This window comes from Salvia splendens, chromosome 1 (assembly GCF_004379255.2).
Source record: "Salvia splendens isolate huo1 chromosome 1, SspV2, whole genome shotgun sequence".
NCBI lineage: Eukaryota > Viridiplantae > Streptophyta > Magnoliopsida > Lamiales > Lamiaceae > Salvia > Salvia splendens.
In genome coordinates this window covers 20,038,261-20,096,246 of record NC_056032.1, presented here as the reverse complement: position 1 = coordinate 20,096,246, position 57,986 = coordinate 20,038,261, and the positions used below count along the sequence as shown (strand labels likewise).

At 42.7% G+C, this 57,986-nt stretch overlaps 1 protein-coding gene across 1 annotated transcript; it reads left to right on the top strand.

Moving 5' to 3' along the window:
- The first annotated feature begins 18,005 nt into the window (after positions 1-18,005).
- Positions 18,006-23,677, top strand: LOC121745040 (glycine oxidase). The gene is made up of 10 exons (XM_042138801.1): positions 18,006-18,426; positions 18,515-18,664; positions 20,159-20,373; positions 20,472-20,542; positions 20,666-20,828; positions 21,335-21,521; positions 22,029-22,187; positions 22,263-22,351; positions 22,464-22,517; positions 23,100-23,677. The coding sequence occupies exons 1-10, from the start codon at positions 18,078-18,080 to the stop codon at positions 23,391-23,393; spliced, it is 1,731 nt and encodes a 576-aa protein (XP_041994735.1). The 5' UTR covers positions 18,006-18,077; the 3' UTR covers positions 23,394-23,677.
- The last annotated feature ends 34,309 nt before the right edge of the window (positions 23,678-57,986 follow it).

Sequence of the window (57,986 nt, the reverse complement as noted above, 5' to 3'; positions counted from 1 at the left end):
AAGCTATGTACAACTTGATGCTTCACTTCCATGTCTTCAATTTTACTTACTACAAAGTCATCAACAAAAGAAGACATACAAGAAGTGTTAGTGGGTAAAAACTTATTTTCCTCACCAAGGGCAAGAGGCAAAGGCTCATTTGGTGCCCACCCAAGGTTGGCCTTAGAATCTAACAAACACCCTTGACTCACTTGTGCTTGTGGTTTTTTTCTCATGTGGTATTTTCTCTACTCTCACCCCCACCACTCTCTCTTGACTTTTGCACCTCACGCTCTTATCTTTTTATCACGCTCTCTTGGTTTTTTAGACTCACTATCACTCTCAAGCCTTTTCTCCCTCTCTCGTTGCTTTCTCAAGGGATCATAGACTTTAAGCTTGCACTCTTCCTTGGCTTCATATCCAAAGTATTCATACTGGAGACCATGTTGTTTCTCATTTCTACTCGGAATCACTCATAGGATTGCTCCATCAATGACTCAAAAGAACTCTTCGGGGCACTGAGATGAGATGTGCCCGTCTTCCAAGGTGAAATGTGACTTTGAGTGTTATCACATTCACCATGTCGGGAGCTAGGTCCTCTCCACGCTCTACTTAGAACATCCCTCTCAATTGGCCTCTCATTCCCCTTATGACGTTCATATTCTCCATTCAATATAAGACAAGGCTTTGTGACTCGTTCTCTCCTACCTCTATCAAACCCATCATCATGGTACCTTGATTCGCCGCCTTTATCATGGCTTCTCCGGCTAAATCCTCCTTTACCATTCATTATATGCCCCTTTCCCATATACTCTCCATAGCCCCCCCCATTGCCCCTCACCACTACACTCTCCACACTGGATGCATTGCGGTTTATGCGGTCACTTTTAATAGTGAGAGACATTGGCACTTGGGCCTCTCTCAAAATGGTGACCTTCTCACGGGTAGTTGTCATACTCCCCTTAATCTTGTTCAAGTCTTCATAGCAGGCCTTTTGATTAGCATCCATTCGGACTTTGAACTCCTTTAACTCGCTCTTTATATCCGCCATAATAATGACCATCATGCTCATGAAATCACTTTTGGACATAGAGTCACTTGAGCCCCTCCTTTATCCACCCCATCCGGATGCATCTCCCCCATTGTATAGGTCAAATACGGGGAAACATCAATAGTACCTACAAACAATAACAAGCACTAGGATCTATGGACTCGCCCTCTCTTCTGCGCGGCTTTAGTAAATCAGCCATAACTCTCTCCACCGGACTCCGATTGAGGTGTGCAAGGTACCCACGCGAAGCTCTTTCGAAGAGGAAGACATTGGTGGCATTTTCAAAGCATTTAAAATACTCGATGCGCGGCTTCCATGATCGTATCAAACTATTTACGCCCGCGAGTTCTACGATGGAATTAACAAACAACCATTCTTGCGGCTTCGTCGTCAAGTGTAGCCGCTACTTCGGATACAACAACCGAAAGAAGTCCAAATCGGTGTCGTTAGTTCACGGGGGCAACGCTCATTCTTGACTCCAAAGCGACATCTTCGGCAGTAGCGGGGGCATCGGTACACCTGAACGAGCCACTGGGATCTCTTCTTGTTGTCATTGGAGAGAATGAGGATGAAGGAGTGACTAGGTGCACATTGCATAAATTTTGCATGTTTGAATCTATAGCTCTTATACAGATTCAGACTTCTTTCAGCTTGTCTCCGAGGCAGCAGCTACGCTGGACGACAGAGCCACACAAACAATTTGTTAAGGCCGTCGCAAAACTCTGTCGCACAAATAGTAATTTTACTTTATTCCCTTTTTCTCCACGAAATTTTATTTGTTTTGGTAGGCACTGTATAATCTAAAGATAAGATATTTCCTATTTTTCAATGTGATGTGAAATTTGCTTTAGCGTATATATTTGCACAAAATTGCACAGAATTGCACATAATCAAATATATAAATTTTGCAAGTTTGAATCTATAGCCTATTTTTCCCAGAATAAATTAATGAAAAAATCCAAACAAACAATAAGCTAGTGGAGCAATAAAACAACACATCATATATGTAAGAGCATAATGAAACATATATATGCAAAATCATGCCATATGAGAGCAACTAAATGCTTTATTACCCAAAAGTTCATGAACATAATAAAAGTTGGATTAAATAATTAAGGATGATAATGAGCGTTGTCTGCGACAAGTGAAATATTCTGACCTCTCGCATGAAGATATTCTGGCCACTTGCATGTTGGAAACAGTGGCAGAAGAGCAAGTTTCGTAGTTTAGAACCACTTGTAGATACTGCTTCATTTGTTATTTGACCTGAAATTTTCTCCTTGTTAGCATTCCTCATGAATCAGATGAGAAGCCTCATAATAAGGAACGAAGAGTCAGCGGTTATACAACACATTAAAGAGGAACATGTAAAGTTGTCTTTCAATTATGAGAAATTGTCTTCTCATTTTCTCGTTTCTTAACTAGCTATTGCTAAGGTGTGTTAGTCTAGATCCTTCTATAGAGCAGTATATATTGGGATAAAATTGTATGTTCGTTATCATCAATTACCGTGACTACACATTGAATCTCATATCCTGCGTTTTGCTCCTTTCTTTCTAAATATGGGTCTACTGCATTTTCTTTATGGTATCAGAGCAGGTTTTTAACTTGTCTCTGTTACCATTCCATTTTTTTGTATTATTGAAACCATGGCTGTATCTTTTAAAATCTAAAGGGGAAGTTTTGAATGTTTTCAAAGCCTTCAAAGCTATGGTGGAAAATATGTTATCTTGCAAAATTAAAGTTCTTCAATCTGATTGGGGGAGAGTTTCAAGGAATGTCTTCTTTTTTACAAGAATGTGGTATTTTACACAGAATATCATGCCCTTACATACCGCAGCAAAATGATTTAGCAGAGAGAAAACATAGGCATGTGGTTGAAATGGGGTTAGCTTTAATGTCTCAAGCTGGTCTTCCGTCAAAATTTTGGGATGATGCCTTTACTACATCATCTTTTCTCATCAATAGAATTCCAGCAAAACCTATTCTATTCAAAACTCCCTTTGAACTTCTTTTTAAAGCCAAGCCTGACTATACTCTTCTGAAGGTATTTGGGTACTTGTGTTATCCATTTATGAGACCCTACACCAAAAACAAATTGCAAAACAGATCTGAAGCAGCAACATTCATAGGTTATAGTTCATCTCATAAGGGTTATAAGGCACTTCTCCCATCTGGAAAAATCATTGTCACTCGTGATATTCTTTTTGATGAATCCAAATTTCCCTTTCTGACATCATCTACACATGCTCCTATAAATCCTGTTGTTCCTTTTCCCTCCTTCTCTCTTCCTCTACATCAGCCTGATATTGCTCCACACACTCAGCAGAGTCCTCGACCTATAGTAAGCACCTCGGTCTCAACACATTCTACACCTCCTACTTTACCGCAACCTAACACTATTATGACTCCTCCTACCTCTATTTCATCTCCTGATCCTATTAACTTTTCCTCACCTACAGAATCTCCTAATCATGTGAACTTTTCCCCAACTCCTATAGAATCTTCTGATCCACCCCCTGCCACACCTCCTGAAGCACCTCCTGCTGCGGCACCTACCACCAATGTGCATCCGATGGTCACTCGTGCTAAAAGAGGAATTTTTAAACCCAAACTCTATAATACTTCTATACCCTCCCACACTCTTCACAAATCTGTTATTGCTGCCCTTCTTATTCCTGTTTGGAATGATGCAATGTTGGCAGAATTTCTAGCTCTTCTCAGAAACAAGACATGGACTTTAACTATGCTGCCACCTGGTAAAATTGTTATTGGTTGCACCTGGATCTTCAAGCTAAAGATGCATACAGAAGGTTCGATTGCAAGACACAAGGCTACACTCGTGGCTCAAGGCTTCTCTCAACTTCCTGGTTTCGACTTTACTGAGACCTTTAGTCCAGTAGTGAAGCCAAGCACCATCAGGATTATTCTCAGCCTTGCTACTTCATCACAATGGAAAGTTACTCACCTTGATGTGAATAATGCATTCTTACATGGTGATTTGAAGGAAGACATTTATATGAGGCAACCCCCAGGTTTTGAGCAAGGAAACCCCAATCTTGTTTGCAAGCTGAATAAAGCTATCTATGGACTCAAACAAGCCTCTCGGGCTTGGTTCTTTACTGTCCACTCTGTCCTCTTATCCTTGGGATTCTCTCAATCAAGAGTCGATGCCTCACTTTTCTACAAGATCAACAATTCTGAAGTTATCTACTTATTGATATATGTTGATGATATTCTAATCACAGGTCCTAATCCTTCTTCGATCCAGCAAGTAAATGATCAACTTGGCACTCATTTTTCTCTCAAAGATCTCGGGGAAGTGAAGCATTTTCTTGGTGTTGAGGTGTCTAAAACTAAAGAGGGACTTCACCTCAACCAAGCTGCCTACATCAGAGATCTTCTCCAAAAATTGAGTATGCAAGAAGCCAAGGGATATTCTACACCTATGATCTCTAATTCTCATCTTTCTAAATCAGAGGGGAATCCAACTGTAGATGGGAAGATGTTTCAAAGCATAGTAGGAGCACTACAATATGTAACAATCACACGTCCTGAAATTAGTTTCAGCGTGAACAAAGTGAGCCAATTCATGTCATGCCCTTTGGACTCACATTGGAAAGCAGTGAAACGAATTCTTCGCTATTTGGCAGGATCAATTGACTATGGTATACATATTCGAGCATCGAACACAGTGGTCACTGCGTTCTCAGATTCGGACTGGGCTGCTGATCTCGATGATAGAAAATCCATAAATGGGTATTGTTGTTATCGGGTGTTAATTTGATTTCATGGAGTTCCAAGAAGCAATCGGTTGTTTCTAGGTCGAGTACAGAGGCAGAATACCGTAGTCTAGCTCATGCTGCTTGTGAGGTAACATGGATCAGCTCATTGTTGAGAGAATTGCAAGTGAATCAAAGGACGACTCCAACAATTTGGGTTGATAACTTGAGTGCAATCGCATTGGCGTCTAATCCTGTATTGCATGCGAGAACCAAACATGTGGAACTCGATGTACATTTTGTTAGAGATAAAGTTGCGAAGAAAGAGATCAACTTGAGACATGTTCCAACTGCCGATCAGGTTGCGGATATCATGACCAAACCTCTTAGCTACCAATTCTTCGGAAGACTTCGGAACAAGCTCGGGATATGTCCTCTCTCTTCCCTCGAATTGAGGGGAAGTGTTAGCATTCCTCATGAATCAGATGAGAAGCCTCATAATAAGGAACGAAGAGTCAGCGGTTATACAACACATTAAAGAGGAACATGTAAAGTTGTCTTTCAATTATGAGAAATTGTCTTCTCATTTTCTCGTTTCTTAACTAGCTATGCTAAGGTGTGTTAGTCTAGATCCTTCTATAGAGCAGTATATATTGGGATAAAATTGTATGTTCGTTATCATCAATTACCTTATGAAGTGACTACACATTGAATCTCATATCCTGCGTTTTGATCCTTTCTTTCTAAATATGGGTCTACTGCATTTTCTTTACTCCGGCCCTTCAAACTTCATCGTTGTTGCCTGAGGGTTCTTGAGGGCCAACCATGCAATTAGTTAGGTACACGAATGGCCATAGCAGAATTCTAATTTTGCACACCAACTTTAAAATCTGACTGTTGATTATTGAAATATTGATTTTTAAATTTTGCAGCCAAGATTTTGGCATTGACATTATTTGATGACTTACTTAAGTGTCACTACGGATATCAACCAAAATGATGTCAGATTTTGGGCAACGAACACCGTCATTGTATTAGATTAAATTAAATAATTTCGTATGTTAAATTGGGGTTTATATTAAGAAAAAAAGAGATGAAAGGAGTACAACAAATAAAAATTATTTAATTTAGTGTAATACAACGTTGTTTCGCTACCTATAATGTGATGTCAATTTAATGACGTCCGATAGTGGCACATAAACACATCATTTAGTTATTTCCGCGCAAGAATCTTGATCGGTAGCAAAATCTGACAAATAAATAATTTGATAATTTCTAAAACAATTCTAAGAATTTTATGAAAATTTGAAATTATAAGCAATCACATCTATATAAAGTAAAATAATTATATCAAATTCTACATGTACCTCAACTAGTAGATGGAGGTTCCCATACACCTCAGCTCCAGCTGTATTGGTTCTACATTCACGAAACAGGGGCCTTATAGACATTATAGACTAAATTGTAAACTTGTTGTCAAAAAATATTTTTGGTTCTATCCAATCTTCTTTGGTTTCTAACCATGTCCATCAGTATTCTATAAATAGAGGGAATGAGAATAAGATCACAATATCATTGCCACCTTCTCCATTTGTTATTTATTCTTCCTAAATTTGGGATTTGATAGATTATTGTTCATGTAATATCCTTTGGAATAAGGGAATCTGATTAGAAGATTTGTGGTTCAAATTCATCATTGGGGTATGTAAAGAGAGTTGTGCATGTCTAGGAATCTATTTATTTCAGAGTCGCGTCGATTTGTGTTCCATCATAGATTTGTTTTGGGAATTTACATGTGAATTTCGGAAAATCATCCTACGAGATCTTCCAAACTCGTGAATCTTCAATATATTCCTAGTAGATACAAACAACGGTGGATTTATCTGTATGATTCGATTAAACTGTGAGAAGTTATTACGCAATAAGTGTAGTATTTTTTTATGCTATATAACTAAATGCTTAAAATAATATTCATATACGAATCTAAATCATATTCTTTTGTCCTTTGTAGCTTCAATTCTCATTTGCAACTCCAATACACACAAATAAATAAATGAATAAGATATGTTACCCATTGATTTTAAATGTACTTGGGAGGAAAATCCCTGAGCTCTGGTTCACTTGTGTCAATTTATCATCTTTTTTTCTATCTAAAATGTCCAACAAACAAATGTTAGTTCAAAATTTCAATTATGTATAAAAGAAATAATAATACTATTTAATTAAACTCATTTTGAAATTTTCAAATTAACTATAAAATTTGTGTAGTTTACAATATTTGTATAAATGAGGAAAATTGAAGGCGGAATTTTTAAAAAACTAAATGTACACTAGGCGCCAATCACCTTAAGCGATATTGTAGTAATTATTATAACTTTTTTCGTGCACGGTTAATCCACATTTACTTTTCCATCTGCTATAATTGTCATTTGACATTGTCACTATGTTATAATAATATTTTTTTTATATCGAGACTAAAAATCATAATGTAAAATAGAAATTGAGAAAATTTTGTTTTATTACACACCATTACTCCATTAGAAAAATAAATAATAATACTATTAAAAATAAAAGTTTAAAAGTTCAATCAGCTTTCGTCAAGTCTTCCCAAGCCTGTATTTTTGTTTGTAATTTAAAAAAAGAAATCATGAAATAATTCAAACTAATGGTACTCAATAACTTTTTTAAGTGCATCAAAAGACACAATAAGAACATATATAGAATGTATAAGACCTGAATAGATTTAGGTGCTGCCCCTGCAACCATACAATTAAATGAAAAACAAATTATGTCAACACTAAAACATCAACAATTCGAATAAAATTGACATTATTCAAATAATTTATCAATGTAAACTAATCATAGTAGTGAGTCTGTCAAACATATGTATCATCATCGTCGAATTTTCGGTACTGTGTGTATTCTGTACGAATCATTATGCAAAAGCACATTTCATCGCATTAAAAAATAGGAAGCTTTTATCTCCAACTTTACAATATACACCGTCTATCAAAACAAATAAAATTCCGTGGAGAAAAAGGGAACACAGTAAAATTACTATTTGCACCACTGAAATCGGCGACGGCCTTAACGAACTGCTGGTGCAGCTCCGTCGTCCACCGTAGCCGCTGCTTCGGACACAACTGTTGAAGGAAGCCCGAATCAGTTTCATGATGATTTTGTGGCGGTGCCAGCTCAAGGGTGACATCCTCGTCAGCAGAAGGGGCTGCAGCCCACTCAAAAGAGCCGGCGAGATCGCTTGTTGTTGCCGTTGGAGAGAGTGAGTGAGTGAGTGAGTGCACTGTACATATATATGCGAGTGTAAACGTGTGGTTTAATTAGTTTTTCTTTCTATCTCTCTTTTGTTTTATCAATTGTGCACTAAAACTCAAGCTCAACCAAAAATTTATATTCTTATAAAACGGAGGGAGTCTATACGGTCCGAGTGTGAACGTGTATGGTGGGGTGTGAATTATGATGTATGCGGACTTATGCGTAGGGGCTGTGCGGCTTGGATTATTTGTATCCTACACACTATTTTAACCTCTATTTTTGCTTCACCACATTTAATTCATTTTTCATTTCCTCATTATAATCTCTTTTTCTTGTGAGCTGCCCACGCTCCACTTTTTTTTTTTTTTACTTTTTATTGACTTGGTGTCAAATTTAAAGTTATGATTCGTGTATAGGATTTACTTTTACGTGGTTGGCATTTTATATTTTTCATTAATACCCTCATCTCCTATTATTCCTATTTTGTGTCCTAATTATTCATTTTGAGACATTCCTTGTTAATAGTCTTAATTTATTTTTACAATTTTTGGTAATAGTCATCATATTCCACTAACTCACTTTACTCATATCATATTATTCCCTCCATGCGTGAAATGTTGTCCAATTTTGTCATTTTGGTCCATCCGCGAAATGTTGTCCACTTTGTTTTTTTTTTCCATTTTTGGTAAATGGACCCCATCTTCCACTAACTCATTATTCATATTTTATTATAAAACTAATATATAAATACGAGACCTATATTGAACTAACTTTTTTTCACTCACTTTGTCTTCATATTTCTTAAAATACGTGCCTAGTCAAACTTGGACAATATTTTACAGACGGAGGTAGTATAAAGTAATTATAAGGATATGACATACATTCTACAACTTTTTCAATCTACTTTACCAATTTTTAAAATCCGTGTCGAGTCAAAATGATACACATATTAAGAAACAGAAGAAATATAGGGAGTATTATTTTTAAAATTGTGATTAAATGAACACACCACGTAACTATACGTCTAGACCAATAGATTCTTTATTCCATACAATATTACCCTAGCTTTTCAAATAAGTACTAATAATATTTTATTTGTTTGAGACTCGAATTTCGAAAAATAAATATTCTCAACCAACCTCTTAAAATGACCATACGATTAGAAAAAAAAGACTTTATTCTTTTAAATTATCAAACTTTTCTTTTTTACAAAAAGGAGAGGGTAAGAGCATCCGCAGCGGTGCTCGCTGGGACGGACGGCGTCCGTGCCGCTGGCGCTGCACCGCTGTCGCCGCTGCTGCACTCCCGCCGCTGGCACGGCGTTGCTCGATGCATCGAGCACGTCCGTGCCGCTGAGCAGGCTACGTGGCGCGTTTCTATTGGCCAACAGATTATCCGTTGGAAATTCAATTTTTTTAAAAATAAATTGAAAATAATACCAAAATTTTTAAAAACAAATTCAGATTCCCAAAAATATGGCCGTTTTATTACCATTTTTCTGATTTTTTTATTTTTTTATAATTTTTTTATTCCCAAAATCATCTATAAATACACACATTCATCATCCATTTTTCACATCAAATCATCTGTCATTCATATTTTTCCAAACAACTCATCTACATCTTCCTCTCTCACTTAAACCCTCTCAAATGGATTTAGCCGATATCATGGCGGAAGCGGAGCGCGAAGAACAAGAATACTATGAACAATATCGTGCCGCCTATGAAGCCTATATCGCCGCCACTACCCCCGCCCCTCTTCCTCGACCAACTAGATCAATTCGCCGCTACATCCCTCGTGACCGGGAGGGAGCCAACGAAAGGCTCGTTGCCGACTATTTTTCCGACCAGCCGCGGTTTCTGGAAGATTACTTTCGGCATCGTTTTCGCATGTCAAAACGGTTGTTTATGCGTATTGTCAACACATTGTCCGCCAGTGTTGAATACTTTCAATCAAGTAGAGATGCAACCAGTCGACAAAGTCTCTCGGCGTTGCAGAAGTGTACTTGTGCCATCCGACAACTTGCTATTGGGCAAACAGATGACCTCTTCGATGAGTATTTGCATGTCGGTGAGTCAACTGGAATCTTATGTCTTAAAAAATTTTTAGACTGCGTTCATTCTGCTTTCGGTGAGAAATCACGAAACAGTCCACGGTTTTCCCGGTATGCTTGGAAGCATTGACTGCATGCATTGGAAGTGGAAGAATTGTCCGACTGCTTGGAGGGGGCAACACTTAAGCGGCCACAAAGGCGGCGACCCAACACTTATCCTTGAAGCGGTCGCCGACTACCGCCTATGGATTTGGCATGCATATTTCGGTATTGCCGGATCCAACGACTTGAACGTGCTCTATTATTCACCACTCTTCAATGATGTTTTGAATGGTGTAGCATCGACGATCGACTTCACCGTCAACGGAAATGCATACCACATGGGTTACTATCTCGCTGATGGTATCTACCCAAGTTGGTCGACTTTCGTGATATGGATTGGGATACGACGAAGGACCCGTTGGATATATTGATCCAAGAACCCCACGTATAATGATTGGCAGCGGATTTCCTTGATTGATAATCTGGTTTGATCCACTTCCAGAGCTTGGAAAACCTCGACCCGTTGGCTATGTAATCAGCCAAGAACCTCGGTATGGTTGAACGCCACAAGAACTTGCTCAAAGTATCTTGATAAGTTCCAAACAAGTGAAAAACTCTACAAAGAGAATTCAACTCACAAGACAAACTCTATTTTCGTATTTGATCAATGATGTCCTCAAATGACATGCTTACAAGCCTATTTATAGGCTAGAATGGACTCTTGAAAGTCTCATATCATTAGTACAACTTAAGACCTTTAGAATGACTCATAATAAGTGAAAAGTAACTCCTAACTATTGGTGTGACTTTAGGACATCTAAAGTCACTTATTTAACTCAAAAAGTAACTTAAAAATGACTCTTCATTTTTTGCTGCTCCAACTTGGACGAAAAATGCATCATTTATCTTCAATTTGGGCCTCCAAAATGTGATATATATTGACTCAAAACTTCATGCATTGGGCTGCCCACTAACTTGAATAATATTCACCATTTGGCCCAATGTTGAATGGTCTTGGAATTGGGCTTTTATTTCATCAACTAAAAGCATCATGGACTCCTTTATCTTCTTAGCTCTAGCTCTTGTAATTGGTCCACTTTGAATGATTAATGGATCCATCTTCTTGTCCTTGTTGATCAGCTTGGGTGTACCTCCATCATTCCCTTCTTCTTCAAGAGGATTCGTCCTCGAATCTAATTCACCAACATAAGGAGATAAATCAGAAACATTGAAAGTAGCACTTACATTAAACTCACCAGGTAAGTCAAGTTTGTAAGCATTATCATTGACTTTTCCAATCACTTGGAATGGTCCATCTCCTCTTGGCTGCAACTTGGACTTTCTTTTCGAAGGAAATCTCTCCTTTCTCATATGCAACCAAACCCAATCTCCCGGCTCAAAGATGACTTGTTTCCGACCCTTGTTGGCTTGCTTTGCATATTGTTCTGTCCTCTTTTCAATGTTGAGTCTTACCCTTTCATGCAATCTTTTCACCATTTCAGCCTTAGCTTTTCCATCAAGACTTGCACGATCTTCAATAGGTATTGGAATCAAATCTAGTGGACTCAATGGATTGAAACCATACACAACTTCAAATGGGGAAAAGTTAGTAGCAGAATGGACACTTCGATTATAAGCAAACTCAGCAAAAGGTAAGCATTCCTCCCAACTTTTCAAGTTCTTTTTAACTAAAGTTCGTAGTAATTGAGACAAAGTCCTATTAACTACTTCAGTTTGTCCATCAGTTTGTAGATGACAAGTAGTCGAAAACAAGAGTTTAGTTCCCAACTTATTCCACAACACTCGCCAAAAATGACTCACAAATTTAGCATCTCGATCACTCACAATTGATCTAGGAACACCATGCAAACGGACAATTTCTTTAAAGAACAAATCAGCGATATGAGATGCATCATCAGTTTTGTGACATGGAATAAAATGTGCCATTTTTGAAAACCTATCAACAACCACAAAAACTGAATCTCTACCTCTTTTTGTTCTTGGCAAACCAACAACAAAGTCCATTGAAATATCCTCCCAAGGTGCACTAGGAATTGGTAGCGGTTTGTACAAACCATGTGGGTGTGATTTAGACTTGGCTTGCATGCAAGTTATGCATCTTTTACAAAATCTTTCAACATCCACACGCATTTTAGGCCAAAAGAAATGTTCAAGCAAAACATTCATTGTCTTATGGACTCCAAAATGACCCATTAAACCACCACCATGAGCTTCACGCACAAGCAATTCACGCATAGAACCTTTAGGAATGCATAATTTGTTTTCCCTAAACAAATAGCCATCATGCCTATAGAACTTGTCAAATGCAGCATGCTCACAAGCTAAATAGATAGAAGAAAAGTCCGGGTCATTATCATACATTTCCTTAATCAACTCAAAACCAAGCAACTTAGAACTCAAAGTAGTGATCAAAATGTACCTCCGAGATAATGCATCAGCCACAATATTTTCTTTTCCCTTTTTGTATTTGATTACATAGGGAAATGATTCAATGAATTCCACCCACTTAACATGTCTCTTGCTAAGCTTACCTTGACCTTTCAAGTACTTGAGAGATTCATGATCCGTATGAATTACAAACTCTCTAGGCCACAAGTAATGCTGCCATGTTTCCAAAGCTCTAACCAAAGCATATAACTCCTTGTCATACGTTGGATAGTTCAATTGAGCTCCTTTCAACTTTTCGCTAAAGTACGCGATTGGCTTCCTATCCTGCAACAAAACAGCTCCTATGCCTACCCCAGATGCATCACATTCAAGCTCAAACATGTTATCAAAGTTAGGCAAAGAAAGAATTGGTGCAGTTGTAAGTTTTTCTTTAAGGAGATTAAAAGCATGTTCTTGTTTTTCTCCCCAATAAAAACAAACATCCTTTTTCACAATTTCATTCAAAGGTGCAGCAATTGTACTAAAATCCTTGACAAACCTCCTATAAAAACTAGCAAGACCATGAAAACTTCTAACTTGTGCTACATTTTGAGGAATTGGCCATTCTAGAATAGCTTTCACCTTCTCTTTTTCCATTTCAATCCCATTAGCACTTATAACAAAACCCAGAAAAACAACTTTATCCATGCAAAAAGAACACTTTTTGAGATTTGCATACAATGATTCTTTTCGTAAGGTATCCAAAACTGCACGCACATGGTTAAGATGTTCATTCACATTTTTGCTATAGACAAGAATATCATCAAAATAAACAACCACAAATTTTCCAATGAATTTTCTCAAAACATGGTGCATCAACCTCATGAAAGTACTTGGTGCATTAGTTAAACCAAAAGGCATTACTAACCACTCATATAGACCAAATTTTGTTTTAAAGGCTGTTTTCCATTCGTCTCCTTCTCTAATTCGAATTTGATGATAACCACTTTTCAAATCGATCTTACTAAACACAACAGAACCATGCAATTCATCAAGCATATCATCTAGCCTAGGAATAGGATAGCGATACTTTACCGTGATTTTGTTGATTGCTCGGCAGTCGATGCACATTCTCCATGATCCATCTTTCTTAGAAACAACAATTACCGGAACAGCACATGGACTCATGCTCTCACGGATTTTTCCATTGTCCAACAACTCTTGCACTTGCCTTTGAATTTCCTTAGTCTCTTCGGGATTGGCTCTATAGGCTGGTCGATTTGGTAGAACTGCCCCGGGAATAAGGTCAATTTGGTGTTCAATACCTCTTAATGGCGGTAATCCACTTGATTCTTCCACGGGAAAAACATCTTCGAATTCCTGTAAAAGAGACACAAAAGCACTTGGCAAAGAAGTGGTTAATTCGTTAGTGGTAAACAAAGACTGTTTGTACACTAAGATGAAAACACTCTTTTTTTCAACTATTGCACTCTTTATTTCTTTTGCTCCCACATAAAAGTTCTTTTTTTCATTCGGACTCTTTTCACTTGACTCTTTTTCAATGCCCTCACATTTTTTCCTCTCATTCTTACTTTTCTCTCGACTCTTTTTTTCACTCGACTCTTTTTCAATGCTCTCACTTTTTTTCCTCTCAACCTCACGAGCTCTCCTTGCTTGTGACAATTTCTGTTGGTCCTCTTGAACTTGTTGAGGTGTTAAAGACACAAGCATAATAGACTTGTTGTTGTGCTTGAAGGTGTAGTGGTTGTGAAATCCATCATAAGTCACTCTACGATCAAACTGCCATGGCCTCCCCAAAAGAATGTGACTAGCATGCATTGGCACAACATCGCAAAGAACATCATCTTTATAATTGCCAATTGAAAACGAAATTAGAACTCGCTTAGTCACTCGAATTTCTCCACATTCATTAAGCCATTGTAGCTTGTACGGATTATGATGTTTTTCCGTTGTTAAGCTCAACTTTTCCACCATTTCAGAACTTGCAACGTTTGCACAACTACCACCATCAATAATCATTATGCAAAGTTTACCTTGGACCAAACACCTTGTGTGGAAGATGTTCTCCCTTTGCTGATCATCGTTTCTGTTTTGCATGTTTAGAGCCCTTCGAACCACCAAAAGTTCTCCATGTTCTGGTTCAATCTCCTCCAATTGTTTATCCTCCTCCTCCTCATCATCATCTTCACGTTCACTTTCAGATTCTATCTCTCCATTTGGCTTCAAAATCATCACCCTTTTGTTTGGACATTGAGATGCAATGTGTCCAACACCTTGACAACGAAAACATTTGATATCTCTATTTCGAGTAGAAGTAGAAGTAGAAATACCTTTACCCTTCTCAAATTCTTTGGACTTGGATGTCGACGCCTCATTTTGGGGTTTAGAACCTGCCCCAAAATTGGGTTTGGTTGAAGTCCACTCTTTTGTCCTTGAAGAATGAGAACTTGTTGAAAAATTCTTTTGGATTGTTCCCTTCTTCTTCAATTGTCCCTCCACCTTCATGGCCATATGAACCATGTCCTCCAACTCCACATAGTGTTGAAGCTCCACAATGTTTGCAATCTCCCTATTCAGCCCACATAAGAATCGAGCCATAGTTGCTTCTCTATCTTCTTCAACATTTGCCCTAATCATGGCAATCTCCATGTCTTTGTAGTACTCATCAACAGATTTAGTACCTTGTTTCATAGATTGTAATTTTTGATACAATTCACGAAAATAATGAGAAGGTACAAATCTCTTACGCATTATGCTTTTCATTTCTTCCCAAGTCGAAACTGGTCTTCCTCCGTATCGCCTTGTACTGGTTGTCAATTGATCCCACCAAACTATAGCATAGTCAGTGAATTCAATAGCAGCAAGTCTAACCTTTTTCTCCTCGGAATAGTTGTGACATTCAAAGATGAGATCCACCTTTCTCTCCCACTCCAAATAAGCTTCGGAGTCACTCCTTCCTTGGAATGTTGGGATCTTCAGTTTGATGCTTCTCAAATCACCATCCACTTCATTTGTACGCCCTCTTCTACCGTTTCCACGTCTCTCATTTCGATGCCTATATGAAGCATCATCTTCTCCTCCACTCTCTTCCTCCTCGTTATTATTTTCATTTGTTGCCTGAACTTCTAGCCTCTCCAACCGCCCTGAAACACTTTCCAGAATCCGTGCAAACCTTGCAAATTGTTGTTGCATGGCTTTCAACGTAGGATCAACTGGAATATGATCGTCAGTAGAATCCATCCTCACAGTTCACTCGTGTATCACACAAAATTAAACCTCACAAAACACTCGTGTATATCACTCGTTGGCTTTTACCTCCCCTCAAATAACCTCACCACTCAAGCCTTTTACCACTCTTTCTCTTTTGCAAAGATAACACAAGTAAAAAAACAAATCAAAAACAAAACAAGAACTAATAACGACCAACCAAACTTCAGCCCTTGAATGAAGGATGAAAGGAAATGGTCAAGAAAATATGAGGTGAAATACGTATTGGGGTTTTTTTTTCGGATTTTTTTTTTTGGATTTTTTTTTTCGAATTTTTTTTCTGATTTTTTTTCGGATTTTTTTTTGGATTTTTTTTTTTTTTGGATTTTTTTTTCAAGGATATGAAAGATAAACAATGTAAGATAAAGCTATGGATAGATCAATACCAGTTGGCTCTGATACCAAATGATATGGATTGGGATACGACGAAGGACCCGTTGGATATATTGATCCAAGAACCCCACGTATAATGATTGGCAGCGGATTTCCTTGATTGATAATCTGGTTTGATCCACTTCCAGAGCTTGGAAAACCTCGACCCGTTGGCTATGTAATCAGCCAAGAACCTCGGTATGGTTGAACGCCACAAGAACTTGCTCAAAATATCTTGATAAGTTCCAAACAAGTGAAAAACTCTACAAAGAGAATTCAACTCACAAGACAAACTCTATTTTCGTATTTGATCAATGATGTCCTCAAATGACATGCTTACAAGCCTATTTATAGGCTAGAATGGACTCTTGAAAGTCTCATATCATTAGTACAACTTAAGACCTTTAGAATGACTCATAATAAGTGAAAAGTAACTCCTAACTATTGGTGTGACTTTAGGACATCTAAAGTCACTTATTTAACTCAAAAAGTAACTTAAAAATGACTCTTCATTTTTTGCTGCTCCAACTTGGACGAAAAATGCATCATTTATCTTCAATTTGGGCCTCCAAAATGTGATATATATTGACTCAAAACTTCATGCATTGGGCTGCCCACTAACTTGAATAATATTCACCATTTGGCCCAATGTTGAATGGTCTTGGAATTGGGCTTTTATTTCATCAACTAAAAGCATCATGGACTCCTTTATCTTCTTAGCTCTAGCTCTTGTAATTGGTCCACTTTGAATGATTAATGGATCCATCTTCTTGTCCTTGTTGATCAGCTTGGGTGTACCTCCATCATTTCGTGAAGACGTTCAGCAATCCGCAAGACCCGAGACGGGTTCTTTTTGCGCATCGTGAAGAGTCTTCTCGAAAAGACGTCGAAAGAGCTTTTGGGGTCCTTCAAGGCCGATTCAAGATTATGAATGCCCTGTCTCGGTTGTGGTACATTAAGAATATCGCCGACATCATGTACACATGTATTATCTTGCACAACATGATTATAGCTGACGAAGGACCGAGGATGGCTAACTTTTACGATGAGGATGAAGCCGGAAGCTCAACCGCGAGGTCTCCCCCACGCCGAGGTGTGCATACCACAGTGGGATAGATGATCGAAACAAGAAACACAATGCGCGATACCCGAACCCACACTGAGCTACAAGAAGACCTAATCAAACATATTTGGGCGAAATTCGGCCACGAGTAGTGAGTTTTTTTAATTTTATGAATTTAATTATGTAATTTTTAATTTTTTAGTATTTTAATTATGTAATTTTAATTTTTAGGATTTTAATTATGTAATTTTTAATTTTTTTGTAATTTGTAATAGTATTACGTGTATTTTTAATGCATTTTAATATTGTGAAAATGTTTTTATTTAAATTGAATAATAGAATAGTATGACCCTTGAGCATATTCTTGTGGAAGAGCATGGATGTGGGTGTTGTGTTCTTGCCTAAGAGCAGAGAGTAAAAAAGTAATAAAAGTGGGTTTGAGCCCACATCCGTGCTCTTTGGCAAAAGCACAGATTCCAAAGAGCACGGATGAGGATGCTCTAATAAGTAGCACTCAAATTCAAGTTGTCCATGAATATCTCATGCTAACTAAATTGAATAATAGAATAGTAGAACCCTTTAGCATGTTCTTGTGGAAGGGCATGAATGTGGGTATTGTGCTTTTATTTAAGAACAGAGAGTAAAAAAGTAATAAAAGTGGGTTTGAGCCCACATCCGTGCTCTTTAGCAAGAGCACGGATGTGAATCCTCTAATCGCAGTCAAATTCAAGTTGTCCATGATTATCTCGTGCTAACTGAATTCAAGTTCCAACACTTTTCATATCCAGACAAAAAGATGCCTTACGAATCTTCAACCGACCTCGCAACACTTCACTTCCACCAAAAATGGCGACCTCCGCTCTCAAAATCGCTCTAACCAACCGTTCCCCAGACGCCGCCGTTCCGTGTCGTTACCCCGCCGGCACCATCAGAATCTCAGCGTTGTCAAATACCACCAAAGCTCATCCTCTCTCCTTCTCTCAATCTTCAACCAACTACGAAGCAACTAGATTCAGACCCACTCGGGCATTCGGGTCGAATCGGGTATCCGGATCAGGTGATCCCGCATTCGACGTAGTCATCGTTGGAGCGGGCATTATCGGGTTGACCATAGCCCGTCAGTTCCTCCTCGGATCCAACCTATCCGTCGCCATCGTTGACGCCGCCGTTCCCTGCGCCGGCGCCACTGGCGCAGGTACTCACTCAATTGATTAATTGAAATGAATGAATGAATGTTTCTTCATTTTTGGTGTTTGGAATTTTTGCTAATTTGGTAAGTTTAGGGCAAGGATATATATGGAGGGTTCACAAAATTCCGGGGAGTGATAAATGGGAATTGGCGATGAGAAGCCATCAGTTATGGGAGGAGATGGCGGAGAGCATCACGATTCAAGGCATGGATCCTTTGCTGGAGCTTGGCTGGAAGAAGACAGGTTAAGATATTGGATTTTTTTCTTATCTCGAATAGATTTGTCGATCAACTGTTTGATAAAATTTCTCATTCATGGATTGTTTTTGTGTTAACTAATATTGATATGTAAGTATGTAACATAATGCGGTAAACGTGGATGAACAGAAGTAAGGTGTTCAATATTATTAGCACGATTTTTTATACACCACTCCGAGTCGGTCCCAAACGTACTCGTTGGTCAAGGCGAGTTCGTTGCCCGGCCACCACTCCGAGCCGTTTGGGCTCTCAATGATAGCACCAATCCTCAACCCTAAAGACTAGTATGTAAGGAGAGAGAGTTCATTTAGTTTATATACCCTATACCAGACCGATGTGGGATCTTGAGCCGTAACAGCTTTTGACGAATTAGATAATTTTCCCTCCGTCCCATAGAATATGCACTTTTGGTTAGGCATGAGTTTTAATGCACAATTGATAAGGTAAGAGAGGTATAGAAAGAAAAATTAATTATAGTATTGTTAGTGGAAATCGAGTCCCACATCATATGAGAGAAAATCGTTTCCAAAATTAGAAGGCGCATATTCTTGTGGGACGGACTAAAAAGGAAAGAGTGCATATTTTTGTGGGACGGAGGGAGTATATAGCTGTAACTTGCAGAAATATCCATCAGGTTTGGTGTTCATAAACATGCTTGATTAGAATCTTGTGTTTGAGTGTTTTGCTCCTAAGAATAATTGGTAGTAATCAGTGTTGTTAGGGTCGCGGGGCGCACCGGGTCGATGGGGTGAAAATTCGGGTCGCGGGTCGACGAGTCGACGGGGTCGAGAGACCCACAAAGCTAGGTTAATTTTTTTGCCTTTTAAAATTAAATAAAATAAATATATTGCTCTAATGTTTATAATATATCAAATAATATAAATGTAGACGCAATTCATGTGAATAGAGATAAAATGGAAAATAGAAATGATCAAAATATCAAAACAATTCATAAGTCATAACACAATAAATAATTGAAACCATTGTCTGAAAATATCAAAACAAAGGAATATATGAAGGGTGGCATCAACAGATCTTTGAATTGTTTATTTGTTTAGGAGTGAAGAGGCTGAATTCTAAAGTGTAGAAAGTAGGTTTGAAAAGTTTGATGTGGTGCATGCATATATATAGAGAATTGTGATTGAGAGAGTCAGAAAACATGTGAGAGATTTGAGAAAATCAGAGATAGCATGTGTTTAGGGCGACCCAGGCGACCCAGCCGACCCAGCGGCGACCCTGTATCTCGATCAACCCACCCATGTTGGGGCGGTGATGGTCTCGACCCAGGCGACCCGGGCGACCCGAGCGACCCGAACGACATTTTGACAACACTGGTAGTAATTCTTTTGTTTATAGTTATTGTATGGTGGATTTTAATCTTGTCGCCTTTGTTCATCCATTTATTTGTAAGACTTCATTTTCATGAATATGCTAGAAAGTTTGGCATCTTTAAGGTAACCATTTCTGTTTTTAACAACAGGAAGCATGCTAGTTGGACGGACCGAAGAAGATTGTTTGGCGTTGAGGAAGAAGGTAGAGAACCTTGTTGATGCTGGTCTTGGTGCCAAGTTTTTATCTAGTGATGAATTGATGGCAGAGGAACCGAGCCTTAATCTTGGAAAGGAAGGTGGTGCAGCTTTTATGCCTGATGACTGCCAAATAGATGCTCGTCGTGCTGTTGCATTTATTGAAAAGGTTCCTAGCGATTACTCTGGCGTCCTCTCGAAGTAGTCTTTTAATGTCTTCAATTTAAAATGTGTTGTCTTTATAGTTACTGTGATAATTTTCGCTAGGCTAACCGGGCCTTTGCAGCAGAAGGGAGATATGCGGAGTTCTTTTATGAGCCAGTAACTGGTTTATTGCGGTTAGTCAATTTCTCTTCATATTTTATGCTTATTTCCGAGTAGTAATTATTATGATTTTGGATCTTGTCAAGATGACCATTTTACTAAGTGAGAAAAATCTATTCTTTTCTGATTAAGATCAGGTCTGAGAGTAGTGGAGAAGTTGAGGCAGTTCAAACTTCTAAGACTACATTGCGTAGTAAGAAAGCTGTTATCATTGCAGCAGGCTCCTGGACTGGTTCTTTGATGCATGACATTTTAAAGGATTCAGAAATTGAGCTAGATTTCCCAGTAAAACCTCGTAAGGTGAGATGCTAAGGTGTGCGAGTTTCAATGTTTTTCTTAAATTTGAAACGTCTCAGTTTTTGGCCATCACCTTATGTAGGTTCTTTCAGTTTCAAAATGTGTTGTGTCGAAATTTTGGAAAAAAATCTACTGCACTATCTTTATATCACATTCAATATATTATGATACCCCATTTTTAGCCATTCTTTAAAAGTTTCAAACCTGCTATTTCATTTCTTAGGTTATTATAAGTATTAGCAGTATACTATTGAAACGAAAGGGTTTTTTTCGTCTCTCCCTTGTGTACCCAGTATTTTTGAAATGCCGTTTATATGCTGTTGCCATATTATACAAAAATGTGTCTTGTTGGGAGGTCGTGGTCCTTGTAGTGCTGTGCGGCCTTTAAAAACTGACTTGTAGTCATTTTCAGTTTCGGAGTAGTATCACGTCTCTTAATCTTAGCGTGGCTATATAGGAGTGCAATGTTCTGAAGAGAATAATTAAGAACTTACATTGATATGTGGCAGGGTCATCTGCTTGTTCTTGAGAATTTCAAATCTTTTAAAGTTAATCACGGGCTTATGGAAGCTGGATATGTCAATCACGAATCTGCAACCCTTAGTTCTACTACAGATCCGGGGAACAAATCTGATGCAAATACTGCATCTATATCGATGACAGCTACAATGGACATGTCGGGAAGGCTTGTTCTCGGTAAACTCTAGTCTGCTTTTTTACTCGCTAACTCTTTCCATGTTAACTGTGGCACTGCACACTAATAATACCTGAAAATAGCTGTATATCCTAACACAGTAATCAAGTTATATATCGGACGAGTGACAATGGTGAATGGATGGCATGTCTTATGTGAATTTGCTCTTAGCTTAGCTATGTATAAATGTTTATCAGGCAATGATCATCCCTTCATCCATTATATCAGGCAATGATCATCCCTTCAATTTTACTTTTACAATTTGCATTTGATCATCCCTTCATCCATTATATCCCATCGTATCTAAGTATAAGGCTCTTCTTGGTATGATGAATGAAATTATGTAACAGAATGTAATTCCTACTTTCATTCTAATTATTTGCTTGGTATGACGGAATGAAGGAGTGAATGGGATGAAAATGCAAAGGAAATGGAAATAAAATGTCATTTCATTCCCACCCTCGCTATGTGCGAGGAAAGTGTCATATCATATGCTTTGCTTCGTACAGGAAGCAGCCGCCAGCTTGTTGGGTTCGACACTGAGATTGATGAGTCCATCATCGATCGGATATGGGATAGGGCGAGTGAGTTCTTTCCTCAACTTAAAGAAGCGTCACTGAGAGAGTTGAGCGAAAGCAGAGAAGTTAGAGTTGGCCTAAGACCTTATAGTAAGTTTGTCAGATAGAGCTTCCAACTATAGCTGTGTCGTGATATTTTACATAAGTTGATGCCATTGTTTGCAGTGCCCGGAGGGAAACCCGTGATTGGACCTGTGCCTGGATTACCGATGACCTTTTTTGCTGCTGGACACGAAGGAGAAGGCCTCTCACTGGTAATTTTTTTCAAAGTTCACTTATTTGAACCTGCAACATTCATGCCACTCATTTTGTTCCATCTTCTGCGTACAAATACGATCTGTAATGAAACAGTCCGATTTGTTACAGGCTCTGGGAACGGCGGAAATGATTTTAAACATGGTATTGGAGAGTCCTCACAAGGTCAGTCCGGCACCCTTCTCTCTCTAGGTTGCTCGGAAGCAGAAGGATATATCAGGAAAGAAATAATGGAAAGTAAGGAAGTAGGGGGGATGACTTTATATGATGCTTGTGGTTACAATGACTTGGCACTCCCAGTGGCGGACATATTATGGAACCCCCAACAATTTCAAATAACATTAGTTATATTCATTCCAATCATGTATGTGCTCAGTTTCACAAGTGGGCAACAAATAACATTAGTTATATTCATTCCAATCATGTATGTGCTCAGTTTCACAAGTGGGCAGTTGTTGCGTCTGTGAATTTCACAGCCTGTGTGTTCGATTGCTGTCAAGCTCATTTCTCCAATTTTTCATATCATTTAATTATTTCTATCTCACTACTCATATGCGCAACTTTTGCGTCCGCCACTGGGCACTCCAATTTCTGTTTTTTCATGTACTAATTGGTTTCTCTTTGATATTGTTACTTGTCTGACATCTGCACATTGTTATGATGCAATACAAAATTACAGTTATCGCCATATTTTATTTATCAATCAAAATAATGGGTCTCATACACCGTTAATCGTGTTTTATATAGGCGAGGAAAGGTCAGGAACAGGGGAGCCTACAAGGAGCAGTTGAGTCAGAGAAAACGCTGACGGTGGGAGTCGTTCCCCGAAAAGTGGCGAGGGAGGAGATAGATCTGAACGAATCAGCCAAGAAGCAGGGCCTAATGACCGATGAGGAATTTCAGGCTATTTTAGATGATGTCAATCGGATGGAAGATGACACTGCCGTGGTGGCTGAGGGGCTAGACCTCGCATCACGAGTAGTAGGAGAGAGTGAAGTAGCCGAAGAAGGAAACCGCTCGGAAAGCCAAGCTAGGGAATAAGAGATTATGCCGGAATCACCCCAGCCAGAAGCAGAGAGGGGTGATGCATCTATTGAAGCACAGGAAACAAAAGCAAAAGAAACAGAAGCAAGACCAGAAGTACCCAACCCAGTGGCACCTCCGGTGACAAAACCGAAGGCCGTCAAGAGGAAGTTGGTGTTGAAGGGCGAACCTAAGGCTAGACAGCCAAAGCCGCAAAGGGTATCTCAACGATGCTTAGGGAAGTGGGCAGCTAGTAAGGCGAAGCCGAACACAGAGGCAGATCCCGTGGAGATCTTGAGTGAAGAAGAGAGGACCACTCCCACAAAACCTGGGGAGGAGTCTTTACCTGTTACTGACCTAGAGGATACTGCAATGGAAACCGAAGCGGTCTCTCCAACACTGAGTGGCCAAGGTGAAGAGGCTGACGGGATGGCTGAGGGTCTGGACCTCGCATCCAGGTCAGTAGGCCACAAGGAGACTAGTCCTACTGCCCAGAATCAATTTTCAACACAAGCTGAGAAGGAACCCGAAGAAAAGAAAGACGAGGATGATGGAGAATGAGCTAGATACCGTGAAGAGAGAAAACGGAAGGGGAAGGCCCCTATGAAGAAGAAGCCCAACAACAAGAAGCCAGGTACAGTGAACACTGCCATAGTCATTACTGAGTCAGTTCAGCGAGCCCAGGAATACCGGAGGGAACAGAGTGATAGTGAATACGATGTCAGTGAAGAGTCAGAATCGGACAGCGATATTTCCCTAGAGAACGAGGAGTACAGTGAGCAACAGCTTCCGCACGATCATCGGGAGCTAGTACATTCCCCGGTAGAGAGACTGAGGTACCGGCGCTGGACAGTGGACCTTACTGATGATCTGGTGGAGGAGATGAAGCTTTTCGACTCGAAGGAGCTACAAAAAGTTTTTGATAGCAAGGATGAATGGAGTAAGCAAGTGAAGAACGGAAAGGTACTTCATATTCCTTCTTTAGATGAGTTGGGTGCCGGCGAGCAGTTTCTCTCTTATTTGCACGCGTTAGGATTCGAATGGTTGTTGGAGAATGGAGATCCGAGTGTCCCGGTTAGATTAGCGAAGGAGTTTTTCACGACCTTTAGGTTTAAGGTCACCACTGATCTAGATGAGGAATGTATTAGTTTTAGGCTGTTTGGCGGAGAGATACGGATGAATCTGATTGAGTGGACCGTGCGTCTGGGAATGTGCAGTTTGGAGGAGGCCATAGGGCCTCAGTGGAGAAGTAGGGAGCGGGGAATTCCCGGCAGACATGTGGAATTTGAGCCCCAGGCGGCATGGGAGGAGTTAACTCACCTAGCCTCTGGATAATTTGCATCCACTCTCTCTCGCTCAATCCATTTCAATAACCCAATCCTACGCCTAGTCCAGCTTCACTTGGACTTCAATTTGTTGGGGCAGTCGAACTCCGCTGTTAGGACATCGATGACGGAGTTATACCTTCTCTGGTGCGCCAAGCACGGAAGGAAGTTACATCTAGGTTTTTGGACAGCCTACCAATGCCATCTAATTGCCACCCACCCAGCGAGAAACCTCACTCTCTGCCATATCTTGGGAGTGTTCGTCAGAAACAACATCATCATCACGGAGGCCGAAGACTTATCCGACCAGATCATGGTGGATCCTCCTGGTCTCTTTGATACACCTTTGTTCGTCCGAACGAACACCGTTTACATGAGGCAGGGCGTACCACGTTTCTACGCAATGGGAGAAAAAGCTATACCGATTGGGAGATCTGCAGCACATCCGGGAACACAAGATCAGGAGTAGAGACAGGAAAGGCTAGAGAAGGCAGTGGAAGAGTTGGCGGAAGAGAATCGAAGAGCAAGAGCGGAGTTAAGCCGTTTGGCAACTGTGATGGAAGGAATCTTGAAAGAGTTGGGAACTGGGAAGTTGGTCCGTGAATTTGGACCGAGTGGCCATGGAGGCTGAACAAATGAACCACGAGTATCAGAGGAGGTATTAACCAAGACGAAAGAAGCAGAGCAGAAAGAAGAGGCGGAACAAGAGGAAGGAGACGTCGAAGAGTCGGCAGAATCTGGGAACAAGCAGTCCGAGAATGAGGAGGAGCAACCGGAAGAACCACCTGCACCACAACCTGCCCCGCGAAGGAGCAGGAGGAACAAGTGACCACCACCCCACCTGACCAGCTAGTTTTCTTTTTATTTTCAGTTTTTAGTTTTTCGCATTTTAATTGTGTTTTGTTTTTTTTAGGTAGCATAATCTGTGTAGTACGTGCGCAAACCCCTTTCATAACACTTAGCCTACGCAATAGTCTAAGTGTGAGAAGTAAAGGGTTTGCTATTTTTGGCCCATGTGTTTCTATTTTTTCTGTTTTCCTTTCTTGTATGCAGGTCAACTCACACATAGCCTATTTATAGTCTAAGTGTGAGGAGTTTGTTGTATATACATGTTTCGTTTTGTTGGTTTCTGTTTAGATTTTTAAACTCTCCCACTTAGCCTATTATATAGTCTAAGTGTGAGAAGCTTTTAGTATAAGTATGTTTTGTTGAGTTTTGGTATTTCAGTGCGTCAACCATACTGGCCATTACCTTTTCCACTTCACAGCCCCATCTGAGGACAGACATTGTGAAGTGGGAGGGGGAATGCACTGGCCAGTATGACATTTGTACATATGTGTTATCTGTGTTTAAGTGTTTGCATGGTGTCTAGGTCTAGTTTTTATTTGATTGGGCTTAAAACTCAACTGTCTTGTGCTGACGGTGAGGGAAATTGAGGGAGATAAGACATGCTGGAAAATGAAAATCACCCCCCTTAGTATCTCCTAGTCAGTATGGATGATGCGAGTATGAGAGAAAAGCCCACACTTAGAGCCAAAACACAAAAGCCCTCTTTAAATGTGAGTTAAAAGCCTAAAGTGGAACCACTTTCCACTAATTCAGAAAAGAAAAGAGTGGCTGCCACAAGGTACCTAGGGTGAAGTGACTGCGTGTAGCAACTGTCTTGAGCTGACGGTGAGGGGAATTGAGGGAGATAAGACATGCTGGAAAATGGAAATCACCCCCCTTAGTATCTCCTAGTCAGTATGGATGATGCGAGTATGAGAGAAAAGCCCACACTTAGAGCTAAAACACAAAAGCCCTTTTCAAATGTGAGTTAAAAGCCTAAAGTGGAACCACTTTCCACTAATTTAGAAAAGAAAAGAGTGGCTGCCACACGGTGCCTAGGGTGAAGTGACTGCGTGTAGCAACACTGAAGGCAGTAGGAAACCCCCCTCCCAAAAAAAAATATTTATTTTCCAACCCTTAGAACCCCACTTTCTAGCCATACACATACGCAGATATAACCCCTAGCCCCTGGAATTGTGTGTGCAAGGCATAAGGCAAGAAGGCAACTGGCCAGAAGGTGTATGATAAGTCGTATTCTAGGCCTAGGTTACGGGTCAGTATGATGTGCATAATTGAATTATATCTGCAAAACTAGTTGCTTAAGCGTGCAGGGTAAGCGTTCTAGCCAGTAGGCAGAGTTCAGACACTTCAAGTGAAAAGGGCGTCAGGACGATTACGTACTGACCAGTATACATGCAAAAATGGCTCGAGATGGAGAAGGAGGATAGCTGGGACTGCTCAATCACAATTAAGGGCAAAGAAGTCATTTCACAGCAAGGTCTTACCCTAAAAATCAAGGGTAGGCCTCCCTATAAAAGGAAGCCACTTGGAGAGAAAAATGAATCATAATCATCATCATCACTTTTAGGAGAGTTATCTCGGAGTTTAGTCTTTCAGCTCAGTCCAAAATCTCATTCCTCGCCACTGCCATGGTCACTTGAAGATCTAGATGTTCCCGGAGTTCCAAATCGTCCGTTCCAGCTAGCAAGACCGTAGCTTAGAGATTCCATCGCCCGGAGTGCCAAAACACTTTTATTCGCTTTCGTAGTTTAATTTACTTGCTTTCTTTACGTTGGATCTTTGTTGCTTTTGGATAATTTCTGTTTTTGAAGTACTTGTTGAAGATCTGAACGTGTTTATGCTATGAAGTTGATTTCCGTTTCGGTTATTGTGTTGATTTGTTTTCCTTCCTATTCCGCCTAGTTAGCTTAGATCTAAGGTTCCTTGGTGTTTTAAGTGCTGAATCTTTTCTTTCCTTGTTTCCGTTGCAATTTCCTTAGTTAAACGTGGAACTGTTCGATCGGGAGTGAATCGCTGCATGTGAAGTTTAGTTCGAGTGCGTTTCGTTTCCTGCTGACCAGTACGCGGAGTTGCAGTTTCTGTGTTTTGATTTCAGATTTGGTGTTCTTATTTGTGGATCTGTGTTCGCGAATTGATAAGCTGTGTTTCCGTGTTGAATCTGGAATTATTTTCTGATTTTAGTTTGTGTTGTTGAAGAAGAAGATGTCCATGTCTAATGTTGGGGACCACTTTGCTTTTTAGATGCTTTTTGCTTTTTGTCCTTTACTTTTAGTTATAATCTACAGATCTGTCGGCCTAGTCACCATGACTACCACTACCCTCTGAATATTCTGTCTAGCCCAAAATAGAATCCCGTACCTTCCAAATATTTTCTGTTACAAAAGTGTCTCCCCATTTCCACGTACACAGCCGCCTGTCCAACACCTTTCCCACCTCCTAGTCAGTAGAGTACCACCTTTAATTTCCAGCCTAGATAAGTCTCAACCCAAAGCGTGGTAGCTAACCAAACCATCCAGAATATCACCACAATAGTTTTAACGCACCATCTCTGTGGGATTCGACCCTTACCACCACCATACTGCTCAGTAGAAGTGGGTTGAGGAATCTTTGAAGCCTGGGTCTAGGCTTAGTTATGATCTCTATCCTGACCAGTAGGATATATCCTTGCTTGAACGACACCTACGCACCCACGGTCCTTTCAAATGGCGCCGTTGCCGGGGATGGATGGCGTTACTAGTTACTTTTGTGTGTGATACTTTGTCGTATATATTGTGCATAATCTTCTTCTTCTTTTCTTTTCATTTCAGTTTATGAGAAGCAGTTCGGCTCCTGACCAGGGGAGACCGAAGATACTTCAGCGAGGATCTATACTCGTAACCACTCGTTCTGGCCTGTCGACCACCTTGTCTGACCTAGGCACGAGTAGTGACGAAGAGAAGGGCACCATAGAGGGACCGATACCAGAAGAGATACCACGGTTGGAAGGCAACCCAAGGGAGATGGCCAACCAGGGAGATGAGGACCCGGAGATCGGGACGCTAAACGCGCATACTGAAGGAGAACCCCCGCAGGCCATAGTCGTTACTCCAGGGCAAACCGCCTGCGATGTGAAGCCTCATGTGATCGCGATCCTGCCTACGTACTGCGGGAAGAGCTACGAAGGGCCGTATGAGTTTCTTCATGAGTTATGCAAAATTTGTAGGGCGCAGAGGAGAACTCATATCCAGTGATCATCAGTAGCAGCGTTACGAAGGAACAAGAGGCTAGGCTACTGACCGTGCTGAGCAAGAACAAGAAGGCGATTGGTTGGAGTCTTACAGATTTAGTGGGAATTAGCCCCGACGTCTGCATGCACCACATTAGGTTGGAGGAAGGAGCGAAGGCACATCGAGATGCTCAAAGGAAGGTAAACCCTAACATGCAAGAAGAGATATTGAAGGAGATCTTGAAGTTGTTGTCGCTAGGGATTATCTATTCAGTACCGGATAGTGAGTGGGTCAGCCCGATCCACATGGTCCCAAAGAAGTCGGGCATCCAAGTAGTTCAGAATGAGAGGAATGAACTGATCCCAACGAGGCTAGTCACGGGTTGGCGAATGTGCATCGATTACCGTAAGCTGAACAATGCGACCAGGAAGGACCATTTTCCCCTGCCGTTCATCGACCAAATGTTGGAGAGATTAGCTGGGAAGAAGTTTTTCTGCTTTCTAGATGGGTACAACGGGTATTTCCAAATTTACGTAGATCCTGAGGACCAGGACAAGACCACTTTCACTTGCCCGTTTGGAACCTATGCATACCGTCGCATGCCTTTCGGCCTGTGCAACGCTCCAGGTACGTTTCAACGATGTATGATGAGCATATTTTCCGATATGATTGAGGATTGCATAGAGATATTCATGGACGATTTCACGGTTTACGGAGACTCGTTCGACTCTTGCCTTCACCATTTGGATATAGTTTTGGAAAGATGTCAAGCAAAGAGTTTGGTTTTGAACTTTGAAAAGTGCCATTTTATGGTCACCGAAGGGATAGTTTTAGGACACGTGGTCTCAGAAAGAGGTATCCAAGTGGATCGAGCCAAGGTAGATGTTATATCCAAATTACCATACCCTACTGATCAGAAGGGAATAAGGGGTTTTCTGGGGCACGCCGGATTTTATCGAAGATTTATCAAGGATTTCTCCAAGATCGCCCAGCCCCTTACTAGATTACTTCAGAATGACGTGGAATTCATCTTTGATGAGCAATGCAAGGCTGCTTTCAACCTTCTCAAGGAAAAGTTGACATCCGCACCTATCATAAGGGCTCCTGACTGGAACCATCCTTTCGAAGTAATGTGCGACGCCAGCGATTTTGCGGTAGGAGCCGTGCTGGGTTAGAAGATCGACGGGAAGAGGTACGTAATTTTTTATGCGTCCAAGACTTTAAATCAAGCCCAGCGGAATTACGATACCACTGAAAAGGAGATGCTGGCAGTGGTGTATTCTTTCGAGAAGTTCAGGCCATATTTGTTGGGATCCAAAGTCATAGTGTATACTGACCATGCGGCGATTAAGTATCTGATTACCAAGAAGGAATCCAAACCACGCTTGATCCGATGGGTACTCTTGTTACAAGAATTCGACTGGGAGGTAGAAGATAAGCGAGGAGTCGAGAACAAGGTGGCAGACCATTTGAGCAGAATAGTGCAAGATGGAAACGGTGACGAAGTGCACGATAAATTTCCAGAGGAACATTTGTGTAAGGTGATTTTTGCACCCAGAAGAATTGATTGGGAAGAAGTGTTCAAGCTTACTGGTCAGAATGATATAGCAAAAGGAAAAGAGAAGGTAGGGCAGGAACCATGGTATGCGGACCTGGCCAACTACCTAGTGACTGGAGAGCTTCCAGAAGTGCCGAGTGTTACCAAGGCCCAAAGAATGAAGATCAAGAGTGAAGCGAAATACTACTTTTGGGACGACCCCTATTTGTGGAGGGTAGGGTCCGATCAAGTGATAAGGAGGTGCATTCCTGACTGGGAGCAGCGGGATGTTTTAACCCACTGCCATTCATTAGCATGCGGAGGCCATTTCAGGTCCAAGAAGACGGCAAGGAAGATTTTGGATAGCGGCTTTTATTGGCCAACCCTCAACAAAGATGCGTACGAGTTTTGCAGGAGTTGTGAGCGTTGCCAACGAACCGGTGGAATATCTGCCCGGGATGAAATGCCGCAGGTACCCGTAATAGTTTGCGAGCTATTCGACATATGGGGAATGGATTTCATGGGGCCTTTTCCTTCATCCTATGGGAATCTGTATATCCTAGTTGCTGTAGACTACGTCTCCAAATGGGTAGAAGCCAAGGCCACAGGCACGTGTGAAGCCAAGGAAGTGGCCAAGTTCTTAAAGAGTCATATCTTCAGCCGATTCGGTGTACCCAGGGCGATCATATCCGATCAAGGTACACACTTCTGTAATCGCACAATTGAAGCTTTGATGAAGAAATACGGTGTGCACCATAGACTATCCAGCCCTTACCATCCGCAAGCAAATGGTCAAGCAGAAATCTCTAACCGCGAGATAAAGAAAATTTTGGAGAAGACGGTGAACACTTCTAGGAAGGATTGGAGTGTAAGGTTAGAGGATGCTCTCTGGGCGTATCGAACAGCCTACAAGACCCCCATAGGCATGTCCCCTTACCGGATTGTTTTTGGAAAGATGTGTCATTTACCAGTTGGAATCGAGCATCAAGCATACTGGGCAGTACAGAAAGTGAATATGGATGCTACAGCCTGTGAAGAGGAAAGGAAGCTGCAACTGCAGGAGCTTGAGGAACTTAGATTGGAGTCATTCGACTCCGCCATGTGGTACAAATAACGAACTAAATTATGGCATGATCGAAATCTGAGAACTAAGGAGCTCCATGTTGGCCAGAAAGTACTACTCTTCCAGTCAAGATTGAAGCTTATGCCAGGGAAACTCAAGTCCAAGTGGACAGGACCTTACATCATAACTGCGCTCCGATCTAATGGGGCAGTAGATATTTCAGGGAGTTTCTCTAACTCTGAACCTTTCATAGTAAATGGGCATAGGTTGAAAATATTCAGGGATAATAGCGAGGTGGGTGTGGTGGATGAAATTCCACTACATCCACTTACATCGGTTTCATACTGATCAGTAAGATAGGAATTTGGAGTTCCGCGCGGCCAGTTTCCCTTTGAAAATAGTTTGCATATATTGGCCAAGTTGAATTCCAAATTGCCTAAGGAAGTTGTAAATATTGTAAATACGTAATTAATCTTTGCACGCTAGATAATTCCTAAAAATCCAAAAATATTTTCGGGCCTTAATTTTAATTTGAAGTGCACATTGACCAAGGGATTACTTATCTGGTGCTATTTCAAAATTTTATTTAAGTGCCCATTTGAATTAGTTTCTTTTTTAGGTAAGTATGGGAGAAATTATGGAGAGGACGAAAATTTGAATTAAAGCTTGTGCAGCTTTTGCAGGGTGGCAGCAGGAAAAATGGCGCGTGAGCAGAGGGAAAAGACGCGCGGACCAATCAGAGGCCAGAAACCTCAACCGCCCTTCCCGTCTGAAACGTCGCGACCGGCTACCCCTGATAACCGGTTACAACCACCTGGAACTGCATTCTCTCTCCCACATAACCATACCGCTTTACCTTTTCCCCTCACAAACCCTCATTCTGCAATTACACTCTCTCTCGAAAAATTCCCTTTTCATCTCCGCCGACTCCCAACCCTAATTTCCAGATCGTAATTTCCGCTCATGGGTAAGAAAACAATCGCCAAGAAAAACAAACCCAGCCGCCGAGAAACCCCGGAGGCACGACCACAGCCAACCCCACCAGCACCCGTCGCTCAGCCATCGCCCATGGTTTCCTTGGATGCCATGATGGCATTTCTTCGCCAACAGGACCCAACTCGGGACTGGACGGCGGCATTGACTGGTTTTGGTCAAACGGGGGGCGTCGGAACCACATCCAGCGAAGCTCCGCCTGCGCCGGTAAGTCATGCAGCTGATTCAGTACCAGAATCGGCAGAACTCGACGCTATCGCCGCACATTACGACTCCGACTCTGAGGAGCGTAAGAAAAAGTCGAGCCAAGGCAAGACGACTCCGGAGGGGAGCGAAGGTACAAAGAGGACGCCCGAGGAGGAGCCGGTATTTCAAGAAGTGAGAAGGCCGAAAATAGATTTGAATGAATCGGCCAGAAAACAAGGCCTTATGACAGACGAAGAATTTGACTCGATTCTGAACAGGGTCAACCGGAGAGAAGATGACACTGCACCAATGGCTGAGGGTCTAGACCTCGCATTGGGGGCAGTAGGAAACAGGGAGAAAGCTACATCAGGAACCATACCGGAAGGCCGACCTTTCCAGTTGGTAGGAGGGGAAGTAAAGAAAAAGAACCAGTAGACCCCCAAGTGAAAGCCGGTGGTGATAAAGTACTAGTAGAAGAGGAAGGTACTGCGTCTACGGAAGCCAAGGATGCAGGAACAGAGACAGCAGAGCCGGAAGTAGAGGCACCCACCCCAGTGGCACCTCAGGTTGTAAAGCCGATTCCGGTCAGGCGATAACTGGTGGTGAAAGCAGACCCCAAGGCAGACTCGCCCAAGCCGCAGAGGGTATCGCAACGTTGTTTAGGTAAGTGGGCCTCCAGCAGGGCCAAACCGAACACGGCGGAGGACCCCATAGAGATCGCAAGCGAGGAAGAGCGAGCCACTCCGAAAAAGGCTGAAGGTGAACTTGTTCAAGCTACTGATCAGGAAGACACAGGGGTGTCTCCAGTACAGAACGAACCGGGCACGACAACGGAAGGAATGGCTGGGGGACCGAACCTCACATCAGAGTCAGGAAGGTCTGCTGGATCTGAGAAGGACGATGCCTTACTCCAAGCTGAGGAGGAAGCCAGGTACCAGATAGAAAGAAAAAGGAAAGGAAAAGCTGTTGTGAAGAACAAGCCGAGTACCAAAAAACCACGTACCGTGAACACAGGCATAGTGATCACTGAGGCTGACCCGAGGACCCCATCAAACCGGCAAACACAGAGTGACAGTGAATATGAGATCAGTGAAGAATCTGAATCCGATAGCGACACGACCATGGAAGATGAGGAGTACAAGGAACAGCAACTCCCTAACGATCATCGGGAATTATTGCATCCACCTGCAGAACCACTCCGATATAAGCGTTGGACGGTGGAGCTCACAGATGACGTGGTGGAGGGGATGAAATGTTTTGACTCCAAGGAGCTCCAATCCATCTATCGCACCAAGAACGCAAAAGGCAAGAAGGTTAAGAGTGGAAAGGTAATTCATCTCCCCTCATTAGCTGAACTAAAGGTTCGGGAATCGTTTCTCGCCCTTGTGCAAGAGTTGGGTTTTGAATGGCTATTAAGAAATGAGAATTTGAATGTTCCGGTCGATTTGGCCAAAGAATTTTTCGCGACCTTTCGATTCAAGGTCACAACTGATTTGGATGTAGAGTGTATCAGTTTCAGAGTATTTGGAGGTGAGATTAGGATGAATTTGATTGAATGGACTGTTCGGCTAGGAATATGCAGTTTGGAGGAGGCCATAGGGCCCGAGTGGAGAGATAGGGAGCGAGGGATTCCCCGCAGGCATGTGGAATTCGAGCCCCAGGTAGCTTGGGAAGAACTTACTCACCCCGGGGCAGGACAGTTTCAGTCCACTATCTCCCGATCTATCCATCTCAATGATCCTAATCTACGCCTGGTTCAACTTTTCTTGGATTACAACCTTTTAGGACAGTCCAATTCGGCAGTCCGAACATCGATGACAGAGCTGTATCTTATGTGGTGTGCCAAGAAAGGCAGGAAGTTGCATTTAGGGTTCTGGACTGCATACACATGTCACCTCATCGCTACCCACCCAGCACGGAATATTTCCCTCTGCCATATATTGGGAATCTTTGTGAGAAACAACATCACCGTTTCGGAGGACGAAGACTTAACCCCCTTGACGATGGTGGACGCCCCAGGATTGTTTGATACCCCCATGTTCGTCCGGACAAATACGGTGTACATGAGGCAAGGCGTGCCACACTTCTATGCGATGGGAGAGGAAGCTGTACCCACTGCTCGGTTAGCAGTAGCTCATGAAGCACCGGCACACGACCAAAGGCAAGAGGGGATGGAAAAAGCTGTGGAGGAAATAGCGGAGGAAAGCAGACAGATAAGGGCAGAAATGATCGGATTGGCATCAGACCAGGAACATCGTCAAGCCAGAATGGAGAAGGCAATGGACGAAGTTAGAGAGGAGAATAAGCAGTTGAAGGCAGAGATGGTCAAGCTAGCGGGAGTAGTGGAACGGATGTTGGAAGGGTATGCAGAGCAGAGGACATTGGCTCAGAGGCAAGATGCTATGGAGACGTTAGTGACTACTTTAGGAGAGGAGAACCATCGATTGATCACGGAGATGGGCCGAATGGCATCCGTGATAGATGAGTTGTTGAAGGAAGTGACCAGCCGGAAGAAGGAACCAGCTACAGGGACAAGTGGCCATGGAGGCCAGGACGATGAGACCCACCCACCAGAGACAATGATAGAAGAGCCCGAGGAAGAGAACGCCGAGGTGCCGGCAGAGGCCGAGGAACCGGCGAAGGAAAAGGAGGATCACACTGGAACGGAAGAGGAACCCCTGGAAAAGCAGCCTACACCACCTGCCCCACGGAGGAGCAGGAGACTTCGCTAGACCACCCCCCACCCTGACAAGTTAGTTTTATTTTTTTTGCTTTCTGTTTGTTGGTATTGGTTTTTGTTGTGATAGGTAAACTTCTGTGTTTGTTTCTGTGTAGCATGTTTTTGTTTTTTTTTCTTTTTTCTTGTTTCTTACGCATGTTAACTCACACTTAGTCCGTTGCACGGCCTAAGTGTGAGGAGTTTTATATATATGTGTGTTTTGTTGGTCTGTTTAGGTTTTCAAACTCTCCCACTTAGCCTATTCCATAGTCTAAGTGTGAGAAGTTTTAGTTTTAATTTGTTGTTTCTGTATGTTTGTCTATGTGTCCATCATACTGGTCATTACCTTTTCCACTTCGCAACCTTATCTGAGGGCAGACACTTGTGAAGTGGGAGGGGGGACGCAATGACCAATATGATGAGTATGTGTATATGTGTAGTTTTTGTGTTCGTGCTTGTGTTAGTGTCCTGTTAAGTTTAGTTTTTTTAATTTGTGTGTTGATTGGGTTTAAAACTCAACCGTCTTGAGCTGACGGTGAAGGGAACTGAGGGAGATAAGACATGCTGGAAAACCGAAACCACCCTCCCTAGTACCTCCTAGTCAAGATAGATGATGTGAGTATGAGAGAAAAGCCCATACTTAGAGCCAAACGCGAAAGCCCTCCTCAAATGTGAGTTATAAGCTTAAAGTGGAACCACTTTCCACAAATATTGAAAAAAAAGGAGAGGCTGCCACAATTTGCCTAGGATGAAGTGACCACGGGTAGCAAACACTGAAAGCAGTAGGAACCCCCCCCCCCCCAAAAAAAAAACCACCTTTAGAACCTCTTTTCCCAACTCTTTTACCCAGATAAATACCCCTAGCCACTGGGGCTGTGTGTGTGCAAGGCATGAGGCGAATGAAGCTTACTGGCCAGAAAGATGTGAAAGAGAGCAGACTCCAACTGGGCAAGAAAGTTCGGAAGAAAATCGACCAGGGAGTTATCCCGGGTCCACAAAAAGGAAAAAAGGGGGAGAGGAGAAGGTATAAGGGTGGCGAAGCCACCAAAAAAAAAAAAAAAAAAAAAAAAGAGAGAGAGAGAGAGAGAGAGAGAGAGAAGAATGTGGAGAAAAATGGTCAGAAACTTGACCACACAAAAAAAGAGAAGGAATAAGGGTGGCAAAGCCACAAGATGATACTGACCAGTTGGAGACCCAAGCCAGAAGCGCCAGCTAAGAAGCAACTGATCAGAAGCCTAATGGACACAGTTCCCCCCCACATCAATAAAATAGAAATGTTGAAACTCAGAGCCTTAGGAACATCTACCCCAAAACACTGCAACCCAATAGCCCCATTACAAGCCTTTAAGCCCTTCAGTAGCTGCACGTGAGATCTAAGTACGAAGCAAGTGTGGTTGAGCATATTGAGAGAATGCGGTCCTAACATTCCTGGTGAGGTATGAGAGACCGAGTGAATCTAGTGTTTGGCCGAGAGTTTGGGCGATCTTGACAAGCGGATATACTGACCAGGAAGGAATAGGGGGGTGGTAGAAGTTCAAGGCTGTCTAAGGCCGGATTGCACCAGATCCCGAGGTAAGGGATGGTTGAAAACATAGCCCAATCTTTGTGTTTTAGTTTTTATTTGTGTTTGTGTGTTTTTTCTGTGTTTGACCAAGTGTTTTTCTTTGCGTCGTTGTAGTATAGAGTCTAGTTAGGTAGAGTCGGTCAGGGGAGTAACCAGGCTAGAATTCGACTTATTCCTTTTTTTGTTTGTTCTTCACGCTTGAGGACAAGCATGTGGTAAGTGTGAGCAGTTTGATAAGTCGTATTCTAGGCCTAGGTTACGGGTCAGTATGATGTGCATAATTGAATTATATCTGCAAAACTAGTTGCTTAAGCGTGCAGGGTAAGCGTTCTAGCCAGTAGGCAGAGTTCAGACACTTCAAGTGAAAAGGGCGTCAGGACGATTACGTACTGACCAGTATACATGCAAAAATGGCTCGAGATGGAGAAGGAGGATAGCTGGGACTGCTCAATCACAATTAAGGCAAATAAGTCATTTCACCGCAAGGTCTTACCCTAAAAATCAAGGGTAGGCCTCCCTATAAAAGGAAGCCACTTGGAGAGAAAAAGGAATCATAATCATCATCATCATCATCACTTTTAGGAGAGTTCTCTCGGAGTTTAGTCTTTCAGCCCAGTCCAGAATCTCATTCCTCGCCACTGCCATGGTCACTTGAAGATCTAGATGTTCCCGGAGTTCCAAATCGTCCGTTCCAGCCAGCAAGACCGTAGCTTAGAGATTCCATCGCCCGGAGTGGCAAAACACTTTTATTCGCTTTCGTAGTTTAATTTACTTGCTTTCTTTACGTTGGATCTTTGTTGCTTTTGGATAATTTCTGCTTTTGAAGTACTTGTTGAAGATCTGAACGTGTTTATGCTATGAAGTTGATTTCCGTTTCGGTTATTGTGTTGATTTGTTTTCCTTCCTATTCCGCCTAGTTAGCTTAGATCTAAGGTTCCTTGGTGTTTTAAGTGCTGAATCTTTTCTTTCCTTGTTTCCGTCGCAATTTCCTTAGTTAAACGTGGAACTATTCGATCGGGAGTGAATCGCTGCATGTGAAGTTTAGTTCGAGTGCGTTTCGTTTCCTGCTGACCAGTACGCGGAGTTGCAGTTTCTGTGTTTTGATTTCAGATTTGGTGTTCTTATTTGTGGATCTGTGTTCGCGAATTGATAAGCTGTGTTTCCGTGTTGAATCTGGAATTATTTTCTGATTTTAGTTTGTGTTGTTGAAGAAGAAGATGTTCATGTCTAATGTTGGGGACCACTCTGCTTTTTAGATGCCTTTTGCTTTTTGTCCTTTACTTTTAGTTATAATCTGCAGATCTGTCGGCCTAGTCACCATGACTACCACTACCCTCTGAATATTCTGTCTAGCCCAAAATAGAATCCCGTACCTTCCAAATATTTTCTGTTACAAAAGTGTCTCCCCATTTCCACGTACACAGCCGCCTGTCCAACACCTTTCCCACCTCCTAGTCAGTAGAGTACCACCTTTAATTTCCAGCCTAGATAAGTCTCAACCCAAAGCGTGGTAGCTAACCAAACCATCCCGAATATCACCACAATAGTTTTAACGCACCATCTCTGTGGGATTCGACCCTTACCACCACCATACTGCTCAGTAGAAGTGGGTTGAGGAATCTTTGAAGCCTGGGTCTAGGCTTAGTTAGGATCTCTATCCTGACCAGTAGGATATATCCTTGCTTGAACGACACCTACGCACCCACGGTCCTTTCAAATGGCGCCGTTGCCGGGGATGGATGGCGTTACTAGTTACTTTTGTGTGTGATACTTTGTCGTATATATTGTGCATAATCTTCTTTTTCTTTTCTTTTCATTTCAGTTTATGAGAAGCAGTTCGGCTCCTGACCAGGGGAGACCGAAGATACTTCAGCAAGGATCTATACTCGTAACCACTCGTTCTGGCCTGTCGACCACCTTGTCTGACCTAGGCACGAGTAGTGACGAAGAGAAGGGCACCATAGAGGGACCGATACCAGAAGAGATACCACGGTTGGAAGGCAACCCAAGGGAGATGGCCATCCAGGGAGATGAGGACCCGGAGATTGGGACGCTGAACGCGCATACTGAAGGAGAACCCCCGCAGGCCATAGTCGTTACTCCAGGGCAAACCGCCTGCGATGTGAAGCCTCATGTGATCGGGATCCTGCCTACGTACTGCGGGAAGAGCTACGAAGGGCCGTATGAGTTTCTTCATGAGTTTTGCAAAATTTGTAGGGCGCAGAGGAGAACTCATATCCAGTGATCATCAGTAGCAGCCTTACGAAGGAACAAGAGGCTAGGCTACTGACCGTGCTGAGCAAGAACAAGAAGGCGATTGGTTGGAGTCTTACAGATTTAGTGGGAATTAGCCCCGACGTCTGCATGCACCACATTAGGTTGGAGGAAGGAGCGAAGGCACATCGAGATGCTCAAAGGAAGGTAAACCCTAACGTGCGAGAAGAGATATTCAAAGGAAGGTAAACCCAAAACACATTCATCTCTGTGGGATTCGACCCTTACCTTCACTATACTACCTAGTAGAAGAGGGTTGAGGAATTATTGATACCAGGTTCAGGTTTAGCAGGGACTTGCATACTGATCAGTAGGATACACCCTTTGCTTGAAACGACACCTGCACAAACCTGCTCTTTCAATGTCCTATTAAAAATAGTCTATATCCATTTATGACAACATTTTTCTCCTTCTCTTTTACTTTATCATTTATGGGCCCCACCAGCTACTACACAATTTCAACTATGGGACTGATGCACTTTTTATTAGCACTTAATAAACCTTTAACTATACAGAGTATATATAGTATAGCTAATGGTCAGTATCGGATATCGAACACAAGGAAAACATACACAAATTGTCAACCTTCTACTAAGAGCATCCACAACGGCGAGCTGCAGCTCGTCCGTCCGTCCGTGCCAGCGGCACGGAGATGCTGTCCACCACTGCGCTCGCGCCGCTGGCACGACGCTGCTCGATTAAAAAAACCGATTACAAATTAAAAAAATATTTTCCCACTTCCCAATAAATTATATCCGTTTTCTATTCACTTTTAATTAATTTTTCAATTTTTTTCCCCAAAAAATACACATTTACATCTATAAATACCTCCACTTTCACACCCAAAAATTCACACCACACTACACAATTCTCATCTACATTCTCTCATTTCCATTCTCATCTACATTCTCTCATTTCAATTCTCAATCTTTCTTCCACTCCTACAACAAAACAACGTCCGCCCACAGCGATCACCCCCCGGGCTCCCACGGTTGGAACCCCGATTGGTTCGTGAAAGAGCAGGTTTGCGTAGGTGTCGTTCAAGCAAGGATATATCCTACTGATCAGGATGAAACAATCCCCTGCTAAGCCTAAACCTGGTATCAATAAATCCTCAACCCTCTTCTACTGGGTAGTATAGTGAAGGTAGGGGTCGAATCCCGCAGAGATGGTGAAGGTTGGAGTGATTGTGGTGATATTCTGGAAGGGTTTGGTTTAGCTACCACGCTTGGGTTGAGTCTCTACCTAGACGGGAAATTAAGATGGTGTCCTACTGACTAGGAAGGGTGAATGGTGGTCGACATGTAGTGGTGTACGTGGAATTATGGTGAATGCGGTGTAACAGAAAATATGCGGAAAGTACTAAGTTTCTATAAAATGCTAAACAGAAAAGCAGGGAATAAGTGGTAGTTGTGGTGACTAGGCTGACAGATCTGCAGGATGTAATTAAAAGTAAAGGACAAAAGCAAAAAGGTATCTAAAAAGTAAAGTGGTCCCCAACATTGGATATGGACATCATCTTCTTCAACAAACACAAACTAAATCAGAAGAAAAACAAACCAGATCCAGCACCATTAAAAACACCGATTAACAACTCAAGAAACCAGATCTACAAATTAAACCTTAAACAAACAGATCGAAACCCGAAACTGTGATTACGCCCACTGGTCAACATGCAAGTATGCAGAAACCACGTGAACAGGGCTTTCCACACTTAACTAATTCAGATCTAAAAACTAAAGATAATCTAGGCTAGCGAACACAGAAAGTTTAACTATGTAACTTAAAACATGCGATTCAACACTGGAGATTACCGTAACAGCTAGATCTAAATTATCTAGGCGGAAAGAAAAGAGAAAATGAAACGCACCAAAACGAAAACAACTTCATAGCACTTAGAAAACGTTTGGAATCACAACTAAAACTTTAAAGTACCAAATTGTTTGAGAACACAGCAGATCCAATGAAGGAACACTAAATGTGAAAACTAAGAAAGCAAGTAAAAGGTGTTTTGCCACTTCGGGCGATAGAACAGTAACACGGCGGAAACAAGCTGGCTGGAACGAGAGAATGGAACTCCGGGAAACTGACGATCTTCAAGTGACCATGGCTGTGGCGAGGAACGAGAAACTCGAAAGATAATGCTGAAGGACTGATTGACCGAAGAGAGATTGCTAGCTAAGTTTAGGAGTTCACTAACTACTTGATGATGATTCTCTCTCCAAGTGGCTTCTTTATATAGGGAGGCCTCCCTTGATTTTTAGGGTCGACTCTCGGCATGAAATGACTCTTTTGCCCCCTTGCTAGCGGTTGATCTGTCCCAGCTATCCTTCTTCTCCATCTCGAGCCATTTTTGCATGTACACTGGTCAGTACGTAATCGTCCTGACGCCCTTTTCACCTGAAGTATCTGAAGCTTTGCCAACTGGCTAGAACACTCAACCTGCACACTTAAGCAACTTGTTTTGCAGATAAAGTTCAAATATGCACATCATACTGACCAGTAACCAAGGCCTAGAATGCGACTTATCAAACTGCTCACACTTACCACATGCATGTCCTCAAGGGTGAAGACAAACAAAAGATGTAAGTCGTATTCTAGCCTGGTTACTCCCCTGACCGACTCTACCTACACTAGACTCTATACCACGACGCAAAGAAAAACACTTGAACAAACATAGAAAAACACACAATCAAACATAAAAAGACTAAAACACAAAGATTGGGCTATATTTTTAACCATCCCTCCCCTCGGGATTAGGTGCAATCCGGCCTTAGACAGCCTTGAGCTTCCGCCACCCCCTCTTTCTTTCCCAGTCAGTATATCCGCTTGTCAAGATCGCCCAAACTCTCAGCCAAACACTAGGTTCACTCACTCACTCATACTTTACCAGGACGATTAGGACTGCATTCTCTTAATATGCTCAACCACAATTGCTTCGGACTTATATCTCACGTGCAACTACTGAAGGACTTAAAGGCTTGTAATGGGGCTATTGGTTTGTAATGTTTTGGGGTGGATGTTCCTAAGGCTCTAGGTTCAAAATTTCTGCTTCATTGAGGTGGGGAAACTGTGTGCATTTGGGCTCCTGGTTGTTGTTTCTCTTGGCTGGCGCTTCTGGCTATGATCTCCAACTGGTCAGTAGCTTCCTGTGGCTTCGCCACCCTTATTCCTTCTATTTCCTTTTTTTGTGGTCAAGTTTTCTCACCATTTTTCTTCATATTCTTCTCTTTTTTTTTCTTTCCCCTGTGGCTTCGCCACCCTTATACCTTCTTCTTCTTCTTTTTTTGTGGACCTGGGATGACTCCCTGGTCGATTTTCTTCCAAACTTTCTTGTCCAGCTGGATTCTGCTTTCTTGTACACCCTTCTAGCCAGTAAGCTTCATTCGCTTCATGCCTTGCACACACACAGTCCCAGTGGCTAGGGGTATTTATCTGGGTATAAAGAGTTAGAAAAGAGGTACTAAAGGTTGTTTTTTTTTTTTTGGGGGGAGGGTTCCTACTTCCTTCAGTGTTGCTACACGCAGTCACTTCACCCTATGCAATTTGTGGCAGCCGCTCTTTTCTTTTCTAAACATGTGGAAAGTGGTTCCACTTAAAGCTTATAACTCATATTTTAAGAGGGCTTTCGTGTTTGGCTCTAAGTATGGGCTTTTCTCTCATACCCACATCATCTATCCTGGCTAGGAGGTACTAAGGGGGGTGGTTTCTGTTTTCCAGCATGTCATATTTCCCTCAATTCCCCTCACCGTCAGCTCAAGACAGTTGAGTTTTAAGTCCAATCAACACAAAAAAAAACTATACCTAACAGGACACTAACACAAGCACAAACACAGACCACACATATACACATTCATCATACTGGTCATTGCGTCTCCCCTCCCACTTCACAAGTGCCTGCCCTCAGATAGGGTTGTGAAGTGGAAAAGGTAATGGCCAGTATGATGGACACATAGACAAACAGCCAAAAACAACATATTAAAACTAAAACTTCTCACACTTAGACTATGAAATGGGCTAAGTGGGAGAGTTTGAAAACCTAAACAGAAACCAACAAACAAAACACACATATATACAAAACTCCTCACACTTAGGCCATGCAATGGGCTAAGTGTGAGCCAACATGCTTACGAAAAAGAAAACAGAAAACACAAACACATGCGCCAAAAAGACAAACCCTTTACTTCTCACACTTAGACTATTAAATAGGCTAAGTGTTAGAAATGGGGTTTGCACACAAACAACAAATTATACTACCTAAAAAAAATAATTAAAGTATGAAAAAAAACTAAAAACTGAAAATAAAAAGAAAACTAACTGGTCAGGTGGGGTGGTGGTCACTTGTTCCTCCTGCTCCTTCGCGGGGCCGGTTGTGGTGCAGGTGGTTCTTCTGGTTGCTCCTTCTCATTCTCGGATTGCTTGTTCCCAGATTCTGCCGACTCTTCGGCATCTCCTTCCTCTTGTTCCGCCTCTTGTTTCTGCTCTGCTTCTTTCGTCTCGGTTAATACCTCCTCTGATACTCGTGGTTCATTAGCTCGGCCTCCAAGGCCACTTGGTTCAGCAGCTTCCTCTTGGCCTCGTTGCGTTAACTCCATCAATATCTCGTCTATCACGGACGCCATCCTGGCCATTCCTGTTATCAACCGGTGGTTTTCCTCTCCTAGCCTGGTAACAATCGTCTCCAAAGCCTCTTGCTTCTGACTCTGCCTCGTCTGTCCTGCAGACTCCTTCAGGATCCCTTCCATTACTGATGCTAACCGTGTCATTTCTGATCTCATCTGTCTGTTTTCCTCCGCTATCTCGTCCACAGCCTTCTCTAGCCTTTCCTGTCTCTACTCCTGATCTTGTGTTCCCGGATGTGCTGCAGATCTCCCAGTCGGTATAGCTTCTTCTCCCATTGCGTAGAACCATGGTACGCCCTGCCTCATGTAAACGGTGTTCGTTCGGACGAACAAAGGTGTATCAAAGAGACCAGGAGGATCCACCATGATCTGGTCGTATAAGTCTTCGACCTCCGTGATGATGATGTTGTTTCTGACGAACACTCCCAAGATATGGCAGAGAGTGAGGTTCCTTGCTGGGTGGGTGGCAATTAGATGGCATTGGTAGGCGGTCCAAAAACCCAAATGTAACTTCCTTCCGTGCTTGGCGCACCAGAGAATATATAACTCCGTCATCGATGTCCTAACAGCGGAGTTCGACTGCCCCAATAAATTGAAATCCAGGTAAAGCTGTACAAGACGCAGAATTGGGTTGTTGAATGAACGGAGCGGGAAATAGTGGACTGGAATTGCCCTGCATCAGGGTGAGTAAGTTCCTCCCAGGCTTCCAGGGGCTCAAATTCCACATGTCTGCGGGGAATTCCCCGCTCCCTACTTCTCCACTCAGGCCCTATGGCCTCCTCTAAACTGCATATTCCCAGACGCACGGTCCACTCAATCAAGCTCATCCGTATCTCTCCGCCAAACAGCCTAAAACTGATACATTCCTCATCTAGATCAGTGGTGACCTTAAACCTAAAGGTCATGAAAAACTCCTTCGCTAATCTAACCGGGACACTCGGATCCCCATTCTCCAACAACCATTCGAATCCTAACGCGTGCAAATAAGAGAGAAACTGCTCGCGGGCACCTAACTCATCTAAAGAAGGAATATGAAGTACCTTTCCGCTCTTCACCTGCTTACTCCCTTCATCCTTGCTATCAAAAACTTTCTGTAGCTCCTTCGAGTCGAAGAGCTTCATCTCCTCCACCAGATCATCAGTAAGGTCCACTGTCCAGCGCCGGTACCTCAGTCTCTCTACCGGTGGGTGGACTAACTCTCGATGATCATTCTGAAGCTGTTATTCGGCGTACTCCTCATCCTCCAAAGAGATATCGCTGTCGGAGGTTGATTCCTCGCTGGCAGCGTATTCGCTATCACTTTGTTCCCTCCGGTATTCCTGGACTCGCTGAACTGACTCAGTAATAACTATGCCAGTGTTTACTATATGTGGCTTCTTGTTGCTGGGCTTCTTCTTCATAGGGGCCTTCCCTTTTCGTTTTCTCTCCTCTCAGTATCTAACTTCCTCTCCGTCATCATTGTCTTTCTCTTCTTTGGGTTCCTTCTCAGCTTGTGTTGAAAGTGGATCCTGGGTAGTAGGACTGGTCTCCTTGTGGCCTACTAACCTGGATGTGAGGTCCAGACCCTCAGCCATCCCGTCAGCCTCTTCACCTTGGCCACTCAGTGTTGGAGAGACCGCTCCGGTTTCCATTGCAGTATCCTCTAGGTCAGTAACAGGTAAAGACTCATCCCCAGGTTTTGTGGGAGTGGTCCTCTCTTCTTCACTCAAGATCTCCACGGGATCTGCCTCTGTGTTCGGCTTCGCCTTACTAGCTGTCCACTTCCCTAAGCATCTTTGTGACACCCTCTTTGGCTTCGGCTGTTCTGCCTTAGGGTCGCCCTTCAACACCAACTTTCTCTTGATGGCCTTCGGTTTTACTACTGGTGGCGCCACTGGAAGGGGTACATCAATCTCCGATTCTGCTTCCTTTGCTCCCGTTTCCTGTGCTTCAACAAGTGTGTCACCCCCCTCTGCTTCTGGCTGGGATGATTCCGGCATAATTTCTTCTTCTCTATCTTGGCTTTCCGAGCGATTTCTTTCTTCGGCTTCTTCACTTTCTCCTATTGCTCGTGATGCGAGGTCTAGCCCCTCAGCCACCACGGCAGTGTCATCTTCCATCCGATTGACATCATCTAAAATAGCCTGAAATTCCTCATCGGTCATTAGGCCTTGCTTCTTGGCTGATTCGTTCAGATCTATCTCATCCCTCGCCACTTTTCGGGGAACGACTTCCGCCGTCAGCGTTTTTTCCTATCCGACTTCCCCCTATAGGTTCCTCTGTTCCTGACCTTTCCTCGCTTCACGTTCTTCTGAGTCAGAATCGTAATGAGCGGAAATGGGTTCAATCTCCATTGAATCACTGTGTTGTGGAGTTTCTGAGGGTTCCGAGGACTCATGTGGTGCGGTAGTCGATGGAGCTTCTCTTTTTGGTGGAATTTTGGAGGAAGTCGCAATGGAGGTGGGGAGTGTTGCTGTAGCTGGTACAATCGGTTCCGAAGGATTTTCTCTGATTACTCTCTCTTGTCCCCCGATTTGACCAAAACCGGCCAGCGCCGCCGACCAATCCCTATTAGGGTCCTGCTGTTGAAGAAACGCCGCCATTGCTTCCAAGGAGACCATTGTTGGCGCTTGAGGAGTCGGCTCTGAAGTTTGCGGTTGTGGTTGTGGGCTCGGTGGCCGTTCTTCCCTGGGGGTTGAAGTGGGTTTGATTTTTGTTGCCCGTGCTTTCTTTTCCATGGTTGTAGTGGTGATATGGTGGTGGAGATTCGGAGTTTAATTTCTGGGCGAGATGGAAGAAAAATTTTTAAAAGTGAAAATGAAAATGAGGGTTTGTGAAGGAGAAAGGTGAAGACGGTATGGTTAAATGAGGAAGAGAGAGAGCAGTTGTGGGTAGTTGTAACCGGCTATGGGAGGTATCCGGTCGCATCATTTCAAAGGAGAGACGGTTGAGAATGCCGGCTCCTGATTGGCTGGCGTCTCCTCTCTCTGCTCACGCGCCTTCTCCAGCCACTGCCACCCTGCAAAAGCTGCACAAACTTTAATTCAAATTTTTGTCCTCTCCATAATTCTCCCTATACTTGCCTAATAAGGAAAATAATTCAAATGGACACTTAAATAAAAATTGAAATAGCACCAAATAAGCAATCTCGTGGTCAATGCATACTTCAAAATAATAATTAAGGCCCGAAAATATTTTTGGGTTTTCTAAACATTAACATGCAAAGGTTTAAATCAATTAACTACCACATATTCACAATATTTACATCTTTTCCTAGGCAATTTAGAATTCTACTTGGCCAGTAAGTGTAGACTTTCAAAAGAATTGGCACAGTGGAATTCTAAATTCCTATCCTACTGGTCAGTATGTGGTCAAAGTACGTGGTTGCAGTGGGATCTCATCCACTCTAGCCACATCATTGTTGTCTCTAAACACCTTGAGCCTATGCCCATTCACAATAAAAGGTTCAGAGTTAGGAAAACTCCCTGAAATTTCTACTGCTCCATTGGAACGGAGTGAGTTGATGACATAAGGTCCTGTCCACTTCGATTTGAGTTTCCCAGGCATGAGCTTCAACCTTGACTGGAAGAGTAGTACTTTCTGGCCTACATGGAGCTCCATGGTTCTCAGATTTCTATCATGCCACAATTTAGTTCGCTCCTTGTACCACATGGCGAAATCGAACAACTTCAATCTAAGTTCCTCAAGCTCCTGAAGCTGCAGCTTCCTTTCCTCTTCACAGGCTGTAGCATCCATATTCACTTCCTATACTGCCCAGTATGCCCGGTGTTCAATTCCAACCGGTAAATGGCACATCTTCCCAAAAACAATCCGATACGGGGACAACCCTATGGGGGTCTTGTAGGCTGTTCGGTATGCCCAGAGAGCATCTTCTAACCTCACACTCCAATCCTTCCTAGAAGGATTTACAGTCTTCTCCAGAATCTTCTTGATCTCGCGGTTAGAAATCTCTGCCTCACCGTTAGCTTGCGGATGGTAGGGACTCTAAAGTCTGTGGTGCACACCGTATTTTTTCATTAAGGCCTCAATCATGCGATTACAGAAGTGTGTACCTTGATCAGATATGATCGCCCTCGGAACTCTGAACCGGTTGAAGATATGACTCTTTAAGAACTTGGCCACCTCCTTTGCTTCACAAGTGCTTGTGGCTTTGGCTTTTATCCATTTGGAGACGTAATCCACCGCGACTAAGATATACAAATTGCCATAAGATAAAGGAAACGGACCCATGAAGTCCATTCCCCAAATGTCGAACAATTCACATACAATTACCGGAACCTGGGGCATCGCGTCTTTCGCAGATATCCCACCGGTCAGTTGACAGCGCTCACAACTTCTGCAGAACTCGTACGCATCCTTGTTGAGGGTTGGCCAATATAAGCCGCTATCCAAAATCTTCCTTGCTGTTTTCTTGGATCCGAAATGTCCTCCACATGCTAACGAGTGGCAATGGATCAGAACGTCTCTTTGCTCCCAGTCAGGAACGCACCTCCTTATCACTTGATCGGATCCCACTCTCCACAGATAGGGGTCGTCCCAAAAGTAGTATTTTGCCTCACTCTTGATCTTCATTCTTTGGGCCTTAGTAATACTCGACATTTCTGGAAGTTCTCCAGTCACCAGGTAGTTGGCCAGGTCTGCATACCACGGCTCTTGCCCTATCTTTTCTTTTCCTTTTGCTGTATCGTACTGGCCAGTAAGTTTCATTATTTCTTCCCAGTCAATCTTCCTGACTTCAAAAATTACCTCACATAAATGCTCCTCTGGAAACTTATCGTGCACCTCTTCGCTGTTCCCATCTTGCACTATTCTACTCAAATGGTCCGCCACCTTATTCTCGACTCCTCTCTTATCTTCCACCGCCCAATCAAATTCTTGTAACAAGAGGACCCATCGGATCAAATGGGGTTTGGATTCCTTCTTGGCAATCAGATACTTAATCGCTGTGTGGTCAGTATAAACGATGACCTTGGATCCCAACAAATATGGCCGAAACTTCTCGAAAGAATACACCACTGCCAGCATCTCTTTTCCAGTGGTATTGTAATTCCGCTGGGCTTGATTCAGAGTCTTAGAGGCATAAAAAATTATGTACCTCTTCCCATCGATCTTCTGACCCAGTACGGCTCCCACTGCATAATCGTTGGCATCGCACATTACTTCGAAAGGGTAGTCCCAGTCAGGAGCCCGTATGATAGGTGCGGATATCAGTTTTTCCTTGAGAAGATTGAACGCAGCCTTGCATTGCTTGGCAAAAACAAACTCTACTTCATTCTGAAGAAGTCGGGTAAGGGGTTGGGCGATCTTGGAGAAATCCTTGATAAATCTTCGATAAAATCCGGCGTGCCCTAGAAAACCCCTTATCCCCTTCTGATCAGTAGGGAATGGTAATTTGGATATCACATCCACTTTGGCTCGATCCACCTGGATACCTCTTTCTGAGACCACGTGTCCTAAAACTATCCCTTCGGTGACCATAAAATGGCACTTCTCAAAATTCAAAACCAGACTTTTTGCTTGACACCGCTCTAGAACTATGTCTAAATGATGAAGGCAAGTATCGAAAGAGTCTCCGTAAACCGTGAAGTCATCCATGAATATCTCTATGCAGTCCTCAATCAAATCGGAGAATATGCTCATCATACATCGTTGAAACGTACCTGGAGCGTTACATAAGCCGAAAGGCATGCGTCGGTATGCATAGGTTCCGAATGGGCAAGTGAAGGTGGTCTTTTCCTGGTCTTCAGGATCTACGTAAATTTGGAAGTAACCGCTGTACCCATCTAGAAAACAGAAGTACTTCTTCCCAGCTAATCTCTCCAACATTTGGTCGATGAAAGGCAGGGGAAAATGGTCCTTCCTGGTCACATTGTTCAGCTTACGGTAATCGATGCACATTCGCCAACCCGTGACCAGCCTCGTTGGAATCAGCTCATTCCTCTCATTTTGAACGACTTGGATTCCCGACTTCTTTGGGACCATGTGGATCGGGCTGACCCACTCACTATCTGGCACTGAATAGATAATCCCTAGCGACAACAATTTCAAGATTTCCTTCAATATTTCTTTTCGCATGTTGGGGTTTACCTTCCTTTGGGCATCTCGATGTGCCTTTGCTCCCTCTTCCAGCCTGATGTGGCATGCAGACATCGGGACTTATTCCCACTAAATCTGTAAGGCTCCATCCAATTGCCTTTCTGTTCTTACTCAACACAGTCAGTAGCCTTGCCTCATGTTCCTTTGTAAGGCTGCTGCTGATAATCACAGGATATGAGTTCTCCTCTCCGAGGAAGGCATACTTCAAATTCGATGGCAATTTCTTCAGCTCAATTTGGGGTGGAAGCGTGTCTTCGGGTAGAGGGTTCTTCTCAGCCTCTCCGTCGTTCTCTAATTTTTCCTCTAAAGATTTCTCTATACTAACTGGTAGCTTGGCCCCTGTGGCTCCAATGAATTCCGATTTCTGGCAGAAGTCCTTAATTGCTCCCTCTATCTCTTCATCGGTTAACCCTTGGCTACTGATCAGATCACACCATGCAGCAGCTTCTATGTCCGCCTGCTCATAAACATCTAAAGCTTGGAGCTTCTCCTGCAATAGTTCGGTCTCAAGAAAATCTTGGACTAGGGGGTCAATCACATCAACATAGCACAAGTTTTCAGAATCAATAGGTTTCTTCATGGCCTCATTGATGTCAAAAGTAAATTTCTCTCCATGGAAATCAATGCAAATTGTCCCCTCGGCCATGTCTACTATTGTCTTGGCCGTTCTAAAAAATGGTCTTCCTAACAATATGCCACTAGATTCCCTAGCCTCGGACTCACTCATTTTGATCACGTAAAAGTCCGCAGGGTAGGTAAAATCATGCACTCTAACCAACACATTTTCTAGAACACCCTCAGGACATATGCATGACCTATCAGCCAGCCAGTTGGATCAACACTCTAGTACTCGACAACCTAACTCCCTTCAATCGGTTATAGATTGACAAAGGCATGACATTAATAGAAGCTCCCATATCACACATTGCATGCTCGACTTTCACATCTCCTATAGTTATGGGTAGAGTGAACATACCTGGATCGGCCCTCTTGGGCGGTAGCTTCTCCTGTACAATTGCAGACGCGATCCCTTCTACCATGATCTTCCCATCCTTTTGGGCTTTCCTGGCTATGAATTCCTTAATGAACTTCCCAATAGGGGGTAGCTTCACGGCTTGGAGGAATGGTATGGTGACATCCAATTTCCCAAAATTTGACAAGTAGTCCACCGGGTTCTTCTTCTTTCTTTTTGTAACAAAGCGGAAAGGGAATGGTCTCTCCCCCTTTTTTCTCCTCTACCGGTCCCTCAGCAACCTTCTTGGAATCCTCCTTGGGCAAATCCTCCTTGGATTCTACCTCTTGATTGGGTTCCTTCCTGACCAGTACGCTCTCGGGTTCACCTCTTCCACATGGCGTCTCCCCCAAGAGAAACGGGTCCTGCTTCCGCGGCATGGATCTCTTAAGCTCTTCCACTGAGATGGTGTCGCCCCTATCTTCGTTCCACTCGGCTCTCCACTTGGTTGTTTCGGTCGAGGTCTATCATAAGTAGTTCCTGACCTCAATGTAACCTTACTCACATTCGCCTTTTCGGGTATTTGGACTGTAGACGGGAGTTTCCCTGCATTTCCTCTTATTTCACCCATAGAACTGGCCAGTTGGGCCAACTGCTTATTCATCATATCCATGTTCGCTTTATGTTCCTTCTGGGCATTTTGCATCCCCTGCACCACTTCGTTGTGGGATTGCAACTCGCCCTTGATACCTTGCTGCGACGCGAGCAGTTCTCCCATCATGTCTTCCATGGATCTCCTTGGCCTGTTAGGGTATTGTGACTGATTTGGGCTGGCTGTACTGGGAACTTTGGTTGGACTGGAAATTTTGGAAGTTTTGTTGGGTCTGGTTAGGTGGGTACTGGTTATACTGGCCAGGAGGGTTGTACTGGTCCTGGTGATATTGGTTCTGATTTTGGTTTTGGAACTGATTTTGGTTCTGATGGTGCTGGGGTGCTTGATTCGGTTGATTTTGATAATTTTGGAAGTTTCTCTGGTGGGGTGGTACATAAACAGGATTTTGGTTATGGGATTGTTGGTTCTTTCCTGACCAGTTGAACTGGTGGTCCGGGTTTGCTGGTCCACGGTTGGGGTTTTGGTTTTGGTGGGGGTTATATTGGTTCTGACCTTGACCTTGGTTTTGATTTTGGTTCCCTTCCCCCCATCGAAAGTTTGGGTGATCCCTCCATGGTGCGTCCCGTTGTCTCCCCTGGATCCAATTCCCATTTGAGTTAAAATACCCTGCAGCATTAGCCTGTTCCATACTGACCAAGTTGTTTGGCTGATCATAGCTCGGTCCTTGGTTTCCCTGTTCTGCACCCTTGCCGTTCCCAACTGGGGAAACCGGCGGTGTATTCTTCTCGATTGCGCTCAGGAGTGACTTCTTCAGCTCATCCATCTTCAAATCCATCTTCTGTTCAAGCTTCTGCTCCTGGTCAGTAGACGGGGCACTTGCAACCCTTTCTCGGTTGTATCCATCCCTTGAATAGTCATACTCCTTCTTCGCACTCAGTAGCTTCCTTAGGACCCTCTTTGCTTCGCTGACCCGTAGTTGTGTGAAGCTTCCTCCCGACGATGAATTGGCCAGGTCCTTGGTTGTTATGTTCATCCCCTCATAGAAAGTATGATGTATCTCAATGTCCGCCATGCGATGATTGGGACATGCATCTAAAAGGCTCATATACCTCGCCCAATAATCGCTCAAGGGTTCATCGTACCCTTGCTTCACACTAGTTATTTCCCTCTTCAGCGCGCTCGTCTTGGATGACGGGAAAAACTTGCCTAGGAATACCGACTTGAAATCGGCCCAACTCTCAATGGAGTCGGGGGGCAGGCGCATGAACCAGGTGTTTGCCTCCCCTTTCAAAACGAACGGCAAAGCCTTCAATCTGTAATCATCCTCGGTCGTCCCTGCTGGCCTCCTCTGCGCCCTACAAATCTTACAAAACTCATGAAGGAACTCGTAAGGGCCTTCGTAACTCTTCCCGCAGTATGTAGGCAGAATTGCGATCACATGAGGCTTCACATCACAGGCAGTTTGTCCTGGGGTCACAACTATGGCTTGAGGTGGTTCTCCTTCGGTATGTGCGTTCAGCGTCCCGATCTCAGGATCTTCTTCTCCTTGAGCGGCCATCCTTCTCGGGTTTCCCTCTATCCTTGGTATCTCTTCCGGTATTGGTCCTTCTATGGTGTATTGCTCCTCGTCACTACTCGAACCTAAATCAGACAAAGCCGTCGACAAACCGGATCGAGTGGTTACGAGTATAGATCCTCGCTGAAGTATCTTCGGCCTCCACTGGCCAGGAGCCGAGCTGCTGCTCATAAACTGAAACAAAAAGAAAAGAGAAAAATTATGAACAGTATATACGCCAAAATATCACTCTCAATAACAGCTAATAATGCCATCCGTCCCCGGCAACGGCGCCATTTGAAAGAGCAGGTTTGCGTAGGTGTCGTTCAAGCAAGGATGTATCCTACTGATCAGGATGAAACAATCCCCTGCTAAGCCTAAACCTGGTATCAATAAATCCTCAACCCTCTTCTACTGGGTAGTATAGTGAAGGTAGGGGTCGAATCCCACAGAGATGGTGACAGTTGGAGTGATTGTGGTGATATTCTGGAAGGGTTTGGTTTAGCTACCATGCTTGGGTTGAGTCTCTACCTAGACGGGAAATTAAGATGGTGTCCTACTGACTAGGAAGGGTGAATGGTAGTCGACATGTAGTGGTGTACGTGGAATTATGGTGAATGCGGTGTAACAGAAAATATGCGGAAAGTATTAGGTTTCTATAAAAGGCTAAACAGAAAAGCAGGGAATAAGTGGTAGTTATGGTGACTAGGCTGACAGATCTGCAGGATGTAATCAAAAGTAAAGGAAAAAAGCAAAAAGGTATCTAAAAAGTAAAGTGGTCCCCAACATTGGATATGGACATCATCTTCTTCAACAAACACAAACTAAATCAGAAGAAAAACAAACCAGATCCAGCACCATTAAAAACACCGATTAACAACTCAAGAAACCAGATCTACAAATTAAACCTTAAACAAACAGATCGAAACCCGAAACTGCGATTACGCCCACTGGTCAACATGCAAGTATGCAGAAACCACGTGAAAGGGCTTTCCACACTTAACTAATTCAGATCTAAAAACTAAAGACAATCTAGGCTAGCGAACACAGAAAGTTTAACTATGTAACTTTAAACATGCGATTCAACACTGGAGATTACCGTAACAGCTAGATCTAAATTATCTAGGCGGAAAGAAAAGAGAAAACGAAACGAACCAAAACGAAAACAACTTCATAGCACTTAGAAAACATTTGGAATCACAACTAAAACTTTAAAGTATGAAATTGTTTGAGAACACATCAGATCCAACGAAGGAACACTAAATGCGAAAACTAAGAAAGCAAGTAAAAGGTGTTTTGCCACTTCGGGCGATAGAACAGTAACACGGCGGAAACAAGCTAGCTGGAACGAGAGAATGGAACTCCAGGAAACTGACGATCTTCAAGTGACCATGGCTGTGGCGAGGAACGAGAAACTCGAAAGATAATGCTGAAGTACTAAATGACCGAAGAGAGATTGCTAGCTAAGTTTAGGAGTTCACTAACTACTTGATGATGATTCTCTCTCCAAGTGGCTTCTTTATATAGGGAGGCCTCCCTTGATTTTTAGGGTCGACTCTCGGCGTGAAATGACTCTTTTGCCCCCTTGCTAGCGGTTGATCTGTCCCAGCTATCCTTCTTCTCCATCTCGAGCCATTTTTGCGTGTATACTGGTCAGTACGTAATCGTCCTGACGCCCTTTTCACCTGAAGTATCTGAAGCTTTGCCTACTGGCTAGAACACTCAACCTGCACACTTAAGCAACTTGTTTTGCAGATAAAGTTCAAATATGCACATCATACTGACCAGTAACCAAGGCCTAGAATGCGACTTATCAGTTCGGTTCACAACTGTTTCCTTGTCCCGAAACGCAATATTTGGCCCCTCCTCAAACCCAAAGTTCAGGAGTTCCGGGTGGCTACCCGCCTTACCCGATCGACGACCAAGATGCCCCCGAAGGGCAATATGGGTGGACACCCGAGCCTAGAGCGAGGTCTAGCGGCCCCTCCCAAACTCCGACTCCTCCTACTCGCGGTGTCCGCACACCGTACACTCCGACAGAGATGGAGCAATTGTTCAAGGCGTTCTTGTCAATCTCCAAAGATCCGGAGGTTGGCACAAACCAATCCGACGATCATTGTTGGTGGCGCATCTGTCGCCGGTACAATGAAAACCGGCCGGCGGGAAAGATCGAGCGCAACGAGAGTATGGTGCGAAACGTCATATACAGAGCCAACGAAGAAATCCAAAATTTCCAGGGGTATTACATCCAGGAAGAGCGGTCGCCGGGGAGCGGCCGGAGCGCGGTCGACATCATCAGTTCCTCCTTGTCGACCTACCAATCCATGAACTACAAGCCGTTCAAGTACCTCAACATTTGGTAGGAGACGCGGTCGCATCCGAAGTATAGGGGAGACGTAACATCCTCCTCTAGCGGCTCCTCCAAACGGTCAAGGTCGGTATCCCTATCCGACGCCGACTCCAAAGACGTGGCTAGCCAACTTGCCGTAGCTAACTTGGATAGTCCCGACGCCGGCCCGAGCGGTTCCCAACGCCGACCGCAAGGAAGGAAGAAGGCAGCGGCCAACCATGCTCGTTGGCAAGAGCACGGTTGTGGATGCTCTAAGCTTCTTCTACTATTTGGAAAAACAAAAGGTTTTGGATTTTTGAAAATAAAAACTTGTAAGAGACAAAGAAAACAACGATTGCAAAAAAATCACAGAGATAAAAAGATGAGATAAGGGAATTCAAGGGATGTGCTTTCACGGTTATGATTATACAGATTCCAACTACAACACCCTAGCACAGTTCATACTTCAGTAAGACGAGTCGCCTAAGTTTTGCCCATGAGGCACAAGCATAGATTACACACACTAGGGGTGTCAATCCTAGATTCGTAACTCCCTAAAGATCCTAAGACCCTTTAAAAGTCCTCACTCTTAATTAACAGTGTCGTTTTAAGGGAAGCTAATTGTATTGTCAACTAAGTCGTTCTAACTCGCCAACGTCCTCTCACGATTATTTAGCAAGTCAATAGATCATCACAGAATGTGTCACTCAAATGTGAAGCAATTATCTAGAACTTAGAATAGAAACGAAGTAATGAAAAAAATGAATATTAAATAAATAGGAACTGTATAACCAAAGTCGTTACTAACACATCCCTAGAATTCTATGAATTTAGTTACACATGATTGAATAAGCTAAAGCCATAGTTCTTAGGGAAAACAATGAAAACATAAAGACTAAAGCAAATAAAACCTAAAGGTAGAATTCTTGTAGTCTAAGATCTTCTCTTGATTCCTTCTTCGAAACCCTTGAACTTTGATGATCAAAGAAAAATTCTCAAATATTATGCAATAAAAATGAGATCCTTATTGGTGAGGTTTGAGGGGGTATTTATAGCCTTTAATTCGTGTACCACAAATATGGCAAATCTATGGGAGAAAGTAAGTCAAATCCGAGCGCTGCGTTTTCCCAGAGGACCGCTGCACCTTGGCCAGCGGTCGTTGTGGGTTGATTCGTAGCTTCTGCCTCTTGAACAGCGGTCGTTGCACGTGTTCGCTGGCAATTACCCCGTAGCCACTGGATCTCTTGGAGTGGTCGCTGGGCGTGTTCTTCATTTCATAACAACTTTCCTAGAGCGGACCGGTACTGGTTCAATGGTCATTGGCGGCCAGCGGACCGCTGGACGGCTCGAAAGCTCCAGATTTCCAACTTCGACTTTTAGCTATCTTTTTAGGCTCTAATTTGCATATTTTTCATAAAACACGTCAAATACCAAAATAGATAAAAATATGCAAATAATGGACGTTTAATGCAACTTTGATACTCAAAACGGATCAAATAATGACCTTAAAATTGTGCAAAATCCGAGCGTATCAGTGACAGAGAGAGTATTAATTACATCAACAATAAAGTTCTTTTGGTTTCTGATGTGAGATAATTAAAAATTGGATTAATTAATCCCATTAATTTTTTATAGCTCTTTTTACGCTTTATTGTGACTAACTTTAATCTATTATTTCCCATTCACCAGGAATAGGATTTGAGAAAATGAATATAACACAGTCATCTACTCCGAACAAAGATCGATGCTATATCATTCAATTTCAATAAATTAAATGTTTCGCCACATTTATTCATCATCAACCCTCTGACCACTATCACGACCGCACTTGCTAAGGATAGCATAGTCGAGGAACCGTGATTAGGGGCGGGGTTATAAGAAGCGGGAAAGGAATTAAGGGAAAATAAAATCAAACATTGGCATGACTAATCAAGTGCTGATACATAGAAATATTCACATTGGGCCTTTTCTCCTGTACTTAGCCATATCTGATCATCTTGTGCCGCTGAGATGGTGTTCTCATACGGTCACCTTCTCTGCCCAACATGTCAGAGGTATCCTTGTGCCGGGAAGGTGGCCACCTTCCACGGTCACCTTCTCTGCCGTTCACGGTCAAAGGTATCCCGTGTACACTAGTTCGAGCGGGGACACCACCCTCACTGGGACCCGAATTCGACTTATATATCATCATTCATAATTCACTTGGCTTTAGCCAACATATAAGCATCATACACAAAACATTTATGGCATGACAACATCTTTAAAAAATCACGAACATGTGTTCGAGATTTCATAAAATATAATTTGTATTTTTAGTATAAGGAAGCTCACCTTGATCGTTTAGTTTCCTTAACTTGAATTTCTTACTCCGATCTTACTCGCGGAGATAACCTTTTGAAACAACACAATAGGAAAGTACTACTGTAGTTTCAAAAACTAATCTAATGGAAAGGGAAGAAAAAAATCTCAAGCTCAACCCTATTATTATTATTATTATTATTATTATTATTATTATTATTATTATTATTATTATTATTATTATTATTATTATTATTATTATTATTATTATTATTATTATTATTATTATTTATTAAGAAATTTCTAAAACTTACATTATTTATTACTAGTCTGTTTGCTATTTCCGGTTCCGACTAAGATGATACTTCATGCGTCACTACAAGTTTTATGTAAAACTATAACAACCCGGATCGCAACTAAATATCCCTTT

Coding starts and splice junctions, on each gene's coding strand:
- LOC121745040 (XM_042138801.1), top strand. CDS start 18,078: ATGGCGACCTCCGCTCTCAAAATCGCTCTAACCAACCGTTCCCCAGAC. Junction 18,427..18,514: donor CGCCGGCGCCACTGGCGCAG/GTACTCACTCAA, acceptor TGGTAAGTTTAG/GGCAAGGATATATATGGAGG. Junction 22,518..23,099: donor TATTGGAGAGTCCTCACAAG/GTCAGTCCGGCA, acceptor TGTTTTATATAG/GCGAGGAAAGGTCAGGAACA.